This window comes from Pan troglodytes, chromosome 1 (assembly GCF_028858775.2).
Source record: "Pan troglodytes isolate AG18354 chromosome 1, NHGRI_mPanTro3-v2.0_pri, whole genome shotgun sequence".
Taxonomy (NCBI): domain Eukaryota; kingdom Metazoa; phylum Chordata; class Mammalia; order Primates; family Hominidae; genus Pan; species Pan troglodytes.
Window position 1 is genome coordinate 56,397,792 of NC_072398.2, and position 72,089 is coordinate 56,469,880.

At 36.7% G+C, this 72,089-nt stretch overlaps 2 long non-coding RNA genes across 2 annotated transcripts; one reads left to right on the top strand and one right to left on the bottom strand.

Moving 5' to 3' along the window:
• Positions 1–6,530: 6,530 nt before the first annotated feature.
• Positions 6,531–21,986, top strand: LOC107969597 (uncharacterized). The gene is made up of 5 exons (XR_008536769.2): positions 6,531–6,820; positions 8,988–9,143; positions 10,228–10,375; positions 11,177–11,362; positions 20,172–21,986. It is a non-coding gene; the product is annotated as an uncharacterized LOC107969597 (long non-coding RNA).
• Positions 7,851–23,258, bottom strand: LOC107969598 (uncharacterized). Its single transcript, XR_001711537.2, has 4 exons — positions 22,650–23,258; positions 16,476–16,557; positions 8,873–11,319; positions 7,851–8,105 (listed from the first exon to the last, which is right to left on the bottom strand). It is a non-coding gene; the product is annotated as an uncharacterized LOC107969598 (long non-coding RNA).
• Between the last annotated feature and the right edge of the window lie 48,831 nt (positions 23,259–72,089).

The following is a 72,089-nucleotide window of genomic DNA, read 5'->3' on the forward strand; positions in this document are numbered from 1 at the left end:
ATCCACAGGATATTTTCCAACATCTTGCCCCACTGGCTAGTATACCAGAGGTAGAGAGATTTACTACATCTCTGACCACCCCCAGAGACCTGGAACACTTGGCTCTTCCTACCCTCTTCTGTCCCAGTGCCTTACTTTAGGAAGAGTCCAACTTGATTGTTACTTTTCCTTTGAAAGCATCTGAAAAAAGAGAATGCTTATTGATAGTCACCTTTCAGATTTAGTCAATTTGTTAGAGTGAGAACTCAGTTTGCTGCACATGTTTCACACACTATTAGACAACAGCAGGGTAGCCACTGGAAGTACAAAGGGAAGATCTACCAAAGCCATTTTGGCTTATTTTAATGCAACAATTAATAAGCCTTAGTTTTAAAACAAAAGATGAGTCTGAGACAAATGCTCAAGTGCAAATGCAAAAGTGAATAGGACATCAGAACAACAGGCAAAAACCTGGACCACTCAGGGAAACTGGGATGTAAACTCCCTCTAAGGAAAAGGGTCCTGGTCATATCCAGGAAAGAAAAAGAAGGTCAGTATTGCTAAAATGCGTTGAGCAATGGCTAGAGCAGTAGGAGATGAGATCACAGAGGTGGAGATGAGCCAGATAGTGCAGGGCTTCTAGGCAATGGTAAAGGTTGTGGATTTTATTCTAGTTATAATGGAAAGTAATGGGAGGATGTTCACCAGGGAAGCAACATGATCTAATTTGCATTTTGTAAGCAAGTCAGCTTGCTTATGAAGTTCTATATTCTACACGAAAGCAAACTGATTCTTGCTTTTGTGTAGAATATAGAATTTTTGGTAAAAGAATGACGGATGGGCAAACAGAAGGAAATTTCAGCAGCCCAAGGTAAAGATGATAATGGCTTAGACTACCATGATAAAGAATGGAAAGAAATGGTTAGATCTAGGATATATTTTGGGGCTGCTGATGAGATTAATTTGGGGTGTGAGAAAAAAGGTAACCATTAGGTTTCCAGCTTGAGCAACTGGGTAAGCTATTGTGTCATTTGCTGATGAAGGGAAGATGGTGGAAGAACATATATGGCAGGGAAGCAACAATTCTGTTTTGGACATGTTAAAATAGAAATGAATGCCATTTTTAGACAGAGAATTCAAGGGAGAGGCTGGAGCTGTAAATATAGATTTTTGAGAATGAATATAAAGGTTGTATCTAAAGATGTGAAGAATGAACTCACAAAGAGCAATTAGTTAGGCAAGAACACCAGAACAATGTGATGCTACAAAAGAAGAAAATTCTTCAAAGGGAAGGGAGTATTATAGTAGCTGTGTGCTGCTGAGGGCTTAAGGGTAGAGAAGTGACATTGGATTGGACACGATGGAGATTGTTGATGATCTTGCTTAGAACAGTTTCTGTGGAATGGTGGGGACAAAGTCCAGTTAGATCAAGTTGAGGAGAGAATAGGAAGTGAGAAAATGGAGAGTATGACTTTAGACATCACTTTGGATGTTTCTCTTGGAAAGGAAGCAGAGAAATTAGGTTGTAGCTGCAAAGGAGGTGTGAACAAGGGAACATCTCTTTCTCCATTCATTCATCCATCCATCCATCCATCCATCCATCCATCCATCCATCCATCCAACTATTTATCCATCCATTCTTCCATTAGGTATAATAATCCAATTGACAGATAGGCGGTAATTATATACATCAAGTCCTTGAAAAAGTCATAGGGGATCCAGAGCACAAGGGGACAATCATCTATGAGCAGGAATACCTCATCTATTGGGAGAGGAGGAGGAAAGGTAGAATTTACTAGTAGGAAAGATATATTTAATGGTAGGAAAATGAGGGCGTTCCCATTGCATTCTTTCTCCTTGCTTAATGAGGTATGAGGTCATTAGCAAATACTGAGAGGGATAGTCAGGAGTGTCGTATATTTGAGAAGGAAGAAAAATGTGTGAAATAGTAATTTGGATAGTAGGGGAACAAATATACCAGAAAAGTGTAGTGCAATGCCCACCAGTGTTGAATGTCCATTTAAGATTTGAGGTCATGAATGTAACAATGGATTTTTTAGCTTTATTGTGTGTTTTCTTCATTTCTGAGTTAGATGCAGAATATGCAAGATGCTGTATTTAAATAGGGGCAGGGCTGGGCGCCGTGGCTCGCGCCTAAATCCCAGCACTTTGGGAGGCCAAGGTGGGTGGATCACCAGGGGTCAGGAGTTTGAGACCAGCCTGGTCAACATGGTGAAACCCTGTTTCTACTAAAAATACAAAAATGAGCGAGGCATGGTGGTGGGCACCTGCAATCCCAGCTACTCGGGAGGCTGAGGCAGGAGACTTGCTTGAACACAGTGAGCCGAGATCACACCATTGCATTCCAGCCTGCAGCCTGGGCAACAGAGTGAGACTGTCTCAAAAAAAGAAAAAAAAAAAAAAAAAAAAGGCCAGCATTTTTGCTGAGTCCTACAGAGTGAAGAAGGTGTATAAGAGCAGTGGCAGCATTGGCAATATTTACAATCAGCAGCCTGTGGTAATAATAAACAGCATTTGGACTTTTAGTTGGTTTTATTATTGTTTTAAAATTCTCTTTAGGCAATATACCCTTTATTGCCTTCACCTGAGAAGGATGACTCCTACTATGAACCCTCCCTGGGCCACTATAAGGGAGTCACGAGAGAATGGAAAGGAGCGTTATGTTGACTAACATGGAATCCAAAGAGATGAATAAATCTTCTACCTCCAAAGGCCATTACTTAACTTAAAAAAAATCCTTTCACATTAGGTACCCCTCATAATGCTAAGAAATATTATCTACATTTTACAAATAAGGAATGGAGGAGGTTCACAGATGTCATGTAAATTGCTTGGGCCAGTGGATGAGCACTAGGCATGGTTGTAAAAATCTAGACTCTTTTCATCCATGGCTTTTGTGCTTTTCTCTCCACTGAGGTACCTTTCCTCAGCGGAGGAAGTCCTTTCATTTTTCTCATGTCAAAAAGCCAAAGGCTATCATAGGAGAATTTATGATTACTATCAGGATTGTTGGTTAAATATAAGAATGTGAGGCTGGTAAATATAGTTTATTTATATAAATACACAGTAGGAGACTTTATCTCTTTAATATGTGATCCAGAAAATAGAATTTGTAAAGCTGATGATGAACATTTTACATCTACTCAGGGTTACAAGACAATCAGTTCCATGTGGCCCTTTCTGATGCTATTTCACCTCCTTCCCCTTAAGAGATGGTGTTTAGCATGTATGTATGTGTCTGTGTCTGTGTCTGTGTGTGTGTGTACAGCAGGTAGCATCTGCAAAACTTCATTGTACACTGTGAAGCAATGAATGTGGAAAACCAAAACAATCTTAGTATTATGAAAATAGTTTTGATCTTGTAGATTCCCTGAAAGAAGAGTCTTAGGGAGCCTCTAGGGTTCTTCAGGCCACACATATATCCTAGAACCACTGCTCTAAGATACATATTGAATGGAATTTTGTGGTTGTATGTGAAGGACTGAATGATATACCATCCCGAAATATGCTGGCTTAATATATTGACTACGTTGAGTTGAAAACATTGGAGAAATGATAGTTTCAGAAAGGTCTAGCTGACCTGTCTCTTCCTGCAGGCAGCAAGCCATAAATATTCCTCTGGGAGAAGTACCCTCCCAGTACCAGAGCTAGAAAATAGCCCTTATCGCCAGAGACTGGGAACTGGCGGCTACAGTGAACCTGTTACTGTCCCTAGCCAGATTTCCTTTGTCCTGTCATTTCTTCTCAAATTTCTCATTATTTCTCTAAAAAGTATAGAAGCATCTTTTTTTGGCCTCTTCTTTGGACTTTACTCTTTTGTGAAGTCTCCATGTACATGCAAAACTAATAAAATGTGTATGCTTTTGTTTTGTTAATCTGCCTGGTGTCAATTTGGTTTATAGATTCAGCTGAAGGGCCCATGTAAGAACTTAAAGATGGTTAGAGGTGATCTCTGACTCCCCTAATTATGGTGAGTACATCTTTCACACACAAACTTGTCCAAAGTGCTTGTGTCAACTTAAACTCCCATCAGTAGTTTGTTAGAGTTCCCAGTTCTCTACATTTTCACAGGCACTTCGTATTATCAGTCTTTTTAATTTTTCCCTTAACCTTATGGGTTTTAAATGGTATGTTACTGTAGCTTTAATATTTATTTCCATAAATATTAGCAAAGTTGAACATGTGTTCATACGTTTATTATCAATTTAGGTTTTTGTTTGTATGACTGATCTGGTCATTTTCTCATTTTTCCATTTTGTTGTTTGTCTTTTTATAAAGCTTCATTTAGGTATAATTGATAAAAATATTTCTATATATTTAAGGTATACAACTTAATGTTTTGATATAAGTATACATTATGAAATGATCATCACAATCAAGCTGATTAACATACCTATCACTTCAGAGTTACTCCCTTTTTTGTGAAGAAGACACAAGATTACCTTCTTAGCAAATTTCAAGTATACAATATAGTATTGTTAACCATAGTTACCATGCTATACATCAAATCTCCAGAACTTATTCATGCTGCATAAGTGAAACTTTGTATCCTTTGTGTTGTCTTTTTTCATATTGATTTTTATCGTATAAAGATGTTCTTTATATATTCTGTACTGTCTTTGTCAGTTATATGAGTTGCAAATTATTTCTTCTACTCTGAGCCTTATCATTTTATTATTTTAATATTGACTTTTAATATTTTAGGTAATTGAATGTAAAAGAAAATTTTACAGTTGTAGATTTTTGGGTCTTATTTAAGAAAATATTTTCTACCTTGAAGTTATCAAAGAATTTTTAAATATTTTCTTCTAAAGTCTGTAGAGTTTGATGTTTTTATATTCAGTTTTAAAATCTACCTGGAATTTACTTTCGTGTATGGTTTAAGGTAGGGATCTTGTGTGAGTGTGTGTGTGTGTGTGTGCATGCATGTGTGCATGTGTGCCTGCATTATTTATTGAATAGTGTTCTTTGCTTCCTTCGTATATGGCCAAATATCATTACACAATGGCATACAGCCCTCTACTATTGTATATATAAACATTTCTATTGTAATTTTGTTTTATGTAAATTGATGCCTCTATTTATATGTTACATATTTCTTTATATATCTAAAAAGATTAGTATTTATGTGTATGTATGTATTTATTTATAGTTAAGTCTTTCCCTAGATCCTATGTCTGTGATTCACTCCAGACAACAGCCTGGGCTCTATTGTTTCTTTATAAAAAATTATTATTATTTTTATGAATACATAGTAGGTGTAAATATTTATGAAGTACATGAATTATTTTGATAGCGGTATGTAATGTGTAATCATCATATCAGGGTTAATGGGGTATCCATTACCTCAAACATTTGTCCTTTTTTTATGTTATGAACAATCTAGTTTTATTCTTTTAGCATTTTAAAATGTACAATAAATTGCTTTCAACTGTAATCACCCTATTGTGCTATCAAATACTAGGTTTATTGATTGATTGATTTTTAATTTTTTTCAGAGACAGGGTCTTGCTCTGTCACTCAGGCTAGAGTGCAGTGGCATGAATATGGCTTACTGCACCCTCTAGTTCCTGGGCTCAAAAAATCCTCCCGCCCCAGCCTCCTGAGTAGCTGGAACTACAGGCACATGTCACTAATCCTGGCTAACTTTTAAATTTCCTTTTGTAGATATGTGTCTTACTATGTTGCCTAGGCATAGGTATCAAACTCCTGATCTCAATCGATCCTCCCTCCTTGGCCTTCCAAAGCACTGGAATCACAAGTGTGAGCCACCATGCTCAGCCTTTAAATAGTAGACCTTATTCATTCTCTCCAACTACATTTTTGTCCCATTAACCATCCACTTTTTCCCTCCACCCCATCCCCCACTATCATTCCCAGCCTCTGGTAACCAACATTTTACTCTCTATCTCCATGAGTTAAATTGTTTTCATTTTGAGTTCCCACAAATGAATGAGAACATGTGAACTTTGTCTTTCAGTGCCTGGCTTTTTTCACTTAACATATTGTTCTCCAGTTCCATCCATGTTGTTGCAGATGACAGGATCTCATTCTGCTATTATGGCTGAATAGTGCTCCACTGTGTATATGTACCACATTTTCTCCACTGTGTTGATAGAAACTTAAGTTCCTTCCTCTGTTGTTTCTTGAGGAAAGGTATAATTCAAAATATTTTGGAGGCTGAATCAATACTGAAGCTTGGGAGTCAAATTACACAATTGAATAAAATACAATTAATTAAATATTTTTGACAAACATTGATACTATAAAGTGTACCATAGGCATGTTTTAATTTATTTCAATGAATAAGTAAAATTACCTGAAGAAGAGAAACCCTGGGGGTGAGATTTAGAGCATTATATTTAGATAATAATATTAAAATTTTTATTTGCATTAATACTTGATGAAGACCTCAGTAAGAGGCATTCAGCATAAACCCTCCAGTACCATTGAGCATTCTGAGACATTGTTACCTAGAATGTGACGGTCAAGGGAGAAAGTTGTTACAGCTTGTTCTTTTCTGAGATAACAAAGGTGTGAAGAAGAATGCTCAGGATCATTTGGTTCAATCTCAGTCAGGAACATTGAGACTGTTCCGCTGATTACTTTGTTTTATTTGTTCCCTCAGGAGTCCACCTTTAAAAAATATTTCAAAGAAGTGTGTTTTCCTTCACTTCAGGAATTCTAAATGAGGGAAGGTGTGGGAACAGAACTGGATCACAGAGGCTCCAACAAGCTGCATCCCCCTCTCCACACCCCTAGGTCCCAAGACTCCTGAGGCACACATCAGACTCCCAAAGTCAGGAAGTGGGGATGTGAGGTAGTTTGAAAATTCTCCCTTGGTAATTCTAATATGCCTTCTTTCACCTTCCACTCTCTCACTCCCTACTCCCTCCTGAAAAATCACTGTTCCAATGCCAGTAATTAAGAACATAACTCTTCTATGCTGAAAAAGGAACGCAGTTAAAATCTTTGGGGATTTATGTTGGGAAAAGGTGCTGGGCTGGAAAATGCAGCCTTACATATATCTGAATATATATGTCATAGATTTTCATTAGACCTAAGGGCTGTTTTAAATAGGGGTTATATTTCTTTAGGAAAACATCAAGATGATGGGCAAGTGCATGTGTTTTTGGTTGTCCTGGGAGACCTAAGTGTGTGCTTCCACTGCAACCACTTCAGCTTCACTGAAGTAGTGCAGAGCTGAATGACTTGGATTCCGAACATACTGGCGCATTCAGCTAAGTGAGACATATTAGCAATTAACATACACATTTGCGCTTATAGACTTAGCCTAGTAGATTTTGATGCCAACTAGAGTTATGCTTTCATGTTTTTTTTGTTCTATTTATTGTAGTTGATAAGATTCTGCCTTATACATAGTCATTTTTGGCACCGAGTGCCATTGCTTTTAATATGCAGATCTAAGAAACTTTCACCTTATCACATATACTTCTTAATGCAAAGAAACTGATTTCTGATACTTTTTGTATATTGTTCTCGAACAAATGACATTTAGACCTCTGGCTGCTGTCCTTTACTTTCCTATTTGTGAAAGAAGTCACTTTAAATCTAAAGAATTCCTTAAAGCTACTGCTACAAGTTAATGTAAAGAATCTCTATCTGCACCCTCTTCTTAAATTCCTTGATCATTAGTTGCATCGAATAATACCTCTTGCCATAATCAGTCTTTCTCAGTTATTAAGGATATCTAAAATACAGGATAAACTTTTACCACAAACTTGGATTAAGAAGGTGACTTAGCCCAAATATCTCAGGGTGTGTTTATCAAATGCATGCATGATTGCATGCAGGCAATCAGAACTCTTAAATAATCTGTGACTGTCAAATTAATGTAAATAAACAACAGTCTTTATTCTCCCACAGGACCACATTCAAAACTGTGGAATGGTGCATCATATTTCAAGTCTCATAGCTTCCCTTTTGTCTTCACTTCCATCCTCATCAAGGTCCTTACTAGAAGCATCTTGGTCATTTGTTCCTTTGCCGAGGCTTGTTTTCATGTGCTGCTGACACTAAAACTTGAGGCCAGGCAAATAACCTCCTCTGAACAATTCCAGCAGAACTGCCATTGTTCCGTGACCCTGTTGGAGGCGATATAGAGACCATTAGCTGCCTCTCACCTTCTTTGTTCTGTACCTTTAAACACATGACAACCCAATCCCCCTCCCCCTACAATCTCCTTTTCCATTTTTCCTTAGATAAATTTCTGAGATGGTCCTTGAGAATTTCTCTGTAGTATATTTTTCACTTCAGTCCATTATATACTAAGGTAGTTTTGCTTATGGTGTTTTAAACTGAACATGGTAAACATAATGTCTAAGGATAATGAAGAAAAGGGGAGAAAGTTTTGCTTAATCTATAGACTGATGACTATGGAGATTTCATTTTATAACATACAGCAAAATAAGGAAAATTCCTAAAGAAAAGTAATTTAGAAAATAGAATAGAAAGTCTAAATTAATATCATGGTGTAACAAAAAGTTTAGGCTTTGATAAAAGTCATCCCAACACCATATCCTTTAGAATGTGGGACAAAAAGTCTATTAGAGAAAGTCAGTTCAAATTTGCACAGAGCTTAAGACCCCAACTACTTTTTATTTTGATGTTCAACATCATTAGAACATCTCTCTTCACTGAAATGAGAGATGAGGAATTCAGGAGTTTGAACTGGTGACAGCCTCTCCTGGGGCGGGGATGGCTCTAAGCATTGTATGTGTCTGACTCAGCCACTATAGCATTGTGTACATGCTTTGGGATTAATGACTGAGACTTTAAATATAAAATAAAAAGCTGTAACATTGGGAGGCCACAGCTACAGTGACTTGGGACAAACACAGCTGAGACTAACCCTGGGATCTGAGACTTTGCTTTTCCCTGTACACTCTGAGAAGCTACCATCTGATCAGAAGAGATATCACTGTTGCAGTGAATAAAGTCAGCATCTAATCTTCCTGTTTTCACAGCAGCACCATATGGCAGTGACAGCACCTTCTGCAAGAAAAGAAACTCTAAACCAATTACAACAATATCATTTCTATGTTGAACCATAAGTCATTGGAAACCCACTGCAACCATGCTTCCATAATAGCAGCTGGAATCTCCAATTCTATAGAGAAAAGGTAAGAATTCCTCTTATAATCATAATAAAACCTCAAAAATTAATTTCTTCTTATTAGAAAAACTATCATTTATGCTAATAGCACAAGGATAAATTTCCTAAATGAAAAGTCAAATGGAAGTATAATTGTTATCTATAAATATGATTTTTTGTGCCTGTTCTTATGATTATATACATAGTTTTTCTTTTGAGATAGAGTCTTACTCTGTTGCCCAAGCTGGAGTGCAGTGGCACGATCTCAGCTCACTGCAGGCTCCACCTCCCAAGTTCAAGTGATTCTCCCATCTCAGTCTCCCAAGTAGCTGGGGCTACAGGCACACACCACCACAGCCGGCTAATTTGTGTATTTTTTGGCAGAGACAGGGTTTCATCACATTGGCCAGGCTGGTCTCAAACTCCTGGCCTCAAGTGATTGGCCTGCTTTGGCCTCCCAAAGTATTGGTATTACAGATGTGAGCCACCACATCCATCCTCATGATCATACGTTAATTTGCAGACAACATGTAAAAATCAAATCATAAATCAACTTCTTTATGTGGAAAAAAATACTAAGGAGTAGTAATTTTCTTCACAGGGTGAAATGATAGGCAGGATAACCTCTAAGGCATTGCTAACTAAGTAACCTAAACATTGGGCATGAAATTTATTGATTTCTATATCTTTATGCATTAGTCTCTGAGAAGGTTTGCCCAAAGTGGGAGACTCCCTTGATTTGGGACTTTTCACTTTGGTTACGAGATCCTTCACAACATTAAGCATCACCACTGCCTGGCCAAGTACTAGCTATAAAAAGTGATAGAGCTTTCTAATTAGGGGTGCTGTAAATGCTCAACTAATTAATATGCAGAAGCTATCTGCACTGGGAGTTGCATGGGATGGTTCTTGGCTTGTTGGTCCAGGTCTCAATGTTTAGATTCAGTAGCATCAATGTAACTTGCAAACACAAAGTACTTCCAACTATGTGCCATGCTCCTTCCCACATACATGCTGTCTAGCTTGAGGCTGCTGAGCAGGCATGTGTGTCAAATATTGATGACAATTCACACAAACTTTGTGAAAGAACCACTTTTTCTTTCCCCTTAAAGGAATGTTGAAGTAACATACATGTAGCTTTGAGGAGGAGGCAGGTACATTCAAGCTCATGGAGAGGATTGACAGCCACAGACAGGTACTCATAAGAACTGAATGTAAATCATCAAAGAGAACATACTCAGGAGGCACTGTCCACCATAGGTAAGCATTGCAATTGTTATTTAGTATGGGAAAAACATAAGAACGAAGCCTGACAGATACAGTCTTAACCAAGTGATCAAAGTTAAAATCACCAGAGATAAATCACATTAATATCATCTGTCCTCTGACATGATGCAATGAGAAAAATGCTTCACCTTGTGGGGTTCTTTGGAAAAATTCATAACCTCAGTGTAATCATAAGAAAATGTGAGGCAAATGCAAAATGAAGGCCATTCTACAAAATGCCTAACCAGAACTCTTGAAACCTCACTGTCACACAATGTGACTTTAACAGAGAAGTATTGTTTCTAAGGGTGAATAAGCAAATTTGAAACATGGTGGGGAAGGAATGGAGATGGCAGATTCTTTTAGTTAAGGGAATGAAGAAATTGTTAGAATTATTAAAAATCATAACAAAAATATCACCAATCTTTGTAACACCACATAAGAAGGATTCTGAGCCAGGAAAATGACTGTTCTCAAAATATATTCTCCCAATATACCACTGCCATCCTTAAAAGATGAAGGCAACTATTCTTTAAAAGCCCAAAGGATCATGAAGCTAAACCCTGGCATTTTAAAACAAAATGCTGCAAAAAAACTTTAGAGAGGCCACTAAATATTCTAGGTAGCCTCTTTTAAAGGAACTGACCTAGTATGATGCTAGTAAACCATGTTTATGCTCAGTGAACTTTGTGGATTCCCTAGGCTGTTTTTTTCCTGAAAATGTTATGTTCTGACATCATGTAAAATATGTGTAACAAAAACACTGAGGGCAAATAATCAAAACTATTTGGACAGATAACATCTTTCAGACAAGCTGATATTACTTGCGTTTGAGAATTGCAGAGGGAAGGAAGATGAGATGGGTCATTGGTGTCTTCCCACAACTTCATACATCTGCTGACAATTGCCAAATTTGGAGTCATGTGAAAAGAGACGGGCTGAGTAAGAAAGATCAGAGGATATCTTTGACAGTCACTTCTGGTAAGAGCTTTGGGAAATCTGCTCATCTGAAGTCTAGACAATGTGATACAGAAGGCTTTGTGCCTGGCAATTTTATCTGAAGTCAGGAAGGAAAAGAAGCCCCTGCTAAATCTTTGATAAATTGTCCTATGTCAGTGTGTTCACAAATTGCAGAACACATTTCTTTTACCAGCTTTGCAAATGTAATATATGATAGGCCATATATTAGTTTAAAGTTACAACTCAGTCACTTCAGAGACTCTTTGGAATATTTAAACACCATACCTATTTCTTTTCTATTTTTATGATTGGCTAGATGACTCATTTTTAGGCTAGTGTCCAAGCTAGACTAAAGGTGAGTTGTTCACTAGTTGGCACAGACTTTAGCACTGGAGAGGAGTTTAACACTGGAATGAATCTTGGCAGTAACTTGCTAGCTGAGGAATCATGGGCAAGTCAGTTAGCTTCTCTAGGCCTCAGCTATAAGAGGAAGACAAGAATGGGTTGAGTGTTGTGTGTAAGACAAACACAGATATCAAGAATGATGCCAGCTTTTTGACTTGAGCAACTGGAAGGATAAAGTTGCCATTCATAGAGGTAATGGTTTGAGGCTGGGAATCAATGTTTGGGGTTGGTGCTCAGTGTTGGCTATATTAGATGTAAGATGTCTGTAAGACATCCAAATGAGGAGGTTGAGTAGGCAGTTGGATAAGTCTAGAAAGAGGTTGGGAGAGAGAGAAATATTTGGGAGTTGACAGCACATGGATAGTAATCAAAGCCATCACTAAGAGATTGAGTGCAGGTAGAAAAGAAGCATTCTGAGGATAAGACATTGGGGACCAAAGGAGGAATCTGTAAAGAAGTGGTAGGGACAAAATTTGGAGTGTATTTAGGACAATGAGAGGTAAACGGAAAAAAAACTGGAGATGTTGAATATATATTTTAGGAGTTTGCTACAAACAGCAAAGAATTGTTGCTGTAGCTGGCAGTAAAAGGGGCAGGCAACTTTTTTGTTTTGTTTTTGGCTGTGAAAAATAGCAATATTGGTGAGCGGATGAAACATTTTAAAGGTTTTTGCATCCAGGCAGTATGGCTCCAGAGAGCATGCTTTTAATGTTGTGATCTACAATTCTAGTATGATAGGATATACATATCCAGCATGAAAGGAAGGATCAGTGATAGAGGACAGGAAGTGGAGAAACGCTGGGAAAAGTCCTTGGGCAGCCACAGAGGAGGGGGATCTAATTTAGTTCTGCTAGGAATAGAGACATTTCTAGATTTTTAACTGGAGAGAAAGAAGGAAATATGGGCACAGACAGAGTTAGGTGGATTGTTGTGGTGGGGAACATTCTCTTTTAAGAGAAACAGGAAGTAAGGTCATCATCTAAGAGTAAGAGCGAGAAAGAGCTGTTAGAAATTTGAAAAGAGGGCTGGGTGCAGTGGCTCACGCCTGTAATCCCAGCACTTTGGGATGCTGAGGCGGGCAGATCATGATGTCAGGAGTTCTAGACCAGCCTGGCCAACATGGTCAAACCTCATCTCTACTAAAAATACAAAAATTAGCCAGGCGTGGTGGCACATGCCTGTAATCCCAGCTACTCGGGAGGCTGAGGCACGAGAATTGCTTGAATCCAGGAGGCAGAGGTTGTAGTGAGCTGAGACTGCACCACTGTGCTCCAGCCTGGGTGACAGAGCAAGACTCTGTCTCGGAAAAAAAAAAAAAAAATTTGAAAAGAGAAAAGCAGTTAGGAGAGTAGGAGAGTGAATAATTAGGAAAATACAGTATCGTTGCTGGGCAGCTCTAAAGGCCCTCTCCAGGTAGTGATTAGAACATACAGATTATTAGTTCTTTTAATTTATGTAAACATTTCAGCCTTCCACATCATCTAAATAGCTTTCAAATAATTATAAGTCTTGAAACAGCTATGCTCTACTGAGACTAAATTTCTATCAACTTTACCACTTGTGTTAAAGTATACATTTGATCTGTACTAGAGCTAGAAATATAGTTTGAGCTCATGCATTGCAGTGGGCACCAGGCCTTGTCTTCAAGGTCAAAGACTAAGAAATACTTGATGTAAATAATCTCTATTTGGATGTGAATTAAACGTTTCCAACTCAACACATTCCAAACAGAACTATTTCATCTGTTCTCCCCATCCTCCAACCTTCCTGCCTCCTCTCCCATCCAGTTCCTTTCTGAAGCTCCTCAATTTCGGCAAATGTTACTACCATTCATTCAGTTGCTTTAGCCAAAAGACCTGTCAATATACACTCAAAATATTTCTCAAAAACTGTTCCTTCCTTTCATTCTCACTTATGTTACCATAACTCAAACCACTCCACTTAGATTACCATAAACTCCTAACTGATCTCTCTGCTTCTACTTGTGGCTCTGTTACAAGCCACAGACAGGTCAGAGTGGTCCATGTCACCCTGTTTGTTTATTGCCCTCCAGTGGTTTCCCATCGTGCTTAGAATAAAATCTGTACTTTGCCCACATGGCCATGTCTGAGCTTGCTTTTCTGCCTGCTAACTTCAGCATGTCCCACATATACGTCTATTCACTAGATTTTAGCCATACAGATCACCTTTTTTTCTTTTTTTGTCCTTTCAGTACTTTGTACAAATTAAGTGCTTTCCTGTCTCGAGGATTTCATAACTATATTTTCTTTGCACAAATCCCAATCTCTCTGCTCTTTGTATAGCTAGTTTCTTCCAATAGTCTTCCAAAGACAATTTTTTTTTCTCAGCTCAAATGCTATTTCCTCAAAGAAATCTTTCCTGACCATTCTACTTCCTGATCCTACTAGAAAGAAGTTAGGACAGGGATCTTGTCTGAGTCTCTGTTTGTGCAGTTGCTAAAACAGTGCCTGGCACGTGAGGGTCACCCAGGAAATAATTTGAAATGCTGATGAAAAGATGAAAGCAACACATGGATGCTTTGTGCCGTTCAAATTTGTTATTTGATTTATCTGTCGGGAAACTATCTTGCTGAGTTGTGAATGAGTGGTGGATGATTTTGTTGAACTGTAAATCATAGAGTTAAATGTAGGCTCTCTGGAGCTATACTGCCTGGATGCAAATGACTGGATCTGTATAACCTTGGATGAGTTACTTAACCTCTTTGAGCCTCAATTTCCTCATCTGTAGAGCAGGTCTAGTGATAGTAATGCATACCTATAGTGCTTTTCTAAGGATTAAGTGATTTAGTTTAGCATAGTGCATGGCATAGTAAGGACTCAGTAAATATTACCTAATATTAATTTTTAATTCATGAATAACTCATTATTTCCTATTCAAAAAATCAATAGCCAAGAGAAAATAAAAATGATGTAAATAGCTTTTAATAGATATTTGAAAATGCTGTATGTTAGGAAATAAGTGAATTTAAATTATCTTAAAAGTTCCCCTTTGATGAAACTAATATATTTATGCAGAAAAATCATTGGTTCAACAAAATATTAGAAGTCACATCCAACGATGTATAAAAATAATTATATACCATGACCCAGTGGGATTTATTCAAGGTATGAAACACTGGTTTAACATTTAAAAATCAATTTATGTAATTCATCACATCAGCAGGCCAAAGAAGAAAAATGGCATAATAATATCAATAGATGCTGAAAAAGCACTTGATGAAATCCAACACCCTTTCATGATAAAAACTTTCAGTTAAATTAGAAATAGAGGGGAGCTTCCTCAATTTGATACATAAAGAATATTTACAAAAAACTCTACGACTCAAATCATACTTAACAGTGAGAAACTAAAAGGTTGTCCACTAAGACCAGGAACTAAATAAGGATGTCCCCTCTTAACATTCCTTTTGAGCATCATACTAGAAATCCTAATTAATGAAATTAAATAAGAAAAGGAAATAAAAGTATACTTACTGGGAAGGAAGAAATAAAACTGTATTTGTTTGAAGATGATATGATTGTCTATGAGGAAAATTCAAAAGAATCAACAAAAATCCTCGTGGAAATAACAAGGGATTATAGCAAGATTGTGGGATACAATGTTAATATATGAAAGTCAACTGCTTTCCTACTTACCAGCAATTAGTAAGTGGAGGTTGAAATAAAAATGCAATATCATTTATAATAGCGTCTAAAAAATACTTAGGTATATAGCTAAATCAAAAAAATGCACAAAATCTATATGAGGAAAACTAAAAATATGATGAAAAAAATCAAAGAGGAACTAAATAAATGGAACACCATTCCATGTTCTTGGATAGGAAGACTTAATACCATCAACATGTCAGTTCTCCCTAACTTTGATCCATAAATTCAGTTCACTTTAAATCATAATCCCAGCAAGTTATTCTAAAGTTTATTTAAAGAGGCAAAAGACCCAGAATAACAACACAATATTGAGGGAGAAGACATTCAATAGTCTGACACTACCTGACTTCAAGATTTACTGTAAAGATACAATAATCAAGACAGTGTGATAGTGACAAAAGAATAGGCAAATAGATCAATGCAGCAGAATGGAGATCCCAGAAATAGACTTATGTAAATAAAGCCAACTGATCTTTGACACAGGAGCAAAGGCAATACAATGGAGCAAAGATAGTCTTTTCAACAAATGGTGCGCAAACAACTGGACTGCCACATTAAACAAGTGAGTCTAGACACAGACCTTACACAAACATGAAATCAAAATGGATTACAGACCTAAATGTAAAATGCAAAACTATAAACTCCTAGAAGACAATGTAGGAGAAAATCTAGATGACCTTGGATATGGCGATGACTTCTTATTTACAACACCAAAGACATGATCCATGAAAGAAAGAATTGATAAAGCTGAACTTCATTAAAATGAAAAATCACTTCTCTGTGAAAGACAATATCAAGGGAATGAAAAGACAAGCCACAGACTGGGAGAAAATATTTGCAAAACACATATCTGATAAAGGACTATTATCCAAAACACAGAGAACCCTTAAAACTCAACAATAAGAAAACAAACAACCCAACTAACAAATGGTCCAAAGACCTTAACAGATACCTCACCAAAGAAGATATACAGATGGCAAGTAAGCATGTGAAAAGATGCTCCACATCATATGTCAACAGGAGAATTCAAATTAGAACATCAATGAGATACCTTTACACACCTGTTAGAGTGGCTGAAATCCAGAACACTGACAACATCAAATGCTGGTGAGGATGTGGAGAAACAGGAACTCTTATTCATTGCTGTTAGGAATGCAAAATGGTACAGTCACTTTGGAAAAGGATTTTCTATTACAAGTTTGACAGTTTCCTACAAAAACTAAACATACTTTTACCATAAAATCCACAATCGTGCTCCTTGGTATTTACCCCAAAAAAGCTGAAAATGTATGTTCACACCAAAACCTGCACATGGGTGTTTATGGTACCTTTTTTCATAATTGCCAAAACTTGGAAGCAAGCAAGATGTCCTTCAGTAGGTGAATGGATAAATAAGCTATGGTACATCCAGACAATGGAGTATTATTCAGTGCTAAAACGAAAAGAACTGTCAAGCCATGAAAAGACATGGAGAAAACTTAAATTAATATTACTAAGTGAAGGAAGCTAATCTGAAAAGGCTACACACTGTATGATTCCAACTATAACATAACATTCTGGAAAAGGCAAATATATGGAGACAGTAAAAAGATCAGTGATTGCTAAAGGTTAGGGGTGAGGCAGGAAAGAACAGGCAGAGCACAGATAATTCTTAGGACAGTGAAAATCCTCTGTATGAAGCTATAAAGGTAGATACACGTCATTATGCATGTATTTAAACTCATAGAATGTACAACACCAAGAATAAACCCTAATGTTAGCTATGGACTCTGAGTGATAATGATGTGTCAATGTACGTCATCACTTGTAACAAATGATGGGGGAGGCTGTGGAGGCAGGGTGTATATGGGAAATCTCTGTACCTTCTACTCAATTTTGCTATGCATCTAAAACTTCTCCAGAAGAGAGAGTCTATTAAAAGAAAAAAGATTATTGGCTCTCTGACTTCAGCTTTAAGATGAAATCACTGTAATTTGCTGAACACTCTAACGGTGTCTGGCAATGTCCCATAAATGGCCAGTCCATAAAATTAAACTGATGATTAGGAAAACCATTTGGAAAATATTGTTAAAGCTTCCAATGGAGAAGTTTTTCTATAAAGTTTATAGAAAACTTTATAGAAGTTTTTCTATGAAGGTGCATTTATCTTGCTCAAAAGAAAGTACTTGAGAGAGGCTTATCTTACAAACTGACTAGGTTTAAAATGTTAACACTCTGTGAAGAAATAATTGCATATGTCTCTTTAAAACTGGTTCTACTACATGTAAATCATTGTTTTAAATTGTGCAGAGTGAATTAGGACTTGTTTTTTAAGAAAAGAAAGTCATTAATACTAGTCATCAGAATGTTACTACAAATCTTAATATTAGAGTAAAACATAATCATTAGCATTCAGCACAAACTTGTTTTCAAAATAGTTTCCAGTTTCAAAATTAAAGGAAGAAGAGAAAGCTAAAGCTTTGTCACCAGGGGAGCCTTCCAACTTACTTAGGTTTTATTCTTTTTCTTTTTTGAGAATACAAGATGAAAAGACCTGAGGTACCATTTAGGACACAACCCTTGGGCAAAAAGGGTTTTCTATTACAAGTCTATATTGAAATTCAAGTGGGCTCAGAAAGTCAATGCTTGTTTTCTGAAAAGGCAGACAAAACGGTTCCTGGTGGCCTGCCCAGCATTCAGACTCTGGCCTCAGCCTCACAGCAGAGCAGCCTCAAGTCTCAAGAGTACTTCAGGTGCCAGACCAAGCTCTACTTAGCTGAATAGGTGTTGAAGAGGTTTGCAGCAATACGCATTACCACAGCCAGGACAAAGGAAGCAGGAAGAAGATGGTAACTATGCAGAGATTTCCAAGCAATTGAAAATAATAAAAATGTATATAAACTTTCTTAAGTTCAGTGGTACCTAGTGTTGATATAGGAGTTAAGAAGAAATCACTTAGGCAGATAGTAAGGGTATGGGAGTCCTCGATAAGGCTTTCCTTTTTAATGAAAGCAGCTCAAAATCATTTTCTAACAAAGAGCAGCCTGTAAAGTCGGGCTGCAGACACAAGACAAGCAAGCTGGGAGCTTTCACAGGTGAATGCCAGGCAGAAACTAAGGACTAGACATGTTCAAGATGGTGGCTCCATCTTCCCTTCTCTTTGTCAGCTACATATACAGTAAGAAGCAGACAAGATGGTGCAGATCAACTGAAAAGCCCATTTGCATAATAAGATTAGGGTGGGTGGCCAGCCTTCCTCATGCTATGTTAACGTCATACCTCATCAAACCAATCTGTGAGTCTTACGTAAATCAGACACCACTTCCTCAAATCTGACTATAAAATTCGGGTGCATCCACCACCTGCTGGTCCTTTCCACTTGGAGACCCCTCTTTCTATAGAGAGAGCTATTTCTCTTTCTCTTCTGCCTGTTAAACCTCTGCTCCTAAACTCCTCGTGTGTGTCCGTGTCCTAAATTTTACTGGCGCATGATAATGAACCCCAGGGTATATACCCAGACAATGGAGCTGCTTTAGTGTTAACATAATTTTTATTGTATAGAAAATATCTCCTCCTATGGTTATATAAATTGTGTAACCATGAGATGCATGTAGCATTATAATCACTATTTTATATATGTAAAAACTGAGACCCATATTAACTTTGCAAAGATCTGGCTGCTGTAGGATTTGAACATATTCTTTTTCTTACTGAGGTATAATTAACACACAATAAACATTTCAAATCTTAAGTATGTAGCCCTGAAACTTTTTATAAATATAACTTTCTAACATTGTAACCATGAGTAAAATCATCACCTTGAAAGCAATAAAAACTGAGTTCATTTCCTAAAGATAGAACACTCACAATGAAAAGAAAATAATATTTTAATCATTTACCTAAGGACAATTATTTTTGTGCATAATTTCCATTGCCTTATGCATTAACAGAATGTATGCAGTAAACATTGCCACATTAGTAATGTGGACGAAGAAACTGATCAGGTGTGAAAATCTCTTTGTTCTTATCTCCTTATTAAAGATATTCATTAAGCTCCTTTTTCAGATCAAGTCCTTTTTTTTGTCAAAGGATTTTGAGAGATCCAATTTGATGGATATGTGAGTGGTTCCTAAATAGTACTTCATATTAATGTGACCAAAGATCTGAGCATACTGAACTTTAAGCAACAGAGAAAAAAACAACTAATTTGTTCAAAGAAATGCAGGTATTCAGGCTGACACTAGGTGTATGGATTGACTAGGAGCTACTAGAAAGTTGAATTTTCTCTCATCACTTGAATGTTCTACCTCCAATGGAACAAAAGATTTTAGAAAAATTCAACAGTTTCCAGTGAAAACAAAGCCACAGTTTCAAAGATAGTGGAAAATTTTGAGTGTCAATTATCTTCAATGTTTTGCAGGTATATTTCTTGAACTAGAAGCTGTCTGAATTCTCAGATACCCATCTTTGAAGGAAGAAAGGAAAATGAATCTTTAAATTTCTAGAATTTTACTTTTTGAAATGAGTGCATCAATCCTAGGAATATCCTTATGTTTTTGGAACATATGACCAGACTATAGACCTAAGTCCATGGCTTACATGTTCTCTTGCATGAAATTGCTGAAATCAAAGTAAAAGTTAATATGACTTATAAAAAAAACCTTGAGTCACAAATGAGATATTCTCTAATAGAACTCATTTCTTTCTACCTGCCACCAGGCCTCAAAAGTATTAAACCTTTTTTTTTTGGGGTGACATGGTCTCGCTCTGCTACCCAGGATGGAATGCAGTGGTGCAACCCTAGCTAACATAACCTCCAACTCCTGGGCTTTGGATCTTCCACGTCAGCCTCCCAAATAGCTAGGACTACAGGTATGTGCTGCCAAGCCTGGCTAATTTTTTTTTTCTCTCCCTCTTTTTTTTTTTTATTATACTTTAAGTTTTAGAGTACACGTGCACAACGTGCAGGTTAGTTACATATGTATACATGTGCCATGTTGGTGTGCTGCACCCGGGTGTGCTGCACCCGGGTGTGCTGCACCCAGTAACTCATCATTGAACATTAGGTATATCTCCAAATGCTATCCCTCCCCCCTCCCCCCACCCCACAACAGGCCCCGGTGTGTGATATCCATGTGTTCTCATTGTTCAATTCCCACCTATGAGTGAGAACATGCGGTGTTTGGTTTTTTGTCTTTGCGATAGTTTGCTGAGAAGTCTCACTATGTTGCCCAGGCTGGTCTTTTAATCCTGGCCTCAAGCAATCCTCCTATCTCAGCCTCAGGAAGCAGTGCGATTGCAAGCATGAGCTGCTGCACCTGGCCTAATGTTTTCAATAAACTTTATCAAAGTTAAATTATGAACAATATTGGTCCTATACGGTAAACTTTTGTATACATAAATTCAATGAAACTTTTGGAACCACTTTGCATTATTTATAAAATTCTATTATCAAGTAAATGAAAACATCCAAGAGGCTCTGCTGAAAAAGGATTTTTGGTTGGGTAGCTCACTGTGAAAGACATTTGTCTGTCTTCAGTGAGAAACTGTTTCTCCTTTGATAAGTTGCTTTATATATTCAATAAAATTTAAGTCATCAAACATTATACAGTTCTTTGTCCACAAGAACCGGTATATATTGTTCTAATTAAGAAACGCCACTGAATAGCTTCTAGGAAGTTTCTGCATTTTAGCAACCTTGAAACAAGAATACCTACATTTAAGTGAAACATAAGTACAATGCCCTGAGTTGGGGAAAACATTCTGTAACCTATAACATAAAGATTAATTTTGAGTAGTACAAGGGAAATATAAAAGTGGAACAAAGCAGTATCAGGAACTTGAGGAAAGAATCATTTAAACAGCTGTAGCCAGTCATCAAAGAAACAAAACTCTCTAAAAGAACAACAAATAATGCATGCTCAATCTCAAGCTAACTATGAGCATAAATGAGTTTGCAGATAAATCCCAGATATTCAGTCTACGTGAACACAACAGAATAGCTGCTTCTAAAAACGAATCATTTATTTATTTTCCGTAGTTAGACTCACAACCCAATGAATATCATATTACTAAAGTAAAATAAAATTTCTACAAATGCGTTTTGAGAATATTTTTCTTTATATCTTTGTAGTTTTTAAAGGCAATTTTATATGAATCTTGGGGTGAATAAATTGTTCACTATTGAATCTTTCTATAAATTCCTTGAATAGTTTTTCTAAATGTCATAACCCTGCATTCATTCATTGTGTAAATGTTTACTGAGCACTTACTAAAAGCTAGTACCTATGTGGTAAGATTACAGTGATAAACCGCTGGGCCCAGTGGCTCACACCTGTAATGCCAGCACTTTGTGAGGCCAAGGTGGGCGGATCATGAGGTCAGGAGATCGAGACCATCCTGGCGAACATGGTGAAACCGCATCTCTACTAAAAACATAAAAAATTAGCCGGGCGTGGTGGCGGGTGCCTGTAGTCCCAGCTACTTGGGAGGCTGAGGCAGGAGAATGGCGTGAATCCGGGAGGTGGAGCTTGCAGTGAGCCAAGATCGCGCCACTGCACTCCAGCCTGGGTGACAGAGCGAGACTCCGTCTCAAAAAAAAAAAAAAAAAAAAAAAAAAAAAAATTACAGTGATAAACCAAGTAAATTTTATTCTTGTAGTTATAGAATTTGGTTTGGCATGGTTTTGTTTAACCTGTGCTCTGATAAATGCTGAAGGTTTTAGGAGATCCCTCAAGGGACAATTGGTAGAAGTAAATGAGATGGGAGGAGATGGGCTGGGAGTGCCTGTTCTGTCTCTCTTCCAAACTTCAATCAATTGCACATTTGCTTTTTACCCATTAGCTACTTTGGAAGATTTCAGTCGCATAAAAGATCCTGATGCCAACCCAGTGTAAAATTCACAATCTAGTTAGTCTAACTATTCCAAATAAGTCCTACCTTCCCCAGTCTCTTTCATTTTTCACTTATTTATTCAATAAACATTCCACATTAAAGATTGTGTTGAATGTTACAATGGATTATAAGACATTGTCATTACACTCTTGAAATTTAAAAATCGAACAGTATTTTATATGGTTTCAACTACCATATGACTAGGGATACTGGGGTGACCCCTGCCAGGTTACCGCTATTCAGTGAAACCACTTGCAAAATTTCTGTGCTACTGAATTAAAGAGCATACTCCTGGGCCAGTGGAGAGACTTTTGGGAACAGTAGTTGCTGTGCACACAGGAGAATTATGGAGTATTGCCTACCTTGCCAATCAGTGGTACTCAACTTTTGTCATGTAGTGCCATCTATTCACGCATAATACCTGCCAGGGATTTATTGAGATTTTGGCCATCGAGACGAAGATGAACTAAAATTAGTTTGCAGAGATGAACGATTCCTTTTGTATCAGTCATAACTCCATCCTTTTCCCATGGCTGTGTGTCCGGAATTGGTGGGTTCTTGGTCTTACTGACTTCAAGAATAAAGCTGCGGACCCTTGCGGTGAGTGTTACAGTTCTTAAAGATGGTGTGTCTGGAGTTTCTTCCTTCTGGTGGGTTCTTGGTCTCACTGACTTCAGGAGTGAAGCTGCAGACCTTCGCAGTGTCACAGCTATTGAAGGCAGCAAGTCTGCATTTGTTCATTCCTCCCATCCAGAGTCGTTTGTCCCTCCCAGTGGGTTCATGGTCTCGCTGGCTTCAGAAATGAAGCTGCAGACCTTTGCGGTGAGTGTTACAGCTCACAAAGGCGGCACAGACCCAAAGAGTGAGCAACAGCAAGATTTAGTGCAAAGACTGAAAGAATAAAGCTTCCACAGCATGGAACAGGACGCCAGTGAGTTGCCTCTCCTGGCTCAGGCAGCCTGTTTTTATTCCCTTATCTGGCCCCACCCACATCTTGCTGATTGGTCCATTTTACAGAGAGCTGATTGGCCCATTTTACAGAGAGCTGATTGGTCTGTTTTGACAGGGTGCTGATTGGTGCGTTTACAATCCCTGAGCTAGACTCAGAGTGCTGATTGGTGCATTTACGATCCTCTAGCTAGACATAAAAGGTCTCCAAGTCCCCACTAGATTAGCTAGACACAGAGCACTGATTGGTGCGTTTACAAATCTTGAGCTAGACACAGAGCGCTGATTGGTGCATTTACAAACCTTGAGCTAGACAGAGTGCTGATTGGTGCATTTACAATCCTCCAGTAGACACAAAAGTTCTCCAAGACCCCACCCCACCAGGAGCCCAGCTGGCTTTGCCTAGTGCATCCCGCGCCAGGGCTGTGGGCGGAGCTGCCCGTCAGTCTCTTTCCACATGCCTGCACACCTCAGCTCTTGGGTGGTGGATGGGACCAGGCGCCAGGGAGCAGGGGGCAGTGGCCGTCGGGGAGGCTTGGGCTGCAAGGGAGCCCATTGGTTGGGGGGCTCGGGCATGGTAGGCTGCAGTTGGTTGCAGCAGGTCTCTGTGTTTGGACAGCCATGCTGAAGTCTGCAGCTACTACCACATGGAGTGCTTTATTTACTGCCCTTGGATTTTGAGTATATGTTTGCAGAACTGAACTGAATAGGAAGAGAGGTCCTTCCTATACACATCTTTCAGCTGTTTATTAAGGTGCATGAGTCAGCACCTAATTGGTGATTGTCTTTTATGTCATACCTGATTGGGGATAGGGATAAAGTTCCATTATTGGCCAAGCGTGGTGGCTTACGCAGGTAATCCCAGCACTTTGGGAGGCCGAGATGGGCAGATCATGAGGTCAATAGATCGAGACCATCCTGGCCAACATGGAGAAACCCCGTCTGTACTAAAAATACAAAAATTAGCTGGACATGGTGGCATGTGCCTGTATTCCCAGCTACTTAGGAGGCTGAGGCAGGAGAATCACTTGAACCCAGGAGGCAGAGGTTGCAGTGAGCCGAGATAGTGCCACTGCACTCCAGTCTGGTGACAGAGTGAAACACCATCTCAAAAAAAAAAAAAAAAAAAAAAAAAAGAAAAGAAAAAAAAGAAAAAGTTTCTTTATCTTTAAGCAGGGCTGACATCACTGGTAGAATGACTGGGTCATCTGAATGATTTGATTTGAGGGGACTCTGCCAGAAAGTGTCTCTCCTCAAATACTCTTCTGGTTCTTAGAGTCAGCAATTCATTTTTTTCCCCTAGTGGTTAAAGCAGTTTGTCTGTAGGCATCGCTATTAATATATGGATCCCTCAGTCCCCATGCCCTCCTAAGGTGTAATTTATGTTATTATCATACATTTGAATCTTATGAGTCTTATTTAATTCATCAAGTTGACTTCAGTTAAATATTTTTAATCACAGACAAAACTATTATAAATTTGAAATGAAGTACATGTAAGTCTGTGTTGACTTTGAAACTTTAAAGAATTTTATAATTTTAAATCTAGAAAATTCCATTTAAAAATTTTTAATATTTCAGAAGTCATAACATACATAAGAATCTTTGGCATGCCCTAAAATCAGTCTAAGTATTATGAAACTTAATTTGGCATGCTTATCTAATTAATGAGATCTGAAGAATTAATTGGAGTGATGTAATACTGAAGCCATTTTCTTCAAGACTAGATGCACAGTTGACTCATAAAGTAATTTCTGTTTACTGTTGTGTTATTCTTCTCTACTTACAGAACTCAGTAGGCCAAGCATGCTTGCTATCCTAGTTAAAAATAGATTAGCTATTAACTTTTGCATTGAAAGTCAAAGAGCCTATATATTTATCTGAAAATGGAATGTGAAGATGCAGATATATAACTATGATGCATGGCTTATAAAATCTAAACATGTTTCTAAAAGGGTCAGTTCTTTCCCTTAATATCTTAGATTTTATTTTTGAAAGCATGGTGCCAAAAACTAGATTCTGTAAATCAGTAGGACTATTTATTTATATTTCTTTGACAGTCTCTGAACATGAATATTTTTGATTAATATGCAAAACCAGCAACCAATTTACTCCCTATTACCTGTGAAGTGCAGATCATTTAGCCTTTTTATTCAAAGTGCCTCAATTTGGCCTCCACTCTTGTTTACAATATTACGTCCTAGTAAACTGCAACCCACACCTTCTATTCTAGTTAGATTGGTTCAGCAAACGTGACATTTGTGTCTGTCCTCTATTACTCCTCTCCAACAGACTGTAGTACTACCCTGTTTATCTTTGCCTATTTATATCCTGTCTTTCAAGCTCCCATTGAAGTCCTTCCCCATGCTTGATGTTTCTTTTGTTCTGCTGTGTACTACCTCTACCTCTACTCCATTTCCAAGTTCTTCTCCTCTTGTATGTATTACTCATTTGGAATCAAATAACAATAGACATTTCCTGAATGCTAAGTCCAAGCATTGTGCTAAGATTATTTCCTCATTTAATCCTCAAACCTCATGAGAAAAAGGTACCATTGTTATCCTAATTTTGATTGGTAAACATCTTAAATAATTTAAATGTAGGCCACCATCTTAAACTGGTGAAACCTAGATTAAAGTGCATATTCTTATTTATTAAATAATGTTACCTTAAATTAGGAGCTAACCTTTCTTCCATTTTAATATTTTCCTCCTCTAGATTTTAAGTTCTTTTGGAATTTTGGAGGATTGCGATTTATATTCTCCAACCTCCCTGACACTGCCCGTCTCCTGCACATGGCTTCTAACATAGTGCTCTGCATTTGGTTGAATCTCAATAAGTATTTGTTCATTGAAGACAGAAAATCACATATCAGTGTACTTCTACATAGATTTATAATTTGTTTCTTTACCTTTTTTAGAAACATATTTTTCTCTGTAATAAGTAATTACTTATTAATATACCTCAGTGACATGAAATATTCTGTCTACGGGTGCCTTAAATATGTTACCAAATTTTTTTTTTTTTTTTTTTTTTTTTTTTTAGTTGGAGCCTCGCTGTGTTGCCCAGGATGGAGTGCAGTGGTGTGATCTCGGCTCACCGCAAGCTCCACCTCCTGGGTTCACGCCATTCTCCTGCCTCAGCCTCCCAAGTAGATGGGACTGCAGGTGCCTGCCACCACGCCTGGCTAATTTTTTGTGTTTTTAGTAAAGACGGGGTTTCACCGTGTTAGCCAGGATGGTCTCGATCTCCTGACCTCGTGATCTGCCTGCCTCGGCCTCCCAAAGTGCTGGGATTACAGGTATGAGCCACCGCACCCGGCCTGTTACCAAATTTTTTACCCTGGAAACACTGAAACATCCTCAACTCTGGGAAACTTTATTAATGTAATCATAAGATAGACTTTGTATAGGATAAACCTTAGGCAAAATCCTATTCAGTGCAAAGTATGTTTACATTGTCATAGATCAATAATATTTTTTAAAGAATAAATGAATGAATAAGACCTAAAACCACAGAAGTCCATCTGTACCAAAGATAGCAAAGTTGAGTAGAATGGCTGTGTATATAACAATTTTTAATGACCTTTGCCAATAAAACCTTGATACCATTCTTATAGAATCCCTTTAAAACGTCTTACTACTTATCATTATAAATATGGAGCAAAATGTTTTATTCATCTGAAGCTAAAATGGGTGTATCTATGGTAGCACTGAAATATTATGTAATATAGTGTCAGCATTTCATCATATATGATTAATCTCATCTTATTTCCTCAGGGGCTGCTGTGGCCTCTTGTGTTGCATGGTAACTATCAACAAAAAGGTGTAAACAAAAGCACATTGCATTGCTTTGGCAGATAAAATATTCTTCCCTCCTAAGTCTATTTCTGATTCATTTTGGGGTGAATTGGTTATTAATTGGGTGGGTAGGCAGAACTTCTGCTAAAAAACATTTCCATATTGAATGCCTGTTTTAGGCTATTGGGGTGTCTTCGTATGTGAAGAATCAGTATCTAAAGGCTATAAAGGGAAGACTATTCATGCATAGGCAAATATGCTTACGTTCCACTCTAGAATTAAAACATTAAAGACTCTTAAAGACATATGTAACAATTTGTGTTGAAAATGCTTTCTGGCCCTTAAGCTGGTGGTAGTATATTATTTGTGGATATATCAGTAATGCACATGGACTACTAACTCTACTCAAATGCCAGAGCTTCCTGTTGGATTAATTCTAGGCTGTATATATCATTGTTAATAATTATAGAAGTAAAAACTAGCCTGTCATCTAGTTGGATATGAATTAAATACATCTGGCTGGATATGAGTTAAACTGTAAACCCATGGTAGTGAAGGAAATAATATACTCTAAAATCCCAGATGGAGGCCTCATTTATATTCACTGGGGGTGATTCAGCTCAGAACTTCATCTCTGATTCACATCCCTAACTCTCTCCATTTCACCACCAGATAGGAAATCTTGACTGTTAGCTCTCCTGCTGGGATTACTTATTGAGAAATCGTTACTTGATTATGGTAATACCACCTGATTCCCTTGGGAAGACATTCAGATAAGTCAAATATTCAAGAATTTATGAATAAAATGAAATCTGAAAAATGTTTGTATTCATATGCTCTCCTCTTTTAAACAATATTTTTAAATAATGTGTCTTATATCTATTCTAACTGCTTTTAAACAAAGAGGAGCCACAGACACTCCATGAATATTTTATTTTTACAGAACATGCTTACTGGGAATAGAAATTATATGATATTATGAGTAGCTATTTTTTAATTTGTATAGAAAAACCTTTCAGATTATCAATATATTTTTGAGTCTTTGCACTTGAGTGATATACATGATAATTAAACTCATGTTCTTCTGAAATTATTCTTTGTTATAGACAAGTATTCCAAGAGTTTTTGCTAAATGTATTTACCACAGTTGAAATTGCATGACCTTTGTCTTTGAAATTTCATCTTAGGATAATTCAAAAAAGTGTGTTACTCTTAAAGGGCTGTGATGAATGGGAGAATATTACTTTTTAGCTTTGATATGAGTAACTTTGTCATATTTGGTGAGAAATAAAGTGAAAAGAACCCTGAGTTTGCCACTCATTTGATAGAGAAAACAAATGAAAAGCTTGAAAAACAATTAAAGAAACACACTAAAACTGTTTTCTACTGAGTAAGAGGGTATATTCCAGGGATTCAAAGCAGTTACAGGGAAGATCATTCATTCTCAGATATCTTGTGTGTATCCTACTCACTTAGGTGGTATCCTACTCACTTAAATGCTGATCAAAGTCAGGAGACCCAGCAAGTGAGCGGAAGGAAAAAGTTGATTTTAGACCTCATATGGTACTTGTATGTACTTCATGCTAAGAGTATACTCTCATTTCTTTACCTACGAATTATATAAACAAAATTTTAGATCAATATCAGATTGAATTTCTGTATTTCTTTTAGTTGATGTAATACTTCAGAAATGTGTTAAAGTGAGGTAGAGTTTGTGAAAAATAATAATGAAAGTATATGTAGGCTGGGCGTGGTGGCTCACACCTGTAATCCCAGCACTTTGGGAGGCCGAGGTGAGTGGATCACCTGAGGTAAAGAGTTTGAGACCAGCCTGGCCAACTTGATGAAATGCTGTCTCTACTGAAAATACAAAAAATTAGCCAGGCATGGTGGTGGGTGCCTGTAATCCCAACTACGTGGGAGGCTGAGGCAGGAGAATCACTTGAACCCTTTGCAGTGAGCTGCTGAGATTGCACCACTACACTCCAGTCTGGGCGACAAGAGTGAAGCTCCATCTCAGGGTGGGGGGAAAAAGGAGAAGGAAGTATATGTAGTATATAGTAGAAAAGGTATCACTTATTTGGTAGAATAGTTTGTTATGATGGAGTTGTCTATAAAATATATTTCTATGAAGTAATCCTATATATTTCTATGAGGCAAACTAACAGGATTCCCTACTGATTTCTATGTTAAACAATGAAGCATTTTCATTATAAAATCCCTTGAAATGTGATGAGAAAAAAACTTGAGCATCTGGTAACATGCTGGTGACATTATGCCTAATGTGACTTTTGCTTAGTTGAACATTACAGGAAGTTTTATACGTGAGATATTGTAATTCAAATTTAAGAGTTTATCCTGTTTTTGCAGTACATTCCAATATCCCATTTCAACTATCAACTGCTTCTCTGCTCTTCCTTTTCCTCTTATGTCTCAGAAACAGTCAAAGCTCTTGAGCTTTTCTTCCTTGAGTAAGAGTACAGTGACAAACAGGCCCAATGCAAAATTAGTCTTTACCGGTAGGTCCTATTCATTCAGGACTAGTAGGTCCTGGCCAGTTCATTGGCCAGGTTAATGAACTGATAAATTAGAGGGTCACCCACATAGTGTGATTAAAGAAGATACTGAGAAATAAATGCTCTCTGCTCAGAAAAGGTAGCTCACTCATTGTTTTTTCATTGTGTCTACATTTCTCAGTATGACTTCTTTCTTTGTATCTAGAAGGACCTTCAACTTTAAAGAGTCTATTACTGAGAGACAATTAGTAATACTGTCTATTTTAGCGATATCAACAACTATGGCCTGGTGCAGATGAGTTGAGAACTTTCTGAGGGTAAAACGTTCTAGGGAAGGGAACATAATTGGCTTGAGGGACTATTTTCATGTTTCTTTTATGAATGTTGTACATGACAGTATTTAATTAGATATTTTTCAATGGCTGAGAAAAATACCCTGAAGTGCTTATAAATTTTTTAATGTGTTGCTAGATGTTTTTAAAGAAATTACTTGCAATAATGAAATGTATGTTGTGTTTCAGGAAATGAAATGGAAATAGTCCAATTTCAGCCAACTCACAATTTAAAGAGGTCTTGTCTATTGTATTGTCTTTTATACATCACATCGCAAAATATTAGTTACTTTAAGATAGAGCTACCTTACTTAGAGTCAATGCCCTTGTTAATTTGGTTTGGATTTACTTGCAGTAAGGAATAACTAGAGTGGATTTCTTTGGAGGATTGCTTGCTGTGATTTTTTTTGTTGTTGTTAAAGCCTACTGGGCCAAGAAGCTTAACTAATACTTTCCCCAGGTGTAACACTTCTTTGTATTTATTCCCTGGTTTTCTCAGTTATTTTCTTATTGGAAGTCAAAGCATATGGTAATTATAGAAATAAGTTATCTGACCATCATCAGCCTTGTGGGCTTTGGTGGAACAAAGGAAAAGGTGATTATATCATTTTGTGGAATCCATGGATGAAAACTGTAGCTACATTTGCATTAGGAAAATAGTTACTTGAAACAGATAAACTTACCTTTGGGAGTTTCCAACTCACTTAAAGAGTCTACTCTAGGAGATCTAAATTTAGCAATCACCTTAAGATAGTTTTCATTTCCCTAGTTCTCGATTTGTATAGATCACTGCATCTTCCACAAGTTGATTCTATGTAGGTTTATTGCCTAAAATTGGCTTTCTCAAAAGTAACTGCTTTTATTAAGTTTACTTAAAAAACATTTGTTAAGTTACATGACAATAATCATTCTCTCAATTTTATCTTCACTTGTAGAATGACTCAGGATTAACAATAGAATTTAGGTATCTAATTGGAAAACCAATGTGTGAAATTCTGGTAAACAAGCAATAAAAATAGTAAAGTGGTAATGTTGATTTTGGTAATGGCGCTTGTGTGTTTGGAAGGACTGTATACAAAAGCAACATTTAAATTATTAATATTTTTGGTACATATCTTATTAAGGAAATAATTTTCAGCTGTTATAAAAGTAATCACTTGGATATAAAACAAAAATTATTTTTTAAAGAGCTCCACGTGTTATAGATTTTAAAAAGTCATTGTTTAGCCAATGTTTTAAAGTCTATTTATTTGAATAAATGAATTATGAAGCTTTTGAAGTCTATCAATTAATATTGATATCAATGTATTAAAAGCTCTAGACATTCTATTGTCTTATAATGCTCAATTTTAATACCAGTTTCTAATTGATATAGGACAGATGTCATTTTTATGACAATTTGTAGTTTAGGAAGCTATAGTCAATTATCTTTATAGGTATATATAATGTATCATTTCAATTCCAGAAAGTATCTTAGGCTCCTAGTTTAATTCGTTTCTCAGTCTGTAGTAAAATAATCTACATTTGAATCTTGGCTTTTGCTCTTACTTAGTTAATATTATTGTGACTTCAAATAAGCTAAGCTGTGGCTAATGTTTTCTCATCTATAAAATAGTTGATAAGAGTACCCATTTCATAGGCTTACTGTGAGGACTAAATGTATTAATTAGAATTAAGTCTAAATTTTTGAGTACCATGCCTGGTACATAGCAAAAGGGCATTAAAGATGAACTGTTATTATTATTTGATTATAGCAAATGTATTACTGAATAATGCTGGAGGCAGAGAGATTTAATTCCTAATCCTGGATTTAATTCCTAGTCCTGGAATTTTTTAGTTAATGATGTTGAGTACGTTAGTTAACTTGTTTGAGCTCAATCTTAACAGAAATCTAATAGAATTGTTGTGCTGAATAAGCTAGCTATTTAATTTAACTTATTAGTACATATTTTGTCATTATTAGATGTGTGATAAATGATAGGTCAAAAAAGATTGTAATTAATGACAGAGAAGTAAAGTAGTTGCAGATAACAACTGTAAAATGCTGGACTGAAAAGACACTGAAAACCATTGAAAAGCAAACAGAAGCCTGCAACTGGAATGGCTTTGAACACTTGCAATTGCAACGGTTTTAAATTGTCAGTTTGCAGATTATGGGCCAAGAATGATGATCAGTTATCACAGATATGGCTGTGGAAAATGGTGGTGAAAATAAACTGCAGCCTTACCAGCTAATGATGCTGAGATCAATATGGGACTAGGTAAGTAGCCAGAAATTTAAAGGAAAATCCTGACAGCATAAAATCCCCAGAAAAAGTAAGACACAAATTCAGAACATAAGCTGTGTAAATTCATGGTTCACTACTGAGCTACATATGTACAGAGAGGAGGCTTAATGAAAAAGCAAGCAGATACTAAAGAGAAATCCACTTTAAAAAATATTGGTATACAGATTTGAGTGGGAAGCTTTTCTTAACTGAATGCATTTCTTGGCTGTGCACAGCACAAATGGCAGAAAGCTGAATCTGGGTGGATTTGGAATATCACTATATAGAGTAGAAAGCCAGCAGAGCTGTTTAAAATTAGAGAGGAATTAATAGAAGCACCAAACCAGAGAGTGACTGAGAATCATCTCTGCTCAAATCCTTGACTTTACCACAGAACTTTGCAGGAATCTAAAGACTTACAGAGATCAGCAGTCCTAGCTACTCGGGAGGCTGAGGCAGGAGAATGGCGTGAACTCAGGAGGTGGAGCTTGCAGTGAGCCGAGATAGCGCCACTGCACTCCAGCCTGGGTGACAGAGCGAGACTCTGTCTCAAAACAAAAACCACAACAAAAAACAAAAAACAAATAAAAAACTGCTGCTATAAGACGCCATAGGCTACCTAACATAGGATGATGCAGTATTTTTAGTTTGAATCCAGGCAAGTTAACTGTGTACTAGAATAACACCCCAATAATTCTTAGAAGAACAATACAGAATTATAAGTAGCTATAACATACTATATACAATGTCCAGTTTTCTACCAAAATTTCTAAGACATGCAAAATGAAAACCAAACCAAAACAAAAATCCCCAGGAAACTGTGGCCCATGCTTAGGGAAAAAAGGTAGTTGATAGAAACTGACTCTGAGTTGGCCCAGGTGTTGAATTTACTAGAAAAAGACTTCTAAGCAGTGATTATACATTTTAAAATTAAAGAAAATATGGTCAAATACTTAAAAGAATGATTTCTAAACAGAGAAATGGTAACTTCATCAAAATGCAACATTTTAGAGGTGAAAAGTACAGTAACTGATACTTTTTAAATGCTAGATAATCTTAACAGAAGAGTGAAAGTAAAAGAAGACAAAAATTGTGAATTTGAAAAATGATTAATAGAATTTACACAATCCAGGAACAGAGAAAAGAAGGTAAAAAATATAAACAGAACGTCATAAACTTCTGGGACATTATGGAGCAGTCTAAGATATGTGTAATTGGAATTCCAGAAGAATAGAAAAGAAGGGAATTAGAAAAATACTTGACTAAACAATGTCCCAAACACCACAGTTTAAGCAAACATTAATCTACAGTTTCAAGAAACTCCACAAACATGAAGATGGATAAACAGAGAATGTTACTCCTGGACACATAATAATCAAAATGCCAAAATAAAAATATTGAAAGCAGCAAGTCCAGAAAAAAAATGGGAGATACATATAGGGAAATTACTGATAAGATAATGATTTCTAGGTGTAGTGGCTCATACCTGTAATCCTAGCTACTTGGGAGGCTGAGACGGGTGATCACTTGAGGCCAGGACTTTGAGAACAGCTGGGGCAACATAAAGTGATCCCTCCAAAAAAATAAAGAATATTAGCTGGCGTGGGGCATACCTGTAGTTCCAGCAACTCAGGAGGCTGAGGTGGGAGGATTTTTTGAGCCCAGGAGTTCTAAGCTGCTGTGAACTGTGATTATACTACTGCACTCCAGCTTGGGCCCAGAGTGAGACCCTGTCTCCTAAAATAATAGTAACGATGACTGATTTCTTGGTATACTATGGAATCCGGAAGACATTGGAACAATAGATTCAAAGTGCAGAAGGAAAACAAAAAGCTGCAAAACAAGAACTATTGTTCAGTGAAGCTATTCCTCAAAAATAAAGACATCTACAGATAAACAAAATGAAATTTTCTACACACCAGCACTACAAGATATGCTAAAATGAAGTTCTTTAATGTGAAGTGAAATAATATGGGGATGCCAACCTGTATCTACAGGAAGAAATGAAGAGCACTAGAAAGAGGAAGTATGTTAAAAAATATATAACATATTTTTTTATATTTCTCTTCTTAATTTTTAAAAATATATATGCCTGCTTAAGGGAAAATTATTATATTTTATTGATGGTTTATATTGTATGTAGATGTAATATAGGTGTCAACATTTGTACTAAGAATGAAGGGTACATGGAAAAAAATGGAAGGATGGGGATAAATTTCTATTTGTCTACATGCCTTTCACTAGTTTCCTGATGTCCAAGCCAACTGCTATTTGTGAGCCAGCTGGTGACATTTAGGGTGTAAATACCAGGAGGCTAATTTTGGAGTCATTGCCTCATTTACATCAAATATTAATTAGCTAAAGTCAACTCCTCTCTCTTTGTACACACACATATATACAAATATATGTGTGTATGCATTTTTGGTAGACTTTAAAACTTATGATGATTTCTTAAATTGTGGAGGAAATTTGTACATATATTTACAATGTTTATATGTATATATATATACACACACATTTTCTGTATAATTTAAGAAATTATCACAATTTCTAAAATCTACCAAAAATATGATAATGCTATTAAAGAAAATTTGAAACACTCAGCAAAAAAAAAAAAAAAAAAAAAAAAAAAAAAATCTGTGAAAGGCTGATAAGCCATTATCTAAATTGTAGTGATTGTAAATATATGACTGTATAAAAAAACACAAGTAAAAATCTTGACCATAATAGTGTGTGTGTATATATGACCTACGGTTTAAAAAATTTTTAATTGAAAATAATATTATATATATTTATGGGGTACAATGTGGCGTTTCAATACCTGCATACATTGTGGAATAATCAAATCAAGCTGATTGACATATCCTCCACCTCCTGTACTTATTATTTCTTTGTAGTGAGAACTTCTAAAATCTACTCTTGTGGGAAGTACATTATTATCAACTATAGTCCCCATGCTGTGCAATGGATCATCAGAAGTTATTCTTCCTGTATAACTGAAACTTTATACCTGCTGACTAAAGTCTCCTCTTTCCCTGGTCAGCCCCTTCTCCCAGCCTGGTAACCATCATTCTGTTACCAGTAGGGGGTCTTGACTGCAAATTGTCCAAGTTCATGGCGTTTTGAACAAAAAATTGGACAAAACACACAGCAAAGCAAAGAAACGAAGCAACGAAAGAACGATAGCAGAGATTTATTGAAAATGAAAGTACACTCCACATTGTGGGAGCCACCGAGCAGCCGGCTCAAGGGCCCAGATACAGAATACCGGCTAGAGGTTTCCCATTGGCAACTTGGTGTTTAATCTCACGTAAATGAAGTAGTTGCCGGCAATCAGTTTGATTGGTTGTAGACAGCAACCAAAGAGGCTGAAGTGAAGTTACAAAGTTACACTCCTATGCAAACATCTGATTGGTTGCAAAAAGCAACAAATCAGAGGTACTTTCAATTTCCCATCTGCCCCGCAGAAAAGGTGGGGGTTTGCAAAGGGAGTAACTTCTGGTTCCTTTGTTACTTAGGTATGGAAAGTTAGGGTTTTCCTTTCACTTTAGTTCTAGGAAGTCAGCGTGAAACGCCTGAAGTTTCCTGCCTCCAGACTCTACTCTCCTGCCTCAATTCTACTCTCTACTTTTATGAGCTCGACTCACATGTAAGTGAGATCATGCAGTATTTGTCTTTTTGTGCCTGGCTTATTTCACTTAGCATAATGTCCTCTGGATTCATCTAGGTTGTTGCAAATGACAGAATTTCCTTTTTTTAAAAAGCCGATTTGTGTATATATGTATGTGTGTGTATATATATGTATATACATATATATATAAAACACATTTAAAAAATCAATTCATCTGTCGATTTGCAGTTCAGTTACAACCTAAAGTTATAAGTGTGATGAGGAGTTTTTTAAAAAAACCTAGGGGTACTAGTGCAACAAATTTAAATATTTTTTAAAACTGAAATAGAACAATATTTAAATAAATATCAATTCTTAGGGACAATTAGTACTCTTTTCTTGCTAACTGTAACGTTTTCCAACAAATATTTAATATTGCCTTATATGAGAGGATACTGTGCCAGATTCTTGGGAGCAACACAACCTGTAAATTGTGATTTTTGTTTTTAAGCTCATTAAATATATGGTGGAAAGAACATGCACTTAAAACAAAAAGGTTAAAAAATGTGTTTACTTAAGCATTTGTTTCAGTATGAAGTTCTCAGAGCACCTGCATTCAATTCACCTTGGGCATTTAGTTAAAATTCAAGTTTCTTGTCTCCAGTCTATACCAATTGAATCTCAGTCTCTGGAGGGATGGTTTTGGAATTGGAAACGTTTTAAAGCACCCCAGGTGATTCCAATGTTCACCAAAGTGCTAATACCCTTGGAGTCGAGCAGTGCGAAATGACCTCCAGCTGGGGCTGTTTCATAGTCACGGTTGTACTTCACCTGGACCTTAATTGGTGGTTTGGATCTTCAGAGGTTGAGATGAGAGCAGGGGATATTACAAAAGGATGCAGGATATGAACAGCATGCCATCTTATCTTCTTTCGGAAGAGTGAGTATTTTGGTTTGTCTCAGGTGTGGTGTTTAAAAACTACTGGAAAATTAAGTTGGGGTCATTTTGAGAGTGTCCTTGGTTTCTTTCTATGGATAAAAAAGAAAAGTATTTTTTATACCTGTTAACAATAAACCCTCAAGATAATGAAGTAATTTTGGAGCTACTTGAGCACCTTTGCTTTCGGGAGCTTCTTTCCCATGTGTATATATACCATAAATTTTGGCTATCTTTGCTTTTTCTTTGTTAAGATACTTAAAAGTAAATATTAAACATCCTACTTTTTATTCCAAATACTTCACTATACAGATCTAAGAAGAAAGAATGCTTTCTTACATAACTTTAGTATCATTATCAAAAGAACAAAATTAATACAATTGTCTCATATTGTCTAGTACCCAGCACATATTCAAATTCCCCTACTTGTCCCATATTGCTTTATACAGCTGCTTTAAAAAAAAAAACAAGATCTAATTAAGCACCCCTTTGCATTTGCTTTTGAAGTTGCTTTTAATTTAGAACACTGATTTCCTGCCCAAGTTTTAATCTGGAACACTACTCTTTCTCCCTTCTTTTTTTTTTTTAATCCCCTGTGTGGTAACTTTTGAATTACAACTAATAAAATCAAAAAGATTTTACCTCTCTCCCACTCCATTCATCCATTCATTTCATTCATCAGCTCATTCCCTTTTTAGAGGGTTATTTGTTGAGCCACTTCTGTGTGTCACACATTGCACTTAAAGCTGGACACGCAAGAGGATAACACAGTGTCTTCTCTATGATACACCAGGAATTATTTTGAAGAAAACATTGTTCTTCGGATGAAAATACAAGTTCCAAGAATGTCATTAAAAAATACACGCACAGATGCACACACATAGCCACATGTTTAACAGATTGCAGCACGTTTTTAAACAGCATATAAAGTGGTTTTTGTTTATTAAAACCCCGTTTCTGAGTTTGTAATACACAGCCATAACATTTCAGCTACAGTCCTGTCCCAAGTGCTGGAAAGCGTTAGGAAGTTGAGAGATGTTCTTTTGCTCCTGGAGTCTTATCGAGCTTAAAGAGAACAGCTAATTGAGGAAAGCTAGCAGAGGGAGAACTTTATTTTTGCCCTTAAATTATCTTGTTTATATGTCAAAACATTTTTACTGATGTTGAAGAATGCTCTGGAATTGGAAACGTTTTAAAGCACCCCAGGTGATTCCAATGTTCACCAAAGTGCTAATACCCTTGGAGTCGAGCAGTGCGAAATGACCTCCAGCTGGGGCTGTTTCATAGTCACGGTTGTACTTCACCTGGACCTTAATTGGTGGTTTGGATCTTCAGAGGTTGAGATGAGAGCAGGGGATATTACAAAAGGATGCAGGATATGAACAGCATGCCATCTTATCTTCTTTCGGAAGAGTGAGTATTTTGGTTTGTCTCAGGTGTGGTGTTTAAAAACTACTGGAAAATTAAGTTGGGGTCATTTTGAGAGTGTCCTTGGTTTCTTTCTATGGATAAAAAAGAACAGTATTTTTTATACCTGTTAACAATAAACCCTCAAGATAATGAAGTAATTTTGGAGCTACTTGAGCACCTTTGCTTTCGGGAGCTTCTTTCCCATGTGTATATATACCATAAATTTTGGCTATCTTTGCTTTTTCTTTGTTAAGATACTTAAAAGTAAATATTAAACATCCTACTTTTTATTCCAAATACTTCACTATACAGATCTAAGAAGAAAGAATGCTTTCTTACATAACTTTAGTATCATTATCAAAAGAACAATCTTCACCCTGCAGCCCTCGTCACATTGGGAGCTATTCCTTTCCTCATCCATCTGGACCTTGGGGAGCTGCCTCAGGAATGAGCAATAGGAGGCCTTCCCTGGGAAGGTGCTGTCACTCATCACATAAGGACATTTCGGTTCATGACAAACTGCAAATACAACAGTGGTCTCATAAGATGATAATGCTATGTTTTTGCTGTACCTTTTCTATGTTTATATATATTTAGAGATACAAATACTTATTCTGTTATAGTTGCCTGCAGTATTCAGTGCAGTATCATGCTATACATAATTGTAGTTTAGGATTGGTAGGCTATGCCATATAGCCTAGGTGTGTAACAGGCTATACCATCTAGGTTTGTGTGAATATACTCTGTGATGTCACACAGAAATGGAATTGCCAAATGATACATTGCTTAGAACATATTCCCATTGTTAACCAATATATGACTATATTTTAACTAGAACTGAGAAAAGTATACCAGTCTCTGAGTTCACAGAATATGGAATGTAAGGCTCTTGGTATGTCAGCCCCATTTTTCTAGTTAAAATTTCAGAGAGGAAGAAACCACTCTGCAAAGAAAAAGAGAAATGAAGCTGATGTTGAAGAAAGTGATGGAGAGAGGATGATGGTATTTGAGTTGTTCTTGGTTTCACTGTTTACTGAGGCTAATCCATGAGACACATAACTTCCTCAAGTTCTCTAAGCATAATTTCCTTTTTTTAAAAAAGCCAGTCTCAGCCAGGCATGGTGGCTCACGCCTGTAATCCCAGCACTTTGGGAGGCTGAGGTGGGCAGATCACGAGGTCAGGGATTCGAGACCAGCCTGGCCAACATCGTGAAACCCCGCCTCTATAAAAATACAAAAATTAGCCAGGCATGGTGGCGGGCCTTTAGTTTCAGCTACTCAGGAGGCTGAGGCAGGAGAATTGCTTGAAACTGGAAGGTGGAGGTTGTAGTGAGCGGAGATCGCACCACTGCACTCCAGCCTGGGCGAAAGAGTGAAATTCCGTCTCAGAAAAGAAAAAAAAAAAAAGCCAGTCTCACTTGGGTTTCTGTCTCTTACAACTCAGGGCACAAGTTATCTCATATCTACCTATTTTTTTCTAATTATTTGAATGTTAAATCCAAATTAATATAAAAGAAATATTAGAACAATAATAGCTAGAACTTACATAATGCTGTGCTATGTCAGGCACTATTCTTTGCACCTTAGTTATGTTAACTTATTTAATCCTCAATATGATGTTGTAAAGTAGGTGTTGGTATGATCTGCATTTTATAAATGAAACACAGATGAAGTATTTTTTCTAAGTTTATCTGTAAACGTTGGAGTCAACATTCAAACCCAAACAGTCTGGCTCTGCCATGCCATTACGACTATACTCTCTGCCACTGATTGGTATGCTTTTTTCTTCATATATTTCTGTCTGTGACTGCCACACTATCTCACAATTAATAAATGAGCAAATGAAACAGAAGTGACTGTTTTGAAAGCAACAGCCCTGTTTCATTAGTTTATATGCTTGTGTTCAGCATTGAGCTTGTTCTCTGCATTACTAATTCCATTTACATCTCAACCAACAAAAGTTTGATAAAGGCTCTGCACTGTGGGAGATCCAAACATAAATTGGGAACAAGAACTCACTCTGAAATCAGTGCCAAGTAGCTGTGTGAGTACCCTCAGAATTTTAAGGTAAGCCCATCAACTCGGAATTAGAGTTTAGTGGAAGAGCATGTTTTAAACAATTTAGAACATTTTTTAATCTGGAAATGATCAGTCCCATGCTGATATTTTCTAGATTAAGAAATTTTCTAAATTGTTTAAAAATATTTTAGCCTCTCAAAAAACTCATTGTTTCTCTCTCTCTCTCCCCCTCCCTCCCTCTCTCCCTCTCCATCTCTCCCTCTCTCCCTCTCTCCCTCCCTCCCTCCCTCCCTCTCTCTCTCTCTCTCACACACACACACACACACACACAAACACACACACAGACACACACACACGCACACACAGTTATCCCCTCCTCAAATCTAACAACTGGGAATTGTCACAATTCATGCATCACCAGAGATTTGCTACAATGACCCTTCCTGCCATCATCTGGTAAAATCTGCATAAGTCCATCCGTACCTTGTAGGCTGTCCTTTTGTAAGGCTTGGTGAATTACACCATCATTATGTGATGCTCCCTATGAAAACCATTCTACAATTTTTATAATGGCCATTGATTTAAAAATGTATGATCATAAAAGATTTGTTTCAAGTGATTTTGTTCCTTGAATATTAAAGTTTTTACACTCCAGGTGGATAGTTACAATAATATAATGGATGATGTAATGGTTGAGAAGTTTTCTTTGGCAGTGATCTTCTAGGCAGGGTTTATTTGTGATGGTGGTGGTAGAAATTAGTACCTGTTGAGTGAATTATTTTATGAACTGTTAATAGGTCTGTTTTGTCTAGGAATTCATTTCTTTAAAAGTCGAAAAATTATTATTGCCATCTTGTTCTAAAATATCACATTCATAGTATAGTGAATTCTTATGTTTGGATAGTTTATAGAGTTGCGTTTTATTATAGAGTGTCTAAGGTCAAGTGCAGTGGCTCACGCCTGTAATCCCATCACTTTGGGAGGATGAGGCGGTCGGATCAACTGAGGTCAGGAGTTCGAGACCAGCCTGGCCAACATGGTGAAACCCCGACTCTACTAAAAATACAAAAATTAGCCGGGCGTGGTGGTGCATGCCTATAATCCCAGCTACTTGGGGGGCTGAGGTAGGAGAATTGCTTGAACCCAGGAGGCGGAGGTTGCAGTGAGCCAAGATCACGCCATTGCACTCTAGCCTGGGCAACAAGAGTGAAAATCTGTCTCAAAAAAAAAAAGTGTTTATGTAAAAAAAAAAATCTGCTGAGATCTTTCTGTCAGTTGAGTCACATTTAAGAGTAAGCGTTTTTATTATAAGGCTATGTAGTGAGAAGAGTTACTGATGGGAATGGGTTGTGTAGGAAAAAAAGGTTGAAAAACAGTATTTTAGGGAATAAGATAATTCCTAATGAGAGGTGGAAGATAAGGGCCTTGATGAAATTTAATTAAGGCAAGGTTTAGCCTGAAGTAGTAAAATATCATGAATATTTAAAAGAATCTGTAATGTATCAATTGTATGGCAATCTAATTAAAGAAAGAATTTATGAACAAAAGGGATACAAAGGGGAATGATGATGCTTTTGAGGGTGGTGAACATATATGTTCACTATTTTGATTGTGTTGCTGGTTTCTCAGTAGAATAAATATTTCGAAACATGTAATTCTACATTTTAAATGCATGCAGTTTATTGCATGTCCATTATACTTCAATAAAGTTGCAGAACTGTCAGAGAAGAGACAAGGAAAGTTAAAAAAAAGAAAAGAAAAAATAGTAAGCATTAATGTCATAGTACCTTCAAGTAAACTGCTCATCTGTGAGTCCTAACCAAGTAGCCAGAGGGCCTTCCCTCTGCCATCTAGTTTGTGAAATGTGCTTTGTTATACAAGGTAGACTTTTTATTGATTCCACAGAGGGGAACATATGAAATGTAATGGGAGTTCATCAAGAGGGGGATTTCTTAGACCATGGAACATGAGGACTGGGGCAGGGGGAGGGGATTGCTGGGAAACGAGTGAATCTCTAACTCAAGGGGGAAATAGTTTTAAGTTTTAGTGACGTTTCCAAGAGAGCACCATTTTCAAATGGAAAAATAAAGTGGCTTTGGAGAAAGGGTCATTGAGCAATTCTTGAAGGCCCTGTGGGCTTAAACATGTGTTGCTGTGAAAAAGGGCCTTGCAGCCAGAAGAGGCAGGTGACCAACATAAAAGCCAAAAAGGACAAGAAATATATGGACAACAACATATTTAGTGAAAATAGACAACACGAAGAACAGCTGTAAGAAATACAATTAGAAACTTTTTTTAAAATGAAAGACTGATAGACTGAATGAACTTCTCTCTATGACCAAGATTCTACAGGGTGGATGATTGTTTTCTTACTTGACACAGATCACTTTCTATCCAAGGGTTCTTGTTATTTAATACAGAGGCATGGATCCATATGAGGAGTGTTATAAACTGAACATTTGTGGCCCCAAAATTCATAAATTGAAGTCCCAATCCTCCATGTGATGATATTTGAAGGTGGGGCTTTTAGGAGCTAATTAGGATTAGATTAGGTCAGGAAGGTGAGCCCATTATAATAGAGTTGGTGCCCTTGTAAAGAGGAGGAGGCATAGAATTTCTCTCTCTCTCTGTTCTCTGCCAGGTGAGGATACAAGGAGAAGGCAGCCATTTGCAAACAGGAAGTGGCCCTCACCAGAAACTGGATCTACTGCCGCCTTGGTTATGGTGGCAGATTTCAGAACTGCGAGGAATAAAGGTTGTTTAAGCCACCTAGTCCTGTGATATTTTATTATAGCACCCCAAACTGACTAAGATAAGCAGTTTGTATTTTGACTTGAATAAACCAAGTTGCAACATACTATGAAATGCTAGCATAAATGTTTCATATAAGAAATTAAATATTCCTTCAAGTATACTTACATAACTCTAAATGTATTTTTAAAAGGCCTGGAAGTATTCACACCAGATTACTTCCAAGGAAGACAGTAATATTGGATAAGGTCACAGGATATCTATTAAAAAGTGTTTTAACACAGAAAATATCTTTGTATGTTAACTATGTATTTTAAAAGAAGTTTCAACAAGATGCAAAAAAAGATACAATGAGAATCATTAAATATTTTAAGGCCTTGCAGCAATAAAGTAGAAATTAGAAGTGACTGGATTAAAACTGTTATAAATTGAATTAGCTAATAAATGAAATTAGAAAATAATGTTGTTGGTGACCAAATTTTTATAGTGGTAGCAAGGTTTAAAACACAAATGTATTAATAATTTAAATAAATCCACATATAGAAGACCTATCCTGGCTTATAAAGGAAGATCATATTTGGGTTGTATTCCTAAATTTGGGGGTTACCAAAGAAAATGACATTATTTTCAGAGATAAAATACTAGATCACATGATACATGAGTATTTTCCAGGACAGGGCTATCCTTGTTCTTCCGTGTGACCTCCTTGGGCTTTTCTCTAAGTACTTGGGGGTGTGTCTTCTCAGCCCTAAAATAACAGGAGATTCAGTTTCACCATAGGACATTTTCGGCCTAGCTCTTTTGCTTTCTTTTCTCAAACCAGAAGTCATGTTATCAGATTTTACTTATTTATTTATTTTTGAGACAGGGTCTTACTCTGTCACCCAGGCTGGAGTGCAGTGGTGCTATCATAGCTCACTGCAGACTTGAATTCCTGGGCTCAAGCAATCCTCCCACCTCAGCTTCCTGAGTAGCTGGGACTAAAGTTGTGACCCACTGCACCCAGCCCTTTTTGTGATTTTAGTGTATCTAGTCCTAATGGCTTCCACAGCTCTTCCACATATTTAAAGGTATAATATTGGTTAACTTATCTGGCTTTTTCTAATTACCGAAGTGTTACCTTGCCATGACCTACTACATCCTTCATGGTGTGGATACTTTAAGTTGTGCATGCTTAAAACCTCATTTTGATGTTGTGTGTTATTACCAATAATGTATCTGACATGAAGTATTTTGCAAGTGATTTTTATTTTCCTGCAACTCAGAACATAATCACACCGCCTATGAGCTGAATTTCCTCCCAGAGAATGTGCTGTTAGCATCCTGTTTCTTGTAGGGTTAGTTAGGCACATACTCTCTGCTGGTACCTGCCTTTTCTCTTTTTGCCAGAGGCCTTACCACATCTCTGTTGTTTTATCTCTGGCTGAATCCATAGTCTCTGTTACCTACCTGGATCCTGTAGTCACCTGTCTGTGATCCTCATCCACTGCAGCCCTGAGAAAATAAAATCAATCCTGTCTTTGTTTCAGCATCTTCTGAAGATGATCCTGTCATCTTGAAGCACTTGGAATATTTAAGTTGTCATTTTGGTCTATCTGTGTAGAAACTTTCTGGTTGATATTTTGAAAATTATTCAAAGGGGCTTTAAGAATATGTTGATTTTTTATTCAGCAATTCCCTTCCCTTTGCCCATAACTTTTGATTTAAATTTAGTGCCAGAATTCTTCTTCTCTGAAGGGTTAATATATTTCTTCCTATGCAACAATGGTATAAGAACAGGCATAAAATTTACTATGTTCTATCTCTGTCTATCACCTATCTATCTATCTATCTATCTATCTATCTATCTATCTATCTATGTGTTTGGCCTTATTAAGAAAATGTGCAGAGCCAATTTAAATTCCAGTGGCAGCAATGATGTTATTTGTAGTCAAAATATTTGCATCTTCTTTTAATTTTTTGCCTGGACATTTTCTGTTTTTCTTTGTTATATCTTTTGTTGCAATCTACTTTAAATTCTTTTAGAACAATGAGGGATATGTCATTTGACACATTAAAGTAAGTTTTTAGAAAAATAAAAATTACACTATTAATATGAATTTGGGCTTTGCATAATTAGCTTGCAGAGCACCAACCGTAATGCATATCTTTAAATGCTAACCAGCTGAACATTTTCTTATGGCACATTTCATTGTAATATTGAATTCTACTCTATAAACACAATTTATAATTCCTGAGGTAAAATTTTATTTCTATAACAAAACAAATAGAGCCAACATTTATCATCTGTTTATCTATGAATGTATCATTTATTTCTCTTATTCTTTGAAATAATCTTGGGAAATAAAAAATGTCCATAAGAAAACTGAATAGTGTATGTTGGGTTCAGGGCCCCACAGTTTGTTGCATTACACTTTAAATGAAGCCAAGATTATTTGCTATTTATACCTTTGTGGAGAGACAGAAATTGCTTCCTGTCATCATTTGTTCAGAAACAGAAGACATCTGGTAGTAGATTGTGTTGAAATCATTTGGCTGGAAAAAGGAAAAAACAAAAAAAGCATCCATTTAACAGCTTACCAGATGGTTGACAAAACATGCCTTTACTGATTTGTGAGACAATTTTTCTTTAATATTACACTGTTCTTGAGAATATAATGCTCAATGAACAGAGAGCTTCAGACAAAAAAAAAAAAAAAGCCGTTCTGCAATAACTCAGTAGGTGTTACTGAACTTTTTAGCCCTTGGTGAATTCACTTCAGAGCACAGGTTTTCTGAGAGCAGGGAGAACAGAGTGCTGTGCATTTCAAATCTAAAATCTGTGAAATGTATTGTTATTCATTTTAAAGCATTAAAGCATTCCCAGTTTTCACATTTACCTGAAAGGGATTGTGATTTAAGACTATCCTTGATCATACAAAGTCCCCTCCAGAATCTTTTGAGATTGGCTGCAATATCCAAGTCCAACTTTGGTGCTATCTTTTTATTCACATTGGATTAATTCAAAAGGGACAATCATTTCACAAATAAGAAGCTGCTATTTTCCTTTGTCTTGGCAGGAGCTAAAAATAAGTGCCCTATTGTGTTTTTTTTTGGATGGCTTGAATCTAGGCTTTGTTTGCTAAGTTTCTACCTGCTATATTTCAGCAGTGCTGGAAGCTTTGCTACAAAAGTCCTGCCTTACCACCTGCTGCATGATGCCAGAGTGGAGTCAGGGGATTTGGAGTCATAGCTGGGGTTGACTCTGTCAGCCAGTTACTGCTGTGTGCTCTGGGGAAATTACCTAGTCTCTCTAGATTTCAGCTTCTCATAGGATTGTTTTGAGGACTAAATGAGAAGATGTTGTGTTAAATATTAGTAATTGGTAGCAATAGTAATATGATAATTATTATCTGTACACTAAACCTTCTCTATTAAAGGGCATAAGTATTTCTATATAGGATCTTTATATACAACTTCTTCATCCTGTCTGAATTGCTTTCATGAACCCAGATATAAGTGTCTGTCCTGTCCCATCTAAGTCAGTGTCTATCTAAGTCAGCTCAGGCTACCATAGCAATATACCATAGACTGGGTGGCTTAAACAACATAAATTAGTTTTTTTCACAGTTTGGAGACTAGAAGTCCAAGGCATGGACATGGTCAGTTTCTGGAGAGGCCTCTCTCCCTAGGTTGCCGACAGCTGCCTTCTTGCTTCGTCCTTATATGGCACAAGGAGAGACAGAGTGAGGAAGCTTTCTGGTATCTCTTCTTATAAGGGCACTGATCCCATCATGGGGATCCCACCCTTAGGAGCTCATCTAAACCTAATTACCTTCCAAAGACTCCATCCCAGTTCTCATCACATTGGGAATTAGGGCTTCAACTTACAGATTTTTGCAGGGATACAATTGCGTCTACAGCTGTGTCTGAGCACAAAGACCTCTCTCCCTTTACCTTTGTAAGTTCTTGGCACTCAGTGCAGTGCTTCCCACAGAAAAGCTCATCAAAACTGTACTGATGCCTAAGTAGTGACCAGTTCAATCTTTGAACTGCATGGAGTCACACAAGAACTCTGCCACTGTGAACTGCAGACACTGCAAATCTGAAAAATCCTTAGGCCCCAGGATCACCTGAAGGAAGAGGAGATAACAACACCACCACTGTCCTCAGAAATGGTAAAACTTTCTCTGGTGACACTTCAGGGGAAATGATTTGAGGAGGGCCTTCCAACTGATGTCATTCTTGGGTAAATGTCCACTTTAGGTGGTAGGGTGTAGTGGTTAAAAGCACAGACTCCAAAGCTCAGATGGCCCGAGTTTAAATGTCAGCTTTGCCATTTTTAAGCTGTGTGACCTAGGAGCCTTGATTTTCCAATCTGTAAAGATGGGAATTAAAAGCAACTTTCTCATATAATTGTCAAGATTATATGATACACACTCATTCACACACACACACACACACACACACTGCTTCGAGCAATGCCTGGCACACAGTAAGTGTTATGTAAGTGTGAGCTGTTATTATTATTATATTTTATGCATTTTGTGAAACAGAGCTGTGGGTATGTGTCCTTGTTATCCACTTTCTTCTATATCTCCAGAGTGGACCAGAGCTGTTGGTATATGTCCTTGTTATCCACTTTCTTCTATATCTCCAGAGTGGACCAGAGCCTGGAATGCCGATGCCAGTTAGATTCCAATTGATTAAGCATATTTTATTATTGAGTACCTTCTGTCTTCCAGTCTATTTGGACAAATGAAAGGGAGTTAGGATTCAGCCTCTAGACCTAGGATTAAAAGAAGTGTGTGGTCTTCTGTTTTGGTTGTAAGGGACTGAGGAGGGTATACACAAGCTACAAGCCTTTGATTTCAATTTATCCTACCTTTATGAGCTTTGCCTTTTTTTTTCTTTTTCAAGAATCTTTACAGGCAGAACAGTTCTGCTTACTGACAAAAAGACACACTGTTATCATTTTATGTTATTAGTCAACACATTATGATTGTGTACTTGCAAAAGGAAAATTTAGAGATGGGGAAAAATAGAAAGAATTTAACTTGGACTATTATAAAAGTCTGTGTTGTACTGATCTCAGCTCTGATTTTTCAATTAATATGTAGGAGGCTAAAGAAAGAAAACTAAATGCTGATTGACATTCTACGTGGTTATTCCTATATCCAGTTAGGGAGGTGCCCAGCAGAAACTGCACACTGTGCTATTATGTTTCTAATAACAATAACTACCTTTTGTTGAACACTTATGTGTGATGTGCAGGACATTTTATATATATTGTCTTTGAAAAAGCCATTTTAGCTGTGCCAGCGTATCTGCTTAGAATGTAGGGAGTAGATTTTACTCCACTTCTCTTGTACCTGTTGGACTATAGAGTTTAGTTGCTTCCTGGGGGGCACTGGAAGAAACCCTCCATTCTAGAATTCGTCTGTATCCATAAATTTACACAGATGTAGAGGAGCTTTCTCCAAGGAAAGGGGCCCACACTGATTCAATCCTTTTGAAATCCAAAGTTATTTAACATTTTTAATGAACTCATGTAACCTTTATTGCAGCTTGATTGTAAGAAAGAGCAGTGAGGATCCTGAGAGTGAATTTATCCTTGGACTGGATGTGGCCAGTGGGCGAGGCTCTGCCTCACGAGCTTAAGGTAGAAAGGAAGCACTGGTTCTGAGGTGATGAGTGTCTTTGATAGTGAATCAAAGGCCTTATCACACTTTGTACTCAGGCCAATTTTGTCATGAAATGCTCCTGTCTGAACCTGTCTTTTAGAGAAGGAGCATTTATCAAACCTTGAGGAATTACTATATCCTGAGGAAATTGCTAGGGGTTGCCTCCTAGCTGTTGGAGTAGTGACCAGGACCCCAGCTTCAGTGACTGTGACCACAGGCAACAGTGGCTATTGTTCTGATGAACCCACACCTCGGAGGCTTCCCCAATTTTAACAAATGATGACACTCAGCTTCTACTTTTGGGACAATGAAATGGGAGGCACCGAGAGATGTTCTTTGCCAAGCCTCATCTTTATGGCAGATGGTCACTGTAGCAACAGCCATGTCATTACACAGCACTAAGGTCACTTTGGGTCACAAACGACCTTGTTCCTAGATCACCAACCTCTCTTCTTGTTATTCTTTGCTTTTTTTTTTTTTTTTTTTTTAACAGATTATAACTCAGAGCTCTCTCCTTTCTCTGTGGGAGCAATTGCTGGACCTCAGGATTGGACCCCCACAGCAAAATGGAGATGTGCTAATTCCCAGGTGGCAGGAAAATATGGTAGTTCATGGGAAACCTGTTGCTGGAGTGGTCAGTATTTGAGCAAGAAGTTAAGTCCTCCTCCCAGAATATCATCCGTCTCAGTTTCTGCTTTTTTTTTTTTTTTTTTTTTTAGAGGGAGTTTCACTATTATTGCCCAGGCTGGAGTAACAATGGTGCAATCTCTGCAACCTCTGCCTCCTGGGTTCAAGTGATTCTCCTGACTCAGCCTCTTGAGTCGCTGGGATTACAGGTGCCCTCCACTACGCCTGGCTAATTTTTGTATTTTTAAGTAGAGACAGGGTTTCACCATGTTGGCCAGGCTGATCTCGAACTCCTGACCTCAGGTGATCCACCTCCTTGGCCTCCCAAAGTGCTGGGATTACAGGCGTGAGACACCACGCCTGGTGGTGCAGTTTCTGCTCTTTTTGCAGCTGTCAAGAATAACGAGCATCAACCCTGGGATATGAACAAGTAACTCTGAAGATGCTGAAGCTTAAAGGGCTAAGAGAGTTGGAGCCTGAAGAAAAGAAGGTTTCTTTTCATTGGAACACATAAGTGCTCAGTGTTTCATTTGGAATATCATATGATACTGTTTCCCAACTTTATGAAAACTAGATGTTTTGGCTGTATTTCTAAACTTTATAACTGTTATATAAAATGTGTATCTATTTTACCTATGGGGAAACTTAGATTAAGCAAGGTGAAATGATTTACCCTTTGCTGGTAAGTAGTAAAGCCAGACTTGAAATCAGCAGCTACAAAGCCAGGCTTTTGCTACCATACTGTCTGTTATTTACCTGTTTTTTCTCTTCATACATATGTTTGGTGTGTTAGAATAAGACATTGAAAAAACAAAAAACCAAAAAAGAAAATGAGAATTTTCACACCTGCAACTTGAGATCCAAATCCCTGGCCCAGAAAACATTTTCATATTAAGCTAATTCTGTATTCTCTTATGTCATTTTTCTGTGAAATACAACTGTAATCAGTAAAATTTAGAAATTAAATACTCCTTTCCAGGAAATGCTGGAAGATAATATTTACAGAAAGCAGGAAACAACAAGATTATATTATATCATATTACATTATAGATAGATGGCTGAAATGCCAATTTGTTACTTTAAAAATATCCTTAAACGGCAATTTTTTACAATGCAGCATTACAACTCTTGGGGTCATTGGTAAGAATAAAGAGTTCTTAGGAGAACATCATGCAATGATATGGTTGGTAACAGAGACGTGTTATAGAGGGAATGAAAATGTTCTAAGAAAATTGACAGCAATATTTTACATTTGTACAACACAATTTTCAAATGTATGCATGATTTGAAAATATATACTTGAAATATATATATATTTGAAAGTAAATTAAATATGATTTATTATATTTAATTTGGTCAAGTAGTAGGACAAGTACTATAATGTTCACCTTTTAAGATAGGGAAGTTGAGGTACAGCGAGGTCAGGTGCTTTTACTCAATGTCACTCATCAAGTTAATGATAAACTGGGATTAGAATTTGAACTTTCGGTCTTTCAGTCTCATGCTCTTTTCATAATCTGGAATTTGTTACATTATTTTTTTCACAAAAAATATGAATGAGCCTCTGTAGGTTTCATTGTGTTAGAATTTTGCAAAACATTTGAGCATGCTGTTAATTTGGAAAGGGTTATGGTAATCTTTAAGCAGAGAGTGCCGTGATTCTTGAGTTCATCATTTGTATATGTTGCAGTTTGGGGAGAGGGTCAGACATGCGATTATGTAGTGTCTTAGGAGGAATTTGGCTTGGCCTTAATTCTCAGTCATGAAGCTACAGTGACTCAGGGATCTGCTGGAACAATGACATGGAATTTACTCATCAATGGGCCATTAAAAATTAGACACACATAGCTGGGTGCCGTGGCATGCTGTAGTTCCAGCTAGTTGGGAGGCAGAGGCAGGAGGATTACTTGATCCCAGGAGTTCCAGTCTGTAATAGGCTGTGATCACATCTGTGAATATCCATAGCACTCCCGCCTGGGCAACAAAGTGAGACCCCTACCTCTAAAAAAAAGATAGACAAGTAACTGATATTTTAGTGTATTTATTATAAGTTGACAGTATACAATATTTTTCCCTATTTTAATTATTGTTATAATTTAGTAAGATTTAAGTATCACACCTCATGTAAAGGAGAAAGAGCTTCTATTGAATTAATGCCAGAATAATTATGATGTTGAAATTAAACTGGTAGATAAGTGAATGATTGTCTTGGTAAGCACAGGGCTCATATTGTCTATTATTTAAACAATAGAGGGCTTTTCAAAGCTGATTTATTAAAAATACGCTGCAAAAATTGATTTAGGATACCACTTAAAATACAAATGTTTTCTCTGATTTTTGAGAAAAGCATTATTGAATGCATCGTTTCTCCCAGTATGACTGAGCATCCTGAAGCATTCTGTTAGCTCCAGTACACACAGAAGAAAGCAGTTGCTTTTGCCCCTTAGAGTTCCTCCATAGACAGTACACTTTGGTATTTGTTTAAAAGAACCAAATTAGTTAAGAATCATGCAGATTTTGCCTCCTCTAGTTTGCCAATTTAATCACATACAACATAACTTGAGTTGTACATCTTGTATTCCATAGATTTTATGGCAAGACTTGTAGAATAAAAATGAAAAAGATACATGAGGGAGAAACATTGTGCTGTTTCAGTCACTTTACTAATGGTTTTATGTGGGCAATTTCATTTAATCTTCAGAACAATTCCATTATGGTCCTCATTTTCCCATACATTTGGAAGAACCAAGGTATGGAGACTAAAGAGCTTCCTCATGGTCACAGAACTGGTCATTTTCTGAGCCAGGATTTGAACTGGGCAGCCGGACTCCAGAGGATGGCTTTGTACCCAGGCCTGTGCAAGCGTAAGCCCTTCAATTGTACACTATTTGGATACTTTCTTGGAGTGTGGAAAGGCGGTTACACTGGGCTACAGTCTTAATATACATTCTGGAGAATGTCATTGTAAAAGTTAGTGAAATTATCAAGCTGGGAATTTACTCTCTATTTTTTTTTTCTTGTGGGGATTTAATCGACAATAGAAAGCAACAACTTTATGAAGTTTTTCAACAGGAACTCTGACCATAACTCTATAATAAACTTGTGAGAAGCAGCCATGGTATAAGTTGACACTAGCTTGAATACGTTTTGGATCGTTGTCTGGTTCTGAGGAATAAGCCCCATTTGTCAGTGTGTGCCTCAAGAGGTGCGCATGGCAGCTTGGTGTCCATACGGCATCCATTCACAGGGAGGAATAGAAAACAATTTTGGGCCGGGCGTGGTGGCGCATGCCTGTAATCCCAGCACTTTGGGAGGCCAAGGCGGGCAGATCACGAGGTCAAGAGATCGAGAATATACTGACCAACATGGTGAAACCCCGTCTCTACTAAAAATACAAAAAATTAGCCGGGCGTGGTGGCGGGCGCCTGTAGTCCCAGCTACGCGTGAGGCTGAGGCAGGAGAATGGCATGAACCCGGGAGGCAGAGCTTGCAGTGAGCCGAGATCGCGCCACTGCACTCCAGCCTGGGTGACAGAGCGAGACTCCGTCTAAAAAAAAAAAAATTTTTTTTTGGAACAATATCAAGTGTTGTCATGAATAGACTCTTCAATCTTTCCGAGCAGAAGTGAAGCTCAAAGAATAATTTAACTCCCCTAATATTACGTCAAGACTGGTTCAATGTCGAACTGAGTTGGTTGGTAGGAATTAAAACCATGCAGTGTTTATGATAAAATGCATATTTTTGAGAGCTGACCCTTTTAGCACCTATTTGTGAGATCTAAATTTCTTGTGTGTGTTATTTATGTGGAGAGAATAAAAGGAGTAGAATAGGAGATGTAGATACTCTATTCTGACAAGTTCACTCTGTTCTGGCTCCTTGCAACGCCTGAAGCAGAGATTCCAAATGTGGTTGTTTATGATACAGCCTGACTGGGTACCAGGAAGCATTTTCAAATAGTACTCTATTATTTCTTATTTCCTGAAAACAGATGCCTTATTTGAGACATATATTTAGATATCATTGTTATTTTATTTTCCTTCAAAGGAAATAATTAAAATTCAGTCTATTTTTGGATCTGGAGTGTCATTGTAATTCACATTCGCTAATTTTGGCAAGCAGTCTCCTACTATTATGATTTTCCATTTCCTTACTTGGTACTTTCTGACATGAGAAACAGAGAAAGTTTTGATATTAAGTAAATGTGTTCTTGAGTCACATGTACAGCAGCAAATAATCAGTGGAACTTTTAGATAAATGAAGTCTTCATAATTGGACTTGACTTGATCTACTATAACAGATGAAAAATGAAGCAATTTAAGGGCAAATACCAAAGGTGGGGCAACTTTTAGTCCGTAACAAATAATTTCTTCCCATGTTTTGGGGAACATGTGATATTTTGGGGAAGGCTGTCTGGTTTCTGGCTTATTACCTTACGGGCATGATAAAAAAAAATCAGGGGAAAAACCAGATATTAATCACAAGTGACACTATTCATAGGTCATTTGGAATTATTTTCCATTATTGATTTGGAATTAGTGATGATATTTAGTTCAGCATTTTTATTACATTACTTTCTCTGTTAAACAATTCTAACATTTGGCACAGTGTATTTAAAAATTAATTATAATAAACTCCAGGAAGCTGACATGATTATTAGTTTCAAGCTTGATTATATAATCTAGTATTGAATAATAGAAACTCGAGAAGTTAGTTTTATAAAAAGAGAATAAATAAAAATATTAAGCATTTGAAAATATTTAATTGGAAACCATAATAAATATTAATATTGAAAGCCTTCCATTAATTAAAACATTGTCATTATTTTAGAAATGTACCATTTTATAGAAGATTAATAAAAAGCATTAAAAATTGAGTTGTGATGTAGTTTTAAGATATTATGTACTCTAGGTCAAAATGTTCCTTTAAATTCTCAAGACAACATAAAGCTGACTCACAAAAATATTGTGTGCACTTTTGTGAAAAGGGTACTATTGTTAAAAAATATGAACTTTCTCTCTTCTGGCTATTGTAACATTAAAATATGATTTAATTTTCTGGACACTTAATTTTCTTTATCTCAGATCCCTCGATTATTACTTTTTTTTTTTTTTATTTTGAGATGGAGTCTTGCTCCGTCACCCAGGCTGGAGTGCAGTGGCGTGATCTCAACTCACTGCAAGCTCTGCCTTCTGGGTTTGTGCCATTCTCCTGCCTCAGCCTCCTGAGTAGCTGGCAATACAGGCGCCCGCCGCCACGCCTGGCTAATTTTTTGTATATTTTTAGTGGAGACAAGGTTTCACCGTGTTAGCCAGGATGGTCTTGATCTCCTGACCGTGTGATCTGCCTGCCTCAGCCTTCCAAAGTGCTGGGATTACAGGCATGAGCCACCGCGCCCGGCCACTTATTACTTATTTTTTATATTTTGTGTATTTACTATAGGTTTTTTGCTTTGTGGTTAATATGAGACTTAAAAATCATCTTGTTATAACAGATTATTTGAAGCTGATAATACTTACCTGATTATGTTTAAAAAAAAAAAACAACTCTATACTTTTACTCCACCCCCACCCCCACATTTAAATTTTTCAATGTTACAATTTACATAGTTTTATACTGTTACCCTTAACAAATTTTTGCAGCTATTATTATTTTTAACAGTTGTGTCTTTTATACTTTATTCTAAAGACACAAGTGACTTATATACTTTCATTACAGTATCAGAGTATTCTGAATTTTATTGTGTACTTACTTTCACTAGTGAGTTCTATACTTTCATATGTTTTCATGTTACTTATTGGCATTCTTTTCTTTCATATTGAAGAATTCCTTTTAGCATTTCTTTTTTTTTTACAGGTGAAAAATTAACTTTTATTATAGCAGAGTTTAGAAACAGTTCCATCAGAATTTTTTATTTTATGTTGTTTCTTTTTTGCTTTTAAGCTAAGGGGTACATGTGCCAGTTTGTTTCATAAGTAAACTTGTGTCATGAGGGGCTTGTTGTGCAGACTATTTTGTCACCCAGGTATTAAGACTAGCATCCATTAGTTATTTTTTCTGATCCCTTCCCTCCTCCTACCTTCCACCCTCCAATAGGCTCCAGTGTGTATTGTTCCCCTCTGTGTCCATGCTTTCTCATCATGGATGAAATTGGAAACCATCATTCTCAGTAAACTATCGCAAGAACAAAAAACCAAACACCGCATATTCTCACTCATAGGTGGGAATTGAACAATGAGATCACATGGACACAGGAAGGGGAATATCATACTCTGGGGACTGTGGTGGGGAGGGGGGAGGGATAGCATTGGGAGATATACCTAATGCTAGATGACGAGTTAGTGGGTGCAGCGCACCAGCATGGCACATGTATACATATGTAACTAACCTGCACAATGTGCACATGTACCCTAAAACTTAAAGTATAAAAAAAAAAAAAAGACAGAATTAAGGACCACATTAAAACAAAACAAAACAAAACAAAACAAAACAAAACAAAAAAACATAGTGTGGAGAAAAAGGAACATCTATACAATGTCGGTGGGAGTGTAAATTAGTTTGACCATTGTGGAAGACAGTATGGAGATTCCTCAAAATCCTAAAGACAGAAATACCATACGATCCAGCAATCCCATTACTGTGTATATACCCAAAGTAATATAAATTGTTCTATTATAAAGACACATGCACACGTATGATCATTGTAGCAGTGTTCACAACAGCAAAAACATAAAATCAACCTAAATGCCCATCTGTGATAGACTGGATAAAGAAAATGTGATACATATACAACATAGAATACTATACAGCCATAAAAAGAATGAGATTATGTCATTTGCAGGAAAATGGATGAACTGGAGGCCATCATTCTTAGCAAACTAATGCAGGAAAAGAAAACCAAATACTGCATGCTGTCACTTAAAAGTCGGAGGTAAATGATGAGAAAGCATTTCTTATAAGACAGGTTTGGTAGTGGTAAACTCCCTCAACTTCTTTTAGCCTGAGAAAGTCTTTATTTCTTCATTTCTGAAGGGCAGTTTTGCTGGGCACCAAATTCTTGGTTGGCAGTTTTTTCCTTGCACTTTGAATATATCATCCCACTCTCGCCTGGCCTTTAACATCTCTGCTGAGAAACCCACTGCTAGCCTTACTGTTATCCCCTTATATGTTTTTACTTCCTTTCTCTTGGTGCTTTCAGTATCCTCTCATTGTCCTGATTTTGAACAGTTTGATTATTTTGGTGTAATCTTGTTTGGATTAAATCTGATTAGAGAATTTTGACCTTCATGTACCTGAATATTTATAACTTTTTCCAAATTTGGAAATTTTCTGCAATTATTTTTATAAAATAATTTTTTTACCCCTTTGTCCTTCTCTTCTTCATGCACTCTTATAACTCAAACATTTGCTCTTTTAATGCTGTCCCGTGAATCCTATAAGCTTTCTTCATTCCTTTTCATATTTTCTCTGTGATTGCATATTTTCAAATAAATTGCCTTTTAGTTTACAGATTCTTTTCCAGCTTAATCAGTTCTGCTACTGATGCCTTCTATTTTTTTAGTTCATTATTTATAATTTTTAGCTCCAGAATTATTGCTTTTTAAAAAAAATTTTGATCTCTGTGCTAAATTTCTAATTTTGGTCATTTATTTTATTTTTTTTGATGTCATGAAATTGTTTCTCTGTATTTTTTGAGCCTCTCTGAATGCCCCTAAAACAATTATTTTAAATTTTTTGTCAGATAGTTTACATATCTCCATTTACTTACGGTCACTGAAGTCTTTTGATGGTGTTATATCTCCTTAGATTTTTATGTTTTTTGTTGCCTTACATTGATGGCTGTACATTTGAAGAAGAAGAGACTTGTTTTAGTCTTTAAAGACTGACTTTGTGAGAGCTCTTACAAGTTGAACCATCCTTGCATCCCTGGGATAAATCCCTCTTGCTCGTGATGAATGATCTTTTAAATATGTTGTTGAGCTTGGTTTGCTAGTATTTTGTTGAAGATTTTCGTAACCATATTCATCAGGGATATTGCTCTGTAGTTTTCTTTTTTCTGGTGTGTCTTTGATGGTTTTGGCATCAGGGTAATATGACCTCACAGAGTGAGTTTGGAAGTATTCCCTCCTCCTTTATTTTTGAGAGTAGTTTGAGTAGGATTGGTATTAGTTCTTTTTAAATCTTTTACCTGTTTAGAAAAAGAAAAGTGCAGCTCACTGCCAGCGCTCATTTAATTTTATTATACATAAACATGCTTTCAGAGGCTGAAGACAATCTGACTAATTTTCAAGGTGAAAATAAAATATGTAACCTGTTCATGGAGTTATTTGTAAATAGAACTAATATCAGAATAGTCTGAATTGTCAGAATCATCTATTTCAGAATAATTAGATTCATCAGATAAATCTTCAGCCAACAACTGTTCAAGAATGATGTGAACATCATGCATAGGAATTTCATGTTTTCTAGGTTTTGACATTTTTAGCAGTCAAGAATTACTTTATTTTGTAAATGGAAATACCACTACTAAAACCAGAATGCTATAAATAGAATGACATTTTTTCTTTCCAAAGTTGATATGCTAGAGTGTTGCAAAAATAATAATGAAAGCAAGATATTTTGTGGCAAAATTTCAGGGTAAACACTGTAGCTGCAGGTGCTGCTAGTGAGTATTCTTTGGGCAAATGGGAAAAGGATTAAATGGTTGGTAGAGTTTAGCAATGAAGCCATCAGGTCCTGGGCTTTTCTTTGCTGAGAGACTTTTTATTATGGCTTCAATCTTGTTTCTTGTTATTGGTCTGTTCAGGTTTGGGATTTCTTCATGCTTCAATCCTGGTAGGTTTTATGTGTCTAGGAATTTACACATTTCTTCTAGATTTTTCAACTTATTAGTATATAGTTGCTCATAGTAGGCAGAAATCCTTTGGATTTCTGTGTTATTTGTTTTAATGGCTTCTTTTTAAACTCTGATGTTATTCATTTGGGTGATCTCTTTTTTTTCTTAATCTGGCTAAAGGTTTGTCAATTTTGTTTATCTTATATGAAAACAACTTTTCATTTCATTGATCTTTTGTATTGTTTTCTTTATATCAATTTCATTTGTTTCTCCTCTGATCTTTAGTATTTATTTTCTTCTACTAATCTTGTCTTTGGTTTTATCTTGCTTTTGTAGTTCTTTAAGATGCATTGTTAGGCTATGTATTTGACGTTTTCCTTCTTTTTTTGCTGTAGGTGCTTATAAACATAAATTTTTCTCTTGGTACTGCTTTTGCTGTATCCTATAGGTTTTAGTATATTGCGTTTCCATTATCATTTGTTTCAAGACATTTTTCAATTTCCTTCTTAATATCTTCATTGACCCACAGATCATTCAGGAGCATATTGTTTAATTCTGTGTGTTTGTATAGTTTCCTAAATTTCTCTTGTTATTGATTTGTAGTTTTATTCCATTTGTGGTCAGAGAAGAGGTTTGATATTATTTCAAATTTTTTGAATGCTTTAAGATATTTTTGTGACTTAACATATGGCCTACTCTTGAGAATGTCCCATGTGCTGAAGAGAAGAATGTGTATTCTGCAGCTGATGGATGAAATATTTGGTAAATATCAATTAAGCCCATTTGGTCTGTAGTGCAAATTAAGTTCAATATTTCTTTGTTAATTTTCTGTCTGGAAGATTTGTCCAATGCTGAAAGTGAGGTGATGAAGTCACCAGCTATTATTGTATTGGAGGCTCTCTCTCTTTCTCTGATAATATTTGCTTTATCTATTTGCAAATAGATTTATCTATTTGCTTTATCTATTTGCACCAGTGTTGGGTACATATATATGTATATATGTATATTTACAATTGTTATATCCTCTTGCTGAATTGACCCGTTTATCATTATATAATAACTTTCTTTGTCTCTCTTACAGTTTTTTGTCTTGAAATCTCTTTTGTCTGATATAAAGTGTAGTTACTCCTGCTCTTTTTCTGTGTGTGTTTGTTTCTGTTGGCATGGAATATCTATTTCCATCCTTTTATTTGCAGTCTATGTGTTCTTTGTAGGTGAAGTGTGTTTCTTGTAGGCAACAGATCAGTGGGTCTTAGTTTTGTTTTTTTTTTTTTAATTCATTCAGTCACTCTATGTCTTTTGAGAATTTAGTTCATTTACATTCAACATTATTATTGATAAGTAAGGACTTACTCCTGCCATTTTGTTATTTGTTTTCTGGTTGTTTTGTGGTCTTCCCTTTCTTCTTCTTTTCCTTCCTATCTTCCTTTTAGTGAAGGTGATTTTCTCTTGTGGTATGATTTAACTTTTTGCTTTCTATTTTTTGTGTATCTGTTGTATGTTTTTTTTATTTGAGGTTACCATGAGGCTTGCAAATACTATCTTGTGATCCATTACTTTAAACTGATGAGAACTTAACACTGAGTGCAGAGACAAACAAATGAAAACTAATAAAAACTCTACATTTTGACTTTGTCCCCTCACTTTTAACTTTTTGTTATTTCTATTTATAGTTTATTGTGCTGTTTGTGTTTTGAAAAGTTATTGTATTTATTTTTTTTGATCAGTTCATTGTTTAGTCTTTCTACTTAAGATTAGTTTATATACCACAATTACAGTGTTATAATATTCTGTGTACCATTACCAGTGAGTTGTGTACCTTCAGATGATTCTTATTGGTTATTAACATTTTTTCCCTTCTGATTGAAAAACTTCCTTCAGCATTTTTTTTGTAGAACAGGTCTAGTGTTGACGAAATCCCTCAATTTTTGTTTGGGAAAGTCTTTATTTATCCTTTATATTTGAAGGATATTTTCAATGGATATATTATTTTATAGTAAAAGTTTTTTTCCTTCAGAACTTTAAATTTTTCATGCAACTCTTCTGGCTCATAAGGTTTCCACTGAAATGTCTGCTGCCAGAATTATTTGAGTTCCATTTTATGTTATTTGTTTATTTTTTCTTGCTGCTTTCAGGATATTTTCTTTATCTTTGACCTTTGGGAGTTTAATTATTAAATGCATTGAGGTAGTCTTCTTTGGGTTAAATCTGCTTGGTGTTCTATAACCTTCTTGTACTTGGATATTTATATCTTTCTCTAGGTTTGGGAAGTTCTCTGTTATTATCCCTTTGAATAAACTTTCTACTCCTATATCTTTCTCTACCTCCTCTTTAAGGCCAATAACTCTTAGATTTGATTTTTCGAGCCTATTTTCTAGATCTTGTAGGTGTGCTTCATTGTTTTTTATTTTTTTTCTTTTGTCTTCTCTGACTATATTTTCAAATAGCCTGTCTTCAAGCTTACTAATTCTTTCCTCTGCTTCATCAATTCTGCTGTTAGGAGACTCTGATGCATTCTTTAGTATGTCATTTGCATTTTTCAATGCCAGAATTTCTGCTTGATTCTTTTTAATTATTTCAATCCCTTCGTTAAATGTATCTGATAAAATTCTGAATCCCTTCTCTGTGTTATCTTGAATTTGTTTGAGTTTCCTCAAAACAGCTATTTTCAATTCTGTTTGAAATGTCACATATCTCTGTTTCTCCAAGATTGGTTCCTGGTGCCTTATTTAGTTCATTTGATGACATCATATTTTCCTGGATGGTACTGATGCTTGTGGATGCTCTTCAGTGTCTGGGTACTGAAAGGTTAGGCATTTATTGTAGTCTTCGCAGTCTGGGTCTATTTGTACCCATCCTTCTTGGGAAGGCTTTCCAGGTATTTGAAAGGACTTGGGTGTTGTGATCTATGCCATATCTGTATCAGTAGGTACTCAAAGTCCAGTAATGCTATGGTTCCTGCAGACTCGTAGAGGTACCACTTTGTCAGTCTTGGATAAGGTTAGGAAGAATTCTCTGGATTACCAGGCAGACACTCTTGTCCCCATCCATCCCTTGCTTTCTCCTGAAGAAACAAGGTCTCTCTCTCTCTCTCTGTTATGAGCCACCTGGAGCTGGGGTTGAAATGACACAAGCACCCCTGTGGCTACCACCACTGGGACTGTACTGGGTCATACATAAAGCCAGCACAGCACTGTGTCTCACCTAAAGCCTGACATAACCACTCCCTGGCTACTGCCTATGTTTGCTGAAGGCCCTAAACCTCTACAATCAGCAGGTGGTGAAGTCAGCCGGGCTCATGTCCTTCCCTTCAGGGTGGTGAGTTCTCCCAGGCTTCAGGTGGGTCCAGAGATGCCATATAGAAGCCAAGGACTAGAGTCAAAAACCTAAGAAATCTACCTGCTTCTTTATTCTACCGAATAAGACGAAGTTCTTCCCACTCTTTCCTCTCCTTTCCGTAGGCAGAGGAGCCTCTTGCTGTGGTCACCACCATGACGGACCAATGGTAGGTATTACTAGGCTATCACCAATGTGCACTTAAGGTCCAAGTGCTCTTCAGTCAGTTTGTCATGAATGCTGCCAGGCCTGGGACTTACCCTTCAGGGCAATGGGCTCCCTTCTGGCACAGGGCAAGTCCAGAAATGCCATCCAAGGGCCAAGTCCTGGAATCAGGAACCCTAAGAGCCTGCATAGTGCTCTACCTCACTGTGGCTGAGATGGTAACTAAGGTGAAAGACCAAGCCTCTTTAAATTTTCCCTCTGCTTTTCTCAAGTAGAAGGAATCTCTCATAGTAGCTACCATACCTCAGAATGTGCTAGGTCTCACCTGAAGCCAGCACATCCCAGAATCTCTCCCCAGGCCCACGACATGCTATTTATGGTATTGCTGCTGGTTCTTTAGTGCTCAAGTGCTGTTTAGTCAGCAGGTAATGAATCTTGCCAGGACTAGGTCCTTTCCTTCAAGACAATGGGTTCCTTTCTGGCCCAGGGTGTGTCTAGATATGTTATCCAAGAGGTAGGCTGCTCGACTCTTGTCCATTGCCATATTTTTCTGTGGTGAAGCTGGTATCCAAGATGCAAGACAAAGTCCTCTTTATTCTTCCCTCTCCTCTCTTCAAGCAGAAGGAAAGAGGCACCTTGTTGCTACGAGCTGTGCTGCTTACGATCGGGGGAGGCATGGCACAAGCACTCCGTTAGCCTTCCTGGCTGCCTACAACAAATGTCTCACTAGGTTCCATACCCCTGACATCCACTGGCTCTGAGCCCAGCATAGCACTAGGACTTGCCTCAGAATTGCAGTCCTTGTGGCCTAGACTTCCTTTTAAATTTATTTAGAACCCCAGAGCACTTTAGCCCGCAGTGGTGAGGCTTGCCAAAACTCAAGTTCCAACCACCAGGATGAGTGGCAATTCCCCTCTGGCTAGGGCTGGTCTAAATGTTTCTCCCATGGGTGAGTTGTTGGCTGAGTTTAGCCTAGTGTTGCTTTCTGCTGTGACAGGGCAGCACTGAGTTCAATGCAGGGTCCCACACTCAATGCATTCTCCCTCCCCCAAATTTTCCATGCTACACGGCCACTGCTGGGGGATAGGAGCAGGATGGTGTCGGTGATTGGAGGCTGTCTTTCTTACCTTCTTCAGTGGTTCTTTCAGTGATACAAATTTATCACAGCATCAGTGATCACAGCACCAGTGATCTCAGGTGCTGTGAGATTGTTCACTTGATTTTTGGTTCTTAGGAAGGTGCTTTTGTGTGTGTGTAGATACTTGTTAAATTTACTGTTCCTGTGTATGTATGGGTGGGGAGGCAATTGGTGAAGGCTTCTATTAGCCCATCTTGCTTTACCTTCTTTTTTTTTTAATTTTTAAGAATAGAACTCGATTTATTGATAATGGAATCAAGGAATTTTTTACTTTATTTCTTTCCTACAAAATCAACTAAGTCAATAAAAAGAATTATAACTAGAGAAAAAAAGGACCTGAAAAATGGCCACAATTCCAAATTAGAAACTGTGAACTCTGTTTATTGGTCATATATTGTGAAGATTATGTTGTAAGCCATCATATACTTGCTTGGACCTTGAGGAAGTTACATATTTGTCTTAAAAAAATTGTTACAATTCTGAAAAGAGCGTTCAGTAATTTTTATGTAAGGAAAACTAGAATTGTTCCTAGAGTGACCCAATTTGACACCAAGGAATACCAAGTGAGGCAGATCCCAGGACAAATGACGTTTTATTACCTGGGAACTAGGCTTCTTGTTGGAAGTGAAATGGATGAAGGGGGTGCTAAAGAGGGTCTTTATTACACTAAGCCACACTATTTACTTGAGTGCTAAAAATTGAGGAAAGATGTGCCCCCATTGCAGAGAAAATAGCAGTTTTAGTGAGATGGTAGGTATTGTTGGGGACAATGTATAATAATGGAGGCTGTCTTTTGATACATTTAGGCCTCTATAACAGAATACCATAGACTGGGTGACTTCTAAACAACAGAAATGTATTATTCACAGTTCTAGAGGATGGAGAATCCTATATCAAGGTGCCAACAAATTCCATATGTGATGAGGGTCTGCTTCTTGGTTCATAAATATTTGTCTTCTGTCTGTGGATGGAAACGTGGTGGATGGAAAAGAGAACTCTTTGTAGTTCTTTGTATAAGAGCTGTCAACCCATTCATGAAGACTTCATCCTCATGACCTATTCACCTCCCAAAGACCTCACCTGCTAATATTATCACTGGGGGTTAGGATTTCAGTGTATGCATTTTGGGAGCACACATACTTTCAGTCTTAAATAGAGGCTATATAATGTCCCAGAACACTCATTGCCTGTTACCTATTCTAACCCCTCTTTCATATAGTTTTAGAACAAATAGCAGATCCATTTATTAAAAAAGTAATAATTAGAAATGACTAGGACAGTACCTATGCATACAAATGCAAAAGGAGGAAATGAATATAATTAAAACTAGATGAAGAACATATATTGTGAGGGGAATTACCCAGAATAACATAAAAAATAATTTTTGAACGATGTTAAGATAAAGAATTTTCCTGTATTTTAAACAAAGCAGAGAATACAATATCTCCAAAATAATATCATAAAGAAAACAGAATGAGGTGGAAGTAAGCTGGAAGAACTTATAAACAAAATGGAATAAAAAAGAAAACATAATGGAGAAGAAAAACATATTAGAAGCAATGAAAAGAACATATACACAGTTGAAAACAGAATCAGTAAAATGGTAAGTAGATTTAAGGAAATGATCTAAAATGAAATGGAAAAAATAAGAATATAAAGATGATTACAGGGAGTCCAATCCATGCATACATTTCTATAAGAGATAGAATTTTAATTCAATATTAATTATTTAATTCCAGTTTCTCATTTTAGGTTTTGATGTACTAGATGATAGATTAGTTATCTGCTGCTATGTACCAAATTACCCCAAACTTTAATGGCTTAAATAACATTTACCGTCTAGCAGCTTCTGTGGATTAGGAATTCAGGTGTAGTTTTGTTAAGTCCTTTGGCTCAGGGCCTCTCAGAAAGCCACAATCAAGGTGTTAGTTGGGGGCTGCAGTCATCTCAAGGCTCCAGTGGGGAAGGATCTGCTTCCAAGCTCAGTCACATGATGCTTGGCAGGATTCAGTTTCTCAAAAGTAATTGAACTTCCTGTTTATGGTACAAACTTTATGCCTTGTTTCTTCATGGCTTTGCCTCTTGCATCTCGAAGTCCAGATCATTGGAAAATGAAAAAACTCTTGTGTCTCTTAAGTGCCTTGCTCTTGAAACTAAAATATTTATCTTTCAAGACAATTTTCCAGGCTGTAAGTTTAATATAAATTTACTTAGCAACTTGACTGACTTATCTTTTTAACAAGTGGAACAATCAATTATCTATATATATTTCTACCTTTTCTTCTCTCTCTGTACATAGGAAAAATGTCCAGAGTGTTAATCAATAAACTTTCAGAAAATAATTTCTAAATGTTAAGATTTTAAGGGATTTAAGAATATTTTCTTTTGTACTACATTGTTTTATTTTTGGTTACTTATAATGAGCGTATACAATTTTTATAGGGGTAATAATGTTATTATCCTTAGCTAAGAAAATAAAAATAAAACCAAAGGGACATGTGTACCAGAATATATTTATAGTATTCTTGATATGATAAAAACTCACACAAATAATAGCTGCATCATTACTATTTTTAAAATAGCATCATATAAATATACACTTGAATTCATTAGAATTTTTGCTTTAATTAAGCAAGAATTTTATTTTTTTGGCTAAAACATATGAACACATATTTTTATCACAGATCATTTATTTCACTCAATGCATATAACGTGATTGATTGAGTTTTAATTAAACCTCTGAGATGTGGTCCACACTCTGTAGTTTATTTTTGGTTCTATCTGATGAAGCTTTAAAAACTAACATTTATACAGGTGCCCACAATGACCACTTTCCCTTTGCTTAAGAATACAGAAATATTTAAAGTTACCTGATCTGTTAATAATAAAGAGAATGGTAGTTTAACGAATGTTTTGTGATTAGGAAGCCCAAGAGAGAATTGAAGAATAAAAGGATAATAAGCAATGTACCTCCATCCTAAAAAATGCTCTTTGAGCCAAAATAACTCAAAGTTCCAACTTGTTAGCAAAATTCAGTAGGGCTGAGGAGTAAAAGAAACAAAATGTTATTCGGTTACTCTTATAACAATTCTGATATATCACAAGAATTTGAGTTTCCGAGGGAATCAAAAACGCTTCTAAAGGGCTATGGTCACAAGTAGTTAATCTTTTTCCTTACTTGTTCCAAGTTATATAGCGAATGCTAAAATGATATGTACCCTTTGGATAAATGTAGAATGGCGATTCAGACAACCACTTTTTTCTCCTTGCAAAAAATATTACTATCCAGGAAAGGGTTGGAAACTTTTTCTTTAGATTATTAACCTGATTAACAGTTTTAAAAAAGAATTTCAAAATAAGGAATGACTGAAAAGAAGTATCTCTATTTGCCCACAGCACAGGTTTACCTATATAACAAACCTACACATCCTGCACATGTACCCCTGAACTTAAAAGTTGAAGGAAAAAAAGAAATATTGCCATTTACTTCTTTAATGAAGTATCATTTTAAAACTATCTTAATATTTAATTGGCACATAGTTTATTCTCGTGATTCTGAATTTTTCTCATGGTTAGCTCTCATCATAAAGGGCATAGATAGAAGGAAAGTAGCAGTCATAATCTGATACTCTGTTGCTTTATTTGTTTCAAATGTTGAGAAGCTTAGTTTGTTGCAAAATGTTAGAAAATGTAGGGCAGAGATTACTTCTTGATCTTTAATTTTGAGCAATCTTCAGATGATTAGTTTGTCATTGAGATAATATCTTTTTAGTCCACAAATTGCCTTTCTGTTCTACTAATTTGTGAAATCAAAGTTTGACAGTTTAAGGTTTGGAAAATATTTAGAAGGTAAAATTTATCTTTTTAAAAAGTCATACAATTTTTAAAATTACTTTAAATTGTTAATGTTTAAATCATGTTCAAAAGAATCCTATGGTTAAATTATTCATGAGTCATATTCTATTTAGATATTTGTTACACTGGATTCTAAGAATAGGTGGAATTTGTAGCATCATTCAATCAAAGAAAATAGAGGCAGCCTCAAGGCTGACAGGGCACAAGGGCTCCTTTGTGTGTTACTCAAAAGCACCTCCTCTGGGCTCCCAAAGGCCAATAGATGCATGGCTTAGGGAGTAGGCTAAGGCTGGCTTTCAGCCCCCACTCACCAGCTTGACTTTGTGCCTATGTGCAGAGAAAAACCCATAGAACCCTTTGGAATGGCCCTGACCAGCTTCATTTAGAAATGGAGAAATGTGCATCCCATGAATATTCTTACTATTAGTTGACAGCTTAATTGGAAGGATCATCATCATTTGAACAAACTGCTTTAACTGCTAACCTGGTTTTATTTATACTGCTTTAATGACTGAGATAAATTAATGGTGTGGCAATTAAATCTGTTGCTTTATGCACAACTATTATAATTAAGAAAGGGAATTAACAGTCAATTCAGTGGTACTAGGTTTGTTTGTTTTGTGTTTTCTTTAATAATTTATATCAACTAATGAATTTTGCAAAGTCAATTGAGAATTTTGACAGTGGTATTTGCTGCTCATAAACATCTGTCCTGTGTAGCCAGGACATGGTGCTAATGAAGTTTTGGCCTCTGATTTGAACCTCATGAGTGAGTATGCCTCATTATTTTCAATGATCATAGACAGTGTCTAAGTCTAGTAGTTTGTCAAATCCTAATGGTAATTTAACATCATTCATTTTATAATTTATGTTTAATTTTATTTACAACTAATTTGTTATATTTTATATTTTGTTCACCATAAGTAACATTGTTTAACATTCTTTCTATGGCATAGACTATAACATAGGTTGTGCAATGAAGCAGTAGGTTTGTACTTATTTATTTAATTGAACAAGAAACCTGAAAGTTATGCATATATATTTTAAAGGGACATAGTAGGTCAGGTGCGGTGGTTCACGCCTATAATCCCAGTAGTTTGGGAGGCTGAGGTGGGAGGATCACTTGAGGTCAGGAGTTCGAGACCAGCCTGGCCAACACCAACATGGCAAAAACTCATCTCTACTAAAAATACAAAAATTAGCTGGGTGTGGTGGTGTATGCCTGTATTCACAGCTATTTGGGAGGCTGAGGCATGAGAATCCCTCAAACCTGGGAGGCAGAGGTTGCAGTGAGCTGAGATTGTGCTGCTGCACTCCAGCCTGGGCAACAGAGTGAGACCTGTCTAAAAAAGAAAAGGTCATAGCAATAAAAAAATCTAATAATTATCATGTATCATCAATTTAGGAAGATTTCATGGGAATGTACTCTCAAAGAAAGTTCAAATTCAGATCTATGTAAAGTATAAATTTTAGTGGTCTGATGAGCTCAAACTGGAAACAAAGCATAAAACTATTAATAACCAAGAAAGTTACAAAAGGGGATGTTATTCAAGCTACTTCCAGTGTTTTAAAATGCCTACTAGAATGATGCATTTATCTTCATTATGATGGCATAGATTAAATGAAATGTCAAGCTAATCTCACCTTGATGGAATGTACAGTCAAGTATACACATACACGCATGCGCGCGCGCACACACACACACACACACACACACATTTTCTACAGTATATGGGAAAATGATTTTTATTGTGTTTGTCAGATTAAGCAAACAAACAAACACAATTAGCAACTTAAATACTTAGGGCCCAGTGTAGGGGATAAATAACAAGGAAGTACATTGTGGCAAAATGATAGGGCTTTCCTGATACAGCCCGTGTTTCAACATACACAATGTCATAACTCTCCTTTGTGGCTATGTAAACCTCACCCAGTCAGAGGGTTATATTTGCTTTTACAATGTATAAACCTATATAAATTAAATAGCCTATTTTTAAATTATGTTCTTATTTTCTAGATAGTTGTCTGTGTGTTAGTTTCACAATAGACATTTATTTTCTTCCAGTTCTTGAGCCCAGAAGTCCAAGATCAAGGTGTTGGCAGGTTTCTTTTCTTCTGAGTCCTCTCTCCTTGGCTTGAAGATAGCTGCCTTCTTGCTGAGTCCTCATCTAGTCTTCCTCTGCATGCCACATCCCTGGTGTCTGTGTGTGTGTCCAAATTTCCACTTCTTATAAAGTCACCAGTCAAACTGGATTAAGGCCCCACCTAATTTAACTTAATCACCTCTTTAATGACTGTCTCAGTTCAAGCAGTCAGGCAGAGATAGAGATAGAGAGAAAGAGAGAGAAGAATTTAACTTTGTTCTGCCTTTTTGTTCTATTTGGGCTCTTGATGGGTTGGATGATGCCCACCCACATTGAAGGAGGGCATCTGCTTCACTCAGTCTACCAATTCAAATGTGAAATCCTAAAAAACCCACCCAATCCCTAGTAACTCAGAGTGTAGCTATCTCCAAGTATAGTTATATCTCCAAATATAGTTACACTCTGAGGTACTAGGGATTGGGTGGTTTTTTTTTTAGGATTTCGACATATGAAATTTGCAGGAATATAATTCAGTCTATAACATGCAGTAAATCTATTTTGATTGACTTACTGAGTTAAAGAATTAGCATCAAAAAATATTTACCATGACATACACAATGGTTGTGGGGTGTGTGTGTGTGAGAGAGAGAGACAGAGAATGAGAAATGTTTTTTGACCTTTTGTGGAAAAGATAGACATAATAAAGATTTACTTCATTTAAGCCTTCACAGCACCTTGTTTGTATCTTTTTTATGGTGTCAAATCTGCCTGCCATAGTTCAGTGTTTAGTTTGTAAATTTTTGAGGCGAGACATTGTCTGACTCATTTTTTTCCTCCTAGTACTGGCCTGGTACAGAGGAAGCCATCAATGAATGTCTGTGAATTGAACTGTACCTCATATCATTTAAAATTGTATGTAAATAGGTACCATGGCAGAGATGTAAATGAAGAGTAATGAAGAAAAGAGGAAAAAGACAATCGTTCTGACTCAAGAAATTGAGGAGAGTTTCTTAGATTACATTCTAGTTAGCTAGGGTTTCAAAATGTGAGGGTAGGAGAAAATGAATACATATATAAACACACACACACACACACACACACACACACACACACACTCTCTCTCTCTCTCTCTCTTTATATGTTCTCCTTAACCCCAGATCTATGTGTCTAGTTTTCAGCTGGACCTCCATAACATGAATATTCCCAGAAGCAGACCAAATGTCTCATATCCAGAATCAAAGTCCTCCTCTCCTCCCCATATCCACTCTTCCTCCTGTGTTTCACATTTCATTTTATGGCACTATCATAGTCTCAACTGCACATGTCTGAAATCTCAGAATTTCAAATTCTCTGCTCTCCCTTCTTTCACTCTCCTCATCTAATCAATTTCCAGTCTCATTACTTCTACTTCCACAGTGTTGCTTGCCTTCATTTTCTCACCATTTCCACTGTCACTTCCCTAATTCAGCCCTCACCATTTCCCGTCTCACTTCACCAAGTTTCCTACTATTCATCCACCTTGAGCGCAGGCCTCTTCTCCATTCCTTTATCCTTCATGATGTCATGGTTACATTCTATAAATTAAAATTCGGCTATTTCACTTTTTCCAAAACTTGCAATGGTCCCAACATCCAAAAGGTAAGATACAAATATCTCGTTTGAGTATTCAACTATCTTATTTTGGTATTCAAGAGCTTTCCCTATAGACTCAAAACAACGTCTCAGCTTTATCTAATAGTCTCCTGATTTTCCCTTGGTCTCTACTGTGAACTAATAATTATTCCTATTACATATGTTTTACCACCTGTCTCAGATTCCTTCCTTCATCTTGCAAGGCATTACATTCATTCCCTGTATCCATACATCTACTTTCTATCTATCTATCTCTCTATCTATCTACCTACCTACCTACCTATTATCTCTCTCTCTCTCTCTACTTTCTATCTATCTCTCTATCTACCTACCTACCTACCTATTATCTCTCTCTGTGTGTATATATATATATATATATATATACACACACACACACATATGTGTGTGTGTTGAATGAGATTTATTATAAAGAATTCGCTCATGTGTTTATGGAGTCTGAGAGGTCCCATGATCTGCCATCTGCAAACTGGAGACTCAGGAAAGCCAAGAATGTAAATTCCAGTCTGAGTCTAAAGGCCTGAGAACTGGGAGCACTCATGGTGTAAGTCCCAGTCCAAGGGCAGGCAATCTGCCATCTGCAAACTGGAGACTCAGGAAAGCCAAGCATGTAAATTCCAGTCTGAGTCTAAAGGCCTGAGAACTGGGAGCACTCATGGTGTAAGTCCCAGTCCAAGGGCAGGCAAAGACAAATGTCTCAGCTTAAGCAGTCAGGCAAAGAGAGAGAGAGAGAGAGAGAGAGAGAGAGAATGAGAGAGATTGAATTTAACTTTCCTCTATCTTTTTGTTCTATTTGGGCTCTGGATGGGTTGGATGATGCCCACCCGCGTTGAGGAGGGCCATCTGCTTTACTCAGTTTACCAATTCAAATGTGAATCTCTTATGGAAAACACTCTCACAGACTCACTGAGAAATAATATTTAACCAGATATTTGGGCATCCTGTGGCTCAGTCAAGTTGACAGAAAGTTAATCATCACACAAGGCAAGAGATGTAGATTTAAAAGTAGATGGTGAAGATTTAACAATTGGAGATGAAATTGTTCAAAAAGAAGAAAGAAAAGTACTGAGGTTCAGATAAAATTGTTAGACAATTAATCAGATTCCGTGTGTGTATACATACACATGAGTTTGTAGGAATATAGATGAGGTAGTTAATACAGAAGAGGTTAAAAAGGAGCAAACTGTAATTTCAAAGTACTAATTTGTGGCTTACTCAAACTGTTTCAGGTGTGAAAGAGAATAGATCCATCTGATCTATTTTCAAAAATAAATTAAGTATGTGTTTATTGCAGCAATATTCACATGAGCCAAGATATAAAATCTATCCAAGTGTTCATCAACAGATGAATGAATACAGAAAGCGTGGTACATATGCAAGTGGAATATTATTCAGCTATATAAAAAGGAGTGAAATCTTGCCATTTGCAGCAACATGGATGTAACAAGAGGTCATTATGTTAAGAGAAATAAGCTGGGCACAGAAAGACAAATGTTACAGGTTTTCACTTATATGTGGGAGTTTAAAAAGTGGATCTCATAAAGTTAAGAAGTAGATTAGTGGTACCAGAGGCTAGAAATGATAGGGGTAGGAGGATGAAGAGAAGTTGGTTAATGGGTACAAAATATCATTTTTATGAGTTAGATAGAATAAGTTCTAGTATTTGATAGTATAGTAGGGAGGTTATAGTTAACTATAATTTGTCATATGTTTCTAAATAGCTAGAAAAGTCAGAATGTTCTCGACACAAAGAAAAGATAAATATTTGAGGAAATGGATATCTCAATTGCCCTGATTTGATCATTAAGTATTGTGTACATGTATAAAAATGTCACATATACTCCCAAAATATGTACCATTAT